Source organism: Artemia sp. Qi Xiang Cuo, chromosome 12, assembly GCF_049724085.1.
Source record: "Artemia sp. Qi Xiang Cuo chromosome 12, ASM4972408v1, whole genome shotgun sequence".
Lineage (NCBI taxonomy): Eukaryota > Metazoa > Arthropoda > Branchiopoda > Anostraca > Artemiidae > Artemia > Artemia sp. Qi Xiang Cuo.
In genome coordinates this window covers 68147664-68216577 of record NC_142805.1, presented here as the reverse complement: position 1 = coordinate 68216577, position 68914 = coordinate 68147664, and the positions used below count along the sequence as shown (strand labels likewise).

Genomic DNA, 68914 nt, shown 5'->3' with positions numbered 1-68914 from the left:
GAATTGAACATTAAATTTCTTTATGTCTTTGTGAAATAAAGAACTGAAGTGGAAGATTTTTGTTTTCTCTGGAGAAATTAGAATTGAATTGTGTTCTTTAGTAAAGTTCAGAAGAGAACTTGAACTTTTCTTCACTTCGTTGAGAAAATTTTAAATTGAACTAGAACTTTTTATCTTCCGGGAAAATATTCACAAGTTTGGTATTACTTTTTATATCTTCCATTGAAAAATTTAGAATTGAACTTTAAATTTCTTTGTCTTTGTGAAATAAAGAACTGAAGTGGAAGATTTTTATTGTCTCTGAAGAAATTAGAATTGAATTGTGTTCTTTGGTAAAATTCCGAAGAGAACTTGAACTTTTTTATCTTCAGTAAAAAATTTGGAACAGTATTTTAAATTTTTCATCTCTTCGACCCAGATCTGAACTAAAGTGGAAAATTTTTATATTATTTGGAAAAATAGAAATGATCAATGACTAATTTCTTTTTCATTGAGAAAATTCAGAAGAGAACTTGAACTTTCCTTCACTTCGGTGAGAAAATTTTAAATTAAACTAGAACTTTTTATCTTCCATGAAAATATTCACAAGTATGGTATTACTTTTTCTATCTTCCACCGAAAAATTTAGAATTGAACTTTAAATTTCTTTATGTCTTTGTGAAATAAAGAACTGAAGTGGAATATTTTTATTTTCTCTGGTGAAATTAGAAATGAATTGTGTTCTTTGGTAAAATTCAGAAGAGAACTTGAATTCTTCTTCACTTCGTTAAGAAAATTTTAAATAGAACTAGAACTTTTTTTCTTCCGTGAAAATAATCACAAGTATTGTATTACTTTTTCTATTTTCCACCGAAAAATTTAGAATTGAACTTTAAATTTCTTTATGTCTTTGTGAAATAAAGAAGTGAAGTGGAAGATGTTTGTTCTATTTGTAGAAATTAGAATTGAATTGTGTTAATTGGTAAAGTTCAGAAGAGAACTTGAACTTTCCTTGAATTCGTTGAGAAAATTTTAAATTGAACTATAACTTTTTATCTTCCCTGAAAATATTCACAAGTATTATATTACTTTTTCTATCTTCCACCGAAAAATTATAATTGAACTTTAAATTTCTTTATGTCTTTGTGAAATAAAGAACTGAAGTGTAAGATTTTTGTTTTCTCTGGATAAATTAGAATTGAAGTGTGTTCTTAGGTAAAGTTCAGAAGAGAACTTGAACTTTTCTTCACTTCGTTGAGAAAATTTTAAATTGAAATAGAACTTTTTATCTTCCAGGAAAATATTCACAAGTATGGTATTACTTTTTCTATCTTCCACCGAAAAATTTAGAATTGAATTTTAAATTTCTTTGTCTTTGTGAAATAAAGAACTGAAGTGGAAGATTTTTATTTTCTCTGGAGAAATTAGAATTGAATTGTGTTCTTTGGTAAAATTCCGAAGAGAACTTGAACTTTTTTATCTTCAGTGAAAAATTTGGAACAGTATTTTAAATTTTTCCTCTCTTTGAGCTATATCTGAACTAAAGATGAAAATTTTTATATTATTTTGAAAAAATAGAAATGATCAATGACTAATTTCTTTTTCCTTGTGAAAATTCAGAAGAGAACTTGAACTTTCCTTCACTTCGTTGATAAAATTTTAAATTGAACTAGAACTTTTTATCTTCCATGAAAATATTCACAAGTATGGTATTACTTTTTCTATCTTCCACCGAAAAATTTAGAATTGAACTTTAAATTTCTTTATGTCTTTGTGAAATAAGGAACTGAAGTGGAATATTTTTATTTTCTCTGGTGAAATTAGAAATGAATTGTGTTCTTTGGTAAAATTCAGAAGAGAACTTGAATTCTTGTTCACTTCGTTGACAAAATTTTAAACTGAACTAGAACTTTTTATCTTCCGGGAAAATATTCACACGTATGGTATTACTTTTTCTATCTTCCACCGAAAAATTTGGAATTGAACTTTAAATTTTTTATTGTGGAAATTAGAATTGAATTGTGTTCTTTGGTAAAATTCAGAATAGAACTCGAATATTCACGATCAAAGTATAACTTTTCCTATCTTCTATGAAAAATTGGAAACAGAACTTTAAATTTCTTCATCTCTTTGAGAAAAAAATTTGAACTGAAGTGGAAATTTTTATATTATTTTTGAGAAAAAAGATTTGATCAATAACTTTTTCATTTTCATTGAGAAAATTCAGAATCGAAGTTGAACTTTTCTTCTTCCGGGAAAATATTTGGAACAGAACTTTAATTTTTTTTCATCTCTTTGAGGAAGGTCGGAATTGAATTTAAGAAAATTTAGAATTAAAGTGAAACTTTTTATCTTCATGGAAAATAATCACAATCATAGTATAAATTTTCCTATCTTCTATGGAAAAATTTAGAATTGAACTTAAAATTTTTATGTCTTGGTAAACTTAAAAGTGATATGGAAACTTTTTATTTTCTCTGGAGAAATTAGAAATGAATTATGTTCTTTGGTAAAATTCAGAAGAGAACAAGAACTTTTCTATCTTCTATGAAAATTTTGGAACAGTATTTTAAATTTTTTCATCTGTTTGAGAAAAATCTAAACTGTAGTGGAAAATTTTTATATTATTTTGAGAAAATAGAAATGATCAATAACTTATTTCATTTTCATTGAGAAAATTCAGAATCGAAGTTGAACTTTTCTTCACTTCTTTGAGAAAATTTAAAATTGAAGTGAAACTTTTAATCTTCATAGAAAATAATCACAATCATAGTATAACTTTTCCTATCTTCTATGTAGGAATTTAGAACTGAACTTTAAATTTTTTATGTCATGGCGAACTTAAAACTGAAGTGTCAGCTTTTTTATTTTCTCTGGAGAAATTAGAATTGAATTGTGTTCTTTGGTAAAATTCAGAAGAGAACTTGAATATTCACGATCACAGTATAACTTTTCCAATATTCTATGAAAAATTTGGAACTTAAATTAAAATTTTTTTCATCTCTATGTGAAAAGTCGGAACTGAATTTAAGAAAATTTAGAATTAAAGTGAAACTTTTTATCTTCATGGAAAATAATCACTATCATAGTATAACTTTTCCTATCTTCTACGGAAAAATTTAGAATAGAACTTTAAATTTTTTATGTCTTGGTGAACTTAAAACTGAAGTGGAAGCTTTTTTATTTTCTCTGGAGAAATTAGAATTGAATTGTGTTTGTTGGTAAAATTCAGAAGAGAACTTAAACTTTTCTATCTTCTATGAAAAATTTGGAATAGTATTTTAAATTTTTCACCTCTTTGAGAAAAATCTGAACTGAAGTGGAAAATTTTTATATTATTTTGGAGAAATAGAATTGATCAATAACATATTTCATTTTCAATGAGAAAATTCAGAATCGAAGTGGAACTTTTCTTCTTCCGAGAAAATATATTGAACAAAAATTTAAATTTTTTCATCTCTTTGAGAAAGGTCGGAACTGAATTTAAGAAAATTTAGAATTAAAGTGAAACTTTTTATCTTCATAGAAAATAATCACAATCGAAGTATAACTATTCCTATCTTCTAAGGAAAAATTTATAACTGAACTTTAAATTTTTTATGTCTTGGTAAACTTAAAACTGAAGTCGAAGCTTTTTATTTTCTCTGGAGAAATTAGAATTGAATTGTGTTCTTAGGTAAAATTCAGATTATAACTTGATCTTTTCTATCTTCTAAGAAAAATTTGGAACAATATTTTAAATTTTTTCTTCTCTTTGAGAAAAATCTGAATTGAAGTGGAAAATTTTTTATTATTTTGGGAAAATAGAATTGATCAGTAACTTATTTCATTTTCATTGAGAAAATTTGGAATTGAAGTTGAACTTTTCTTCTTCCGGGGAAATATTTGGAACAGAACTTTAAATTTTTTCATCTCTTTGAGAATGGTCAGAACTGAATTTAAGAAAATTTAAAATTAAAGTGAAATTTTTTATCTTCATAGAAAATAATCACAATCGTAGTATAACTTTTCATATCTTCTACGGAAAAATTTAGAAATGAACTTTAAATTTTTTATGTCTTGGGACTTTTATTGTTCCGGGAAAATATTTGGAATAGAACTTTAAATTTGACTCTTTGAGAAAGGTCGGAACGTAAAAAGTTAAAAAATACCATGTTAAAAAATTTCAAGAAAGTATTTACAAATTGGGGTGGGGACTCTTTGAGGTTGGAAAATGGGTTTAGGAATGACATTATGAATGGAACTTGTTCACAAAATATATAATAAACCCATAAAAAAGTATTAAAAAAATGGAGCGGGGACTCTTTGGGGGGCCCGGGGAGGGTGTTGGGGGGACCCTTGGGGGAGGGTGTCCCTTCTGTGTCTCAATGCACAAAAAATATTAAAAAAATGGGTAGGGGGAGGAGGGGGGGGAGGAGGGGAGGGGAGGAGGAGGGAAGGGGAGGGGAGGAGGGGAGGGGGAGGGGAGGGGGTTGGGGGAGGGGGAGGTGACGGTGAGGAGTGGGGAGGAGAGGGAGAGGGAGGGGAGGGTTGGGGGGCCCTTTGGGAGCCTGGGGGACCTTTGGGGGCCGGTGGAGGGCCTTTGGGGGTCCTGGAGGCCGGTTGAGAGCCTGGGGGACATTTGGTGACCGGGTGACGGCCTTGGGGACCCCGGTGGTCTTTGGGGAGCTCGATGTGCCTTTGGGGGGCCCGGGGGGGGCCTTTGAGGGTGGGGGGGCCGGGTGGGAGCCCTGGGAACCTTTGGGGACCGGGGGATCCTTCTGGATTGGGGTATGGGGATTGGAACCCTTTGGATCGGGGTTTGGCGATCGGGGCTCTTTGGGGTTGTGGTAGTGGACCTCACAACACTGTTCAATGGAACTTGTGTACTATAACGACCACACTCAAAAATCATCTTTTAAATCATCTTTTAAATCAATGTCTCTAACGGTTTCGCCGAAATAATTCCATAAGCTGTCTAAAACCGTTTCGCCCAAATAATCCCTAAAAGTAATTTCATCGTGTTCCTTTTGTTTGGCATCTCAGTGCTTTCACATTTCAAATTTCTAGGAAACCCTTTCCTACGTTAATCTCTTCATCTCATAAATTTTCCTAGCTAAACTATTATGGTTTCGTTAGAATATCAATTTATCTCTCCGACTTAAAGCTCCGTGAAGCCGTATTTAAAAATAGAATTTCTATCTCTTTAGACTCCCACATAATTCCAAGATAACAAGTGATGTCATTTATAATTCATGACACTATAGATCAATTTAAGCCCTATTTAAAAATAGAATATTAATTTTTCTCTCTGACCTAAAGAACGTTTATCCCTCAGACCTAAGATTAAAGAAGCCTTAATGTTTCTTAATTCCCCCTTCGTGAAGCCCTATTTAAAAATAGTATATTAATTTTTCTCTCTGACCTAATGAACGTTTATCCCACAGACCTAAGATTAAAGAAGCCTTAATGTTTCTTAATTCCCCCTTCGTGAATCAATAATTCCCCCATCGATTATGTAAATCAAGTTCTCAGGCCAGGCTAGCCAAACAATCTCATAGCATTCGCGTCAAGCATGTCCATTCTCACTGACAACGAACAGACATAAAACAGGAACATAAATTGCTGTTGTCATCCTTAAATGTGACAAAATTCCTGTTTTTTCATTCTCACTGACAAAAACCATGAAAACAGACATAAATGTGAGAAAGATCCTGTTTTTCATATTCTCACTGACAAAAACCATAAAACATCCATAATTTGATGTTGACATCCGAGAAAAACATCAAATAAATCGACCTTGGAAAAAGAGGTCATTGAGCGATTACGTAATCTTTCTCCTTAGGGACTCTATGACCATATTGTTTCATAATTCCCCCCCCAGAAGTGAATCAATAATTTTCCCAGCGAGTATGTAAATCACCCCTCATGTCATTACACGTGGCCAAACAACAACAACAGATCGATTGACCTTGACACCCCCATTAGACTCGATCGATAATCCTTGAATAAATTATGTCCCGTCAGCATTAAACTAAATTGTAGAAGGCAGCAGGGTGTTCGTTCCGGACCTCCTGAGGCATCTCTACTGACTTGAACCAATAAAACGCACTACCTCTTACGCCAAAATGAGAAAGTTTAAATAGAAGAACACTGTGGGTTAAAGAATCAAAGGCTTTACGAACATCCAGAAACAAAGCAGCAGGAATTAAATGGGAGTCTATAGCAGAGTGAAGATAATTCAGTAGAACCGCACAAGCATGCTCAGTCAAATGATTTGCTCGAAAACCAAATTGAAAATCGTGAAAAAAATCTTTAGAAGTAAGAAAATGATTAAGACGAGAAAGCATCGCCTTCTCAAATATTTTGCTAAGTACAGACAACAAAGAAATTGGCCGATAGTTGGCTGGATCATTTCGTGTCCCCTCTTATATAATATGATAACTCGAGAACGCTTGAGACTACTCGGGAAAATACCATGCTGAAAGGAGAGGTTAATAAGTTTTGTTAAGGGATAAATAATGGAAGAAAGTATGAACTTAATTACTTTAGTAGGAATATTATCAGGGCCAGACGACGAACAATTTTTCAATGCCATAACAATTTTAGCGATTTCTTTCTCCGTCGCTGGTTCCAAAAACATTGACTTCATACAAGGTGGCCCAAGATAAGACCTGAAGTTGAATCCTGAAGGAGAAGAACCAACAGCCGAAGCGGTCCTTTTACCAATATTCGCAAAATATGAAGTAAATGCATCTTGAACATTCAGTTCACCTTCGATGATTTTGCCATCAACATCCAAAAAAGAAGGGGCTGATGAAGAACGAAAAGAGGGCCTAAGCACAGAATTTATAACCTGCCAAGTTTTTCGTATATCTTTACCACAATCTGAAAAACAATTAAAATAATACTGGGACTTGGCCTTTCGACAAGCAGAATTATAAATATTCCTATAAATTTTAAATCGCTGAAAGCAGATAGCTTTCATTGAAGGGCTAGCAGACTTAAAGGCCCTCCAGAGATTATTTTTTCTCCTACAACTCATAAGGAGACCAGGGGCCATCCAAGGATTTAGAGGAAAAGTATTCTTAGACTTACGATTAGAAGGAGAAACAGAACAAATATCAAGAACAGCATCTTTAATAGAGTCATAAAAAGTATCAAATAAATTACAAAAGTCAGAATCACTCTCAAGACCAACCCAAGAAATTTCTGCCAATCTTGACCTAAGAAGCATCAATTCCACTTCACCAAACCTAAAAGGCCTCTTACCAGACTCACAAGTTCTCTCAATAGTCAGTTTATCAAAACAGTATCTAGAGTAAACAGGGAAATGATCGGAAATGTCTCTCGCTAAAACACAATTTTAGATCAAAGTAGCCATACTGAAAATATTGTCAATCAGAAATGATGTTCTCTCTCTTATGTGAGATGGGATACATACAGAAGGTTAAAGTACCTGCGGCAAGTATAGACGACAGAAAATCCAAAGATACAGAAGACTTTATATCCATCAAGTTTATATTAAAATCGCCCATAATAATCGATTCAGTCGACTGTTTTAGGATGGTATCCAGTAGATCATTAAGGGTGTGTAGAAACAGTGGAATAGAGCCACTAGGAGATCGATAAATAATACCAACAATTAAGTCCTTACCTCCACATTTAATATCTACGAACAGTGACTCAAAGACGCCTTCGATATTTCTGGATAAGTCCACTTTAAGAGAATATTGGAGATTATTAGAAATATACAAAGCAAGACCATCCTTGGCCATCTTTTGTCGATTCAGTCGCTCCATTTTGTAACCTTGCAAATCCAAAAACGTATCATTTTTATGATCTAAAAAAGTCTTGATTAAACCAACAACGTCAGGAAGCTCATCAGAAACAATTTGTTTTAGATGGTCTATTGAAGAACAAAGACCCTGAATATTCAACTGGAGCACTGAAAAATATCCATCCTGCTTGACAGCCTTCCTCAGACTAGAAACATATTTACTTATTACTGCGTGGTTCATTGTGGTCAAATCGCTTTTGACATATCCGATAGAATTATTGATAATGCTTAAAAGATCTAACGGGTTAGTTTCAAGCTCAAAAAGTCGTCCTAAAACTGGAGGCGTTTCTTATTTTCCAGTAAAAAAAGACAAAAGATTTTAGATATGGAATTAAATCATAAAATATACATACACACACACAAAACAACACACATATATATATATATATATATATATATATATATATATATATATATATATATATATATATATATATATATATATATATATATATATATATATATATATATATATATATATATATATATATATAAGCACAATCTGCGAATGATCGAATCTTTCGTATCATTGATTGACCAGATGGTTTGGCCAAAATTTGCCCGCGGTCAGTCCATACATTAAATTTACCAAAGCAATCTCTTGCCGCATTTAAAATTTCACGACGCTTTTTTGTTAGTGATTCTGATAAAAATATTCCACTCTTTGCTAGTTTAGTCTTGGCTTTGAAAACAGTTCGAGCCACTTCCACATTTTTTAAGCATATTAGCCGTGGAGACACTTTAGATTGATCGTTAGAGTAATTCGAACTAAAGTGAAAAATATTTACAATATTTATTGACTTCAAAACCAGGAACCAGCATCTTGTCTTTAACGATAACCAATATTTCTTTTTATAGGTCATTTCAAGGCCTCTGCTTTACTCTATTCATGACTAAGCAATCCAACCTCTTTTCTTGTTCAAAATCATCTCCTTTCAATTCCAATGACAAAATCCTACTTTCCAAGCTTTTAATCATTGCAAATAGTCCTTTGAGTGATTTTTCTATTTCTTGGAATTTTGGGTTGCAATCAATGGAAATAGCATCATGAATTTTTCTTACTATAATATCCATTGCTTGATTTGCTGTATCAGGGTCTGATAGTTTAGCCTTAACTTGACGGGAAATCTCAGCTGTAAGATTTACTTGTGTCCGATTTAGTTCATCCTGGGTAAAAGCTTTTTTTTGCAGGATTAGACTAGGGGCCAGTGAGTCTTCTGCAATAGCGCTCGCTGGGTTTAATGCTAGATAAGTAGGTGATGACGATTTGTAAATGTCTGGAAACAGAATCCAATTCGGTATATGCTTTACCAACATCTTTTTCCTTTCTTTTGCAAGTACTAGGGTTATCCGAAAGTAATTTCAAATTAGACTCTGCCACTTGGTGCTCAGAATGATCGCCGTAGCAAAATACTGTACATTTCCATAATCCTTTCGCACCACTTTTTGACTGCAAAACAATTGCTGGCCAAGGGGGTAACTTTTGAAACTAGCGAGAACAATATCAAAAGGCTTGAATTTTGACATGAGCGTAACAGTGAAAATAAATAATTACTTATCTTTGAGTTGGCCAATTAATCCAGTAATCTGCAAATAATTTCAAGTAATTGCAAGTAGTCCAAGTATTTCAATGGACGATTCAGATGATAATAGTGCTGAATACTAATCCAAAGCCACAATCCATAGATAATCCTTAAGCCGTAATCACATACAAGTCATGTAATCAGATGTTAGCATAATAAATTTCTTTCTACGCAAATCAATAGGCACCGTGCCTAGGTTTATCCACAAGTAAACAGTTAATCCATGAAATGTACTTTTTTGTTTTAAGATGTGAACTGATAATACGATAATAGTCTTACAGAAACGTCAGGGTTTTATAATTGCTATTGCTATTTGTGAATGATCTTTCTGATTACCCTGTTGTTTTTTTATTTGATTTCTTAAACTTTTTTGTTTTATTTTTTTACATTGTTATATTTTTAATTTAGTATTTGTTGAGCTTGAGCTGAAAATTTTATAAATAAAAGGATCCACAGTGCGATCAAATAAAGTGAACACACAAATAAAAACACCATTTGCCACAACACCAAAAACACCATAGATATATGATTTTTAATACCTGAAAACCGCGATTTTGTCAGAGGTTTCTTTTCATTGTTTTAAAATTATACTTATTTGGGCAGTTTCGTCAGTGTTGCCACGTTGAGCCAAGAAAATAACAGGCAAAACTAGTTAGTTGAATTTGACAATGTTTTTCGTCCGCAAAAATTCAAACATTATCAATATGTTGATTTTCGAAGATAGTTAGAACTTCAAAGGGAAGCTACATGTTTTTAGCTTGTTGTCTGCTGATTATTCACCCACGTTTCCACGAACAAAAACTCCATAACTTCATAGGAACACGTTTCCCATTAAAAAATTGAATTCTCGATTGTTCCCAAGATTTGTTTTTCGATTTTATCCCGATTTTTTAACTAATTCCTACAATCATGTCCTTTTTTCCGTCTTTTGTGCTTTAAATGTCAATTACAAGATAATCCTGTTCCTATGTTAAACTGGCATTTCTTCCAGATATAATTATTGGAACATTTCAAGAAAAATGTGGACGCACATTTTGGACAAATGTCAATCAAATCCAGTTAAAAAGCCATCCCTTTGCTGCGTGGAAGTTTTGCCACATTCTTCACAAGATCCTCAGAGACGGGCATCCGGATTTTATTCGAGATTCTATGCCGTACATTCCCATGATTACAGACCTGGGAAAACTTTGGGTAAGCACCCCTAGCAGGATTTTTTGAAGAAAAAGCCAACTATTATCGATTTTCTCATCAAATTTTGATAAAGCCTTGATTTCCAACCTTAGACAGTAGATACAAACGCAGGGGCGGGAGTTTTAGGCTCATGTCTTCCCCGAAAATTTTAATCATTTTGTGTCTTTATAAAGACCCCCCCCCCCCACAAACACACAAAATGTATTCTTGTGCGTGTGCCTGCATTTCACTGTTGGATAGATTTTGCTGTAATAAGATAAAATTTATTAAGCAAAATGAATATGTCATATGCCCTGATGAGATGAATTTTTATTTTTAAGTTTAAAAATCACTGAAGGAACAATCGAAAAGATAACAATCAAAATCAGACAAAATAATGTTTACGACAAAATGTATGCTCAAATTATTGATTCTTCCGATATCAGTCACGTTCATAGGGAGCAGGGGGGGGGCATGTCCGGCTCTCCTCAGAAATTTGCCCGTTCTTTTGCATTTTAAAGAACCAGGCCTCCCCGTGAAACAGGTTCCAGTGTGATTGCCTGTATTTATTATTGGATAGGATTTGGTCTAATAAATGTAAGCTACTGTAAAGGCCCAAGGATTGAAAAATTCTTGATTTTCCCATGAAGTCTTCGAATTTGCTTAAAGCGTCTAGAAAAAAATTCCTAAAAAAGCTAGTAAATGACTGCACATTGTGTTGGTTTATCTGACCTTTTTTCTTTGGTGGATGACATTCATGTACGCCTTCAGGGTACGCCTTCATTCAACTGCATGTCTGTATTAGTATCAATCAAGGAAGTAGTTTTCTCACTTTTTGGATTATTCGATGAAAATATAGTTGGTCTATTTTACTTTTACGTGTCGTGCCATTTACTAGTTTCCCTTTTTTAGTTTTTCTCCTTTCCCCCACTCTTACTATTTTATGTTTTTTGCTTTTCCTTCTTTTCCCCACTTTTATTAGTTTCCCTTTTTTACTTTTTCTCTTTTTTCCCACTTTCATTAGTTTTTCTTTTTTACTTTTTCTCCTTTTCCCCAGTTTTACTAGTTTAACTTTTTTATTTTTCCCTATTTTACCCACTTTTTCTTTTTTACTTTTTCTCCTTTTCCCCGCTTTTACTATTTTTTCTCCTTTTCTCCACTTTTACCAGTTACTTTTTTTTACTTTTTCTCCACCTTTTCTTGTTTTTTTTTTGCTTTTTCTCCTTTTCCCCACTTTTATTAGTTGCTCTTTTTTACTTTTTTTCTTTTTTCCCACTTTCATTAGTTTTTCTTTTTTACTTTTTCTCCTTTTCCCCAGTTTTACTAGTTTAACTTTTTTATTTTTCCCTATTTTACCCACTTTTTCTTTTTTACTTTTTCTCCTTTTCCCCGCTTTTACTATTTTTTCTCCTTTTCTCCACTTTTACCAGTTACTTTTTTTTACTTTTTCTCCACCTTTTCTTGTTTTTTTTTGCTTTTTCTCCTTTTCCCCACTTTTACTAGTTTCTCTTTTTTACTTTTTCTCCTTTCCCCTCCTTTTACACCCTTTTCTTTTTTTTACTTTTTCATCTTTGTTAAAGCCTTATAATTGCTTTCTTAAAATATTTCAGTAATTGCTGGCATATGCCGGCAACCATGGTTAAGCACTCGAAATTGCGCCTCGTGTAGACTTGAGAAGATGTGTTAGCCCCCATCCTTCACTGGTTGTGGGACCATTGCGACATAACCACTTCAATGATTTAATTAATGTAAAAATTGCAACTTATAATGCTACGACGTTAAAATAAAAACTACCATACTGTTATTTTGACTGACGAATTCAGACGCTTTAACCTGGACTCATTACGAGTTTCAGGAACTTGGGATAGTATCCCAGGGATATCCCAGGGATAGTAAACATGAAATTAGTTAATATAAAATTTATTTACTGTGGTAGGAAGGACGGGGTGCATAGGCAGGGAGTAGACATCATGATGAGTAAGGAAGCTGCTAAGTCCTGTTTAGGTTGGGAAGGTTTTAATAATAGAATACTAATTGCTCATTTCACGACTAAAAGTGCAGGATACCAGTCATAGTAGTATATGCCCCTTTTGAACCGACTGACGGAGATAACTTTGACTCAGATGAATTTTACTTTCAGTTACAGGAGCAAATAGACAGGGTCCCCGATAGAAATATTATGTTATTACTGGGGGATTTTAACGCCCAGGTCGGTAGAAATAGGGATAGATGGTATCCCAGCCTAGATAAATTTGGTGTAGCAAAAGAAAACAGTAATGGATATAACAGTAATAGAGAGTTCTGACTCGGATGAACTTTACGTACTTACAGCTACAGGAACAAAAAGACAGAATCCCAGGTAGAAAAAAAATGGTATTTTATTAGGTTATTTTATTGCTCAGGTTGGTAAAATTAGGATTAGATGGCATCCTAGCCTAGGTAAATTTGGTATAAGAAAAGAAAATAGTAACAGTTATAGAACGCTGCTATTTTGTATGTATGACAATCTAATTATAACCCATACAGTATTTGATCATAAAATGACCCATAAGTTAACATGACATTCACATGATCGTAATACTGCCAACCTTATTGATTATGTTATTGTAAATCGAAGACTAACAGGATCGAAACAAGATACTAGGGTATATAGGAGTGTCATTAGTGATGTTAAAAGTAAAGATAACCATTTAGTAGGGCATAGGGTTAATCTAAAGCTGACATTCAGGAAGTGTTACCTTCCGGGAGGTTATGGTATTGCTAGACTTCAAGTTTAACATTTGATAATGTGGAAGTTGGATGGAATAATTTTGAAAATAGTTTTTGAAGTCGCAGATGATTTCTTAGGGAGAAAAGCTACAAACGCATTTAGGAATGTTTTTGAAAATGCTTTAATTTTTTACAGAAGAGTAGGGGCGTGTACAAGAATCATTTGGGTGATAGATCATAGACAGCGCAATAGCGCTGCCAAAGTTAAAAACGATGTTGGCACAATGTATTATCTATTTTTGGTTTGTCGGTTTCTTTTAGACCAGGTCACTTCGTATCAAAGGAGTTGTCGTAGAAACTTCGAAAAGGGCTCATTTGATTGGAAATTGGAAGGGCTTGCGCCCATTTTAATAGCCGAAAGTGATTGGAAGGTCACTAACGCCCCTTCAACGCCCACCATTTCCCCAAAAACATCCAATCAAAATTTTGAGATAGCCATTTTGTTTCACCATAGTGAACAGTTCTGGAAATTAAGTCTTTGAGGATGACACCCCCCCCCCCCAGAGCCCTCGGGGTGAGGGTTGTAAGTTATGTCCTGAGGGCATATAAGGTTTATATAGAAAGGGTGATGGTAGAAACTTCAAAAAGGGTTCATTTGACTGGAAATTGAAAGTACTAGTACCCTTTTTAATATTCGATAGTGATTGGAGGGCAACTAACACCCCTTCTAAGCCTACAATTTATTTAAACACATCAAATCAAAATTTTGGTATAGCCGTTTTGTTCAACGTAGTGAAAAGTTCTGGAAATTAGGTCTTTGATGATGACAAACCCATCACAACCCTCATGGCAAGGGTTGTAAGTTATGCCCTGGGGGCATATAAGGTTTTTATAGAAATACCTGTCTTGGAAACTTCAAAAAGGGCTCATTCGATTGGAAATTGAAAGAGCTAGTGCCCTTTTTAACAGTCGAAAGTGATTGGAGGGAGACTAACGCCCCTCTGATGTTTACCATTTCCCCTAACACATCCAATCAAAATTTTGAGATAGCCATTTTGTTCAACGTAGTTGAAAGGTCCCGAAATTATGTTTTGAGGATGACAAACCCCCACATCCCTCAGGGCAAAGGTTGTAAGTTATGCCCTGGGGGTGTACAAGGTTTTTATAGAAAGCGTTGTCGTAGAAACTTCAAAAGGGTTCATTCAACTGGGAATTGAGACGGCTAGTGCCCTTGTTAATAGCCAAAAGTGACCGGAGGGCATGTCTCCCCCATGCCTATCATTTCCCCAAAAATGGGATCAATATTTTGTTATAACCATTTTGTTGAACGGTAGTTGAAGGGTCTAAGAATTATGTCTTTGTTGATGACAGCCCCCCCCCTAAGATCGCTCAGGGCTAAGGTTGTAAGTTACGCCCTGGGGGTATATAAGGTTTTTATAGAAAGCGTTGTCGTCAAAACTTCAAAAAGGGATCATTCGATTGGAAATTGATAAGGTGATTGTCCTTTAAGATTTAAAAGTAATCGGAGGGAGAATCATCACTCCCACACGCCTATAATTTCCCCAGACACTTCCGATCAACATTTTTTATAAGGCCGTTTTGTGCAACGTCGTTGAAAGATCTGGAAATTATGTCTTTGTGGATGACAACCCCCTTCCCCCCTCCCCCCTCATAGCCTTTAGGACAAGGGTTTTAAGTTATGCCCTTGGGGCATATTAGGTTTTTGTAGAAAGCGTTGTCGTAGAAGCTTCAGAAAGGGCTCATTCGATTGGAAATTGAGTAGACTAGTGCCTTTTTTTATTAGTCAAAAGTGATCAGAGGGCAAATGAACCTCCCTCCCTCGCCATGCCCTTCATTTTCCCAAACACTTCCAATTAAAATTTTGAGATTGCCATTTTGTTTTCACGTTGTGAAAAGTTTTGGAAATTAAGTTTCTGAGGATGACAACCCCACACAGCCCTCGGGACAAGATTTATAGGTTATGTCCTGGGGGCATATAAGGTTTTTATAGAAAGTGCTGTCGTAGAAACTTCAAAAAGAACTCATTTGATTGGAAATTGAAAGGGCTAGTGTCCTTTTTAGTAGTCGAAAGTGATTGGAAGGCAACTAACATCCCCTCTCACGCCCACCATTTCCCCAAACACATCCAATCAAAATTTTGAGATAATCATTTTGTTCAACGTAGTTGAAATGCATCTGAGGGTATTAAATCTTTTTGAGGATAACAAACCCCCTACGGCCCCCAGGGCAAAGGTTGTAAGTTATCCACTGGGAGCATTTAAGGGTGTTATAGAAATTGTTGTCTTAGAAACTTCAAAAGGGTTCATTCAACTGAGAATTAGGAGGGCTGGTGCCCTAATTAATAGTCAAAAGTGATCGAAGGGCAAATTCCCCCTCCCATGCCAATCATTTTCCCAAACACTTGTGATCAACGTTTTAATATTGCCATGTTGTTGAACGTTGTTGAAAGGTCCAGAAATTATGTCTTTGAGTATGGCAACCCACCACAGCCCTGGGGGGGGGGGTATATAGGGTTTTTATAGAAAGTGTGGTCGTAAAAACTTCAATTAGGGCTAAATTGATTGGAAATTGAGAGGGTTAGTACCCATTTTAGTAGTCGAAAGTGATCGGAGGGCAACTAACACCCCCCCCCCCCTCCCACGCCCATAATTTCCCCAAACACTTCCGATCAATATTTCTATATGGTCATTTTGTTCAACGTAGTTGAAAGTTCTGGAAATTATATCTTTGAGCATGACAACCCCTCACCCCCCCTCCCCTATAGCCCTCAGGACAAGGGATGTAAGTTATACCCTTGGGGCATATAAGGTTCTTATAGAAAGTGTTGTCGCGGAATCATCAAAAAGGACTCATTCGATTGGAAATTGAGAGGACTAGTACCTTTTTTATTAGTCGAAAGTGAACAGAGGGCAAATGACCCCCCTCCCCATGCCCATCATTTTCTCAAACACTTCTAATCGAAATTTTGAGATAGACATTTTGTTCAAGATATTTGAAAGGTCTGGAAATTTTGTCTTTGAGGATAACAAATCCCCCCTGCCCTCAGGGCAAGAGTTGTGAGTTATGCCCCGGGGGCATATAAGGTTTTTATAGAAAGCTTGGACATACAAACTTTGAAGGGGGTCATTGGATTGGTAATCATACACTCTAGTGCTCTTTTTAAGAGTCAAAGTGATCGGAGGGCAGCTACCCCCTTCCCCCATACACATACGTCGTATTGTCCCGAAATGCATCTAATAGGACTTTTGAGGAAGCCATTCTATTCAAAATAGTCGAAATATCATATAACGAGGCTTTTCGGGTTGAAACTAACCCCAGAGATTACTGGCAAGGGTTGTAAAGTATGGTCAGGAGTTATCTAAGGTTTTTATGGAAGGGATGGTTGTTTAACTTTTGGCTCATTTGGTTGAAAACTGGAATTTTTAGTTCCTTTTTAAGAAAAGTGATGGAGGGCATTCAAACTCCCCTTTAAAACCCCGCCTTCACGCTCTTGTGGTATATAAGGTTTTATAGAAAAAAGGGTGGTCGTATGTGCTTTGGAAGGGACTCATTGGATTGGTAATCATAAGTTCTCGTGCCCTTTTTAAGTGTCAAAGTGATCAGAGCGCAGCTACCCCCCCCCCCCTCCACACGCACACAAACACGTCGTGTTTTCCGGAGATGTATTCAATAGATATTTTGAGATAGTCCTTTTATTCAAAATAGTCCAAACATCATATAACAAGGCTTCTGAGGTTGATACAAACCACCAGAGTATTAGACGGAGGGTTGTAAGTTATGCCCCTGGGCATTTGAGGCTATTATGAAAGAGATGGTTGTATAAGCTTTAGAGGTTGCTCATTTGGTTGAAATTGGAAGTTCTAGTTTCCTCTTAAGAGTCAATAGTGATGGACGTCAAGAAGCATCCCCCCCCAACTACCCCTCTTTTCACCAAATGTACCTGATTGAAATTTTGCGATGGTAATTTTGTTTAATATAGTCTAAAGAACATATAACAATCCTTCCAAGGTTGGCACAACCACTCAGAGCCCCGGGGCAAGGGCTTTAAGCTATGCCCTGGGTGCATATAAGGTTTTATGGATTGGGTGCTCGTATTAAATTCAGATGGGTCTCATTTGATTTTAAATTGGAAGTTATAGTGCCCTTTTTAAGAGTCAAAGTGATCTGAGAGAACCCTCCCCCCCCCCCCCTCACACCCATCATTTCCCATAAAAAATTTTTAAACAAAGTTTTGAGAAATCAATTTTTTCAGCATTGTTGAAAGGTTCAGCAATTATGCGTAGCAATAGTTTCAGTATTAGTAGTAGCATTAGTAGCAGTATGCAAATAACACCTCTTTTTCAACATCCCCTTCAACACACGATGAAATTTTAACTTAATACCATCGACCGGTCATGAAGCATTGCTGATACGTCCTTTTGACGACCTGATATGTCCTATGACGACCTATGTGTGTTTCAATTTATTTTAATACAGTTACAATATTGCCCAAAATTTTCGCCTTAATACCCTTGGGTTTATTAGTTGTAGTAGTAGCACCAGTAAATATAGGAGTAGTAGCAGTAGTAATAATAGCAGTAATGGTTGTAGGAGTAGAAGCATTAATGCTATGATTCAATTTTTGTCTTTTGGTTAGTTCAACATCCCAACAAGCGTTGTGAGTTCTAATTTCACATACAAAACTGTTCCTAAGATATTGGTGATATGCCCTTTTGACAACCCGCACGGGGATGGCAGGTTATCAGAGGCAACGCTGTAGCGTTGCCTATAGTAAAGGCCATACGGCTCCAATGTTTTATTATTATTATTATTATTTTTTTTTCCAGAGGCACTTCAAATGGAAGGGGTCGTCGTAGAAAATTCAAAGGGGGCTCTTTCGATTGGAAATCGAGATTTCTTGTGCCCTTTTCAATATTTGAAAATTTTGGGAAGGCAACGAGCCCCCCCTCCCCTTGATACCCATAAATTCCATAACCACATGAATTCAAAACTGTGAGATAGCCATTTTTTTCAGCGTATTTCATTCCCAGATATAAAATGTATTTTTGAGGAGGATACTCCCCCCCCCACAACCCGCCGGGGAGGGGGTTTAAGTTTTGCCCTGGGGGCATATAAGGTTTTTATAGAAGGCGTTGTCGTAGAAACTCCAAAACGGGCTCATTCAATTGAAAATTAAAGAGCTAGTGCCCTTTTTAATAGTCGAAAGCGATTGGAGTGTAACTAGCCCCCCCCCTACGCCCATCATTTCCCCAAAAACATCCAATCAAAATTTTGAGATAGCTATTTTGTTCAGCGTAGTTGATTTCCAGATAGAAAATATATTTTTGAGGAGGATACCCCCCCACAACCCTCAGGGCAAGGGTTTTAAGTTATGCCCTGGGGGAATATAAGGTTTTTATAGAAGGCGTTGTCGTAGAAACTTCAAAACAGGCTCATTCAATTGGAAATTAAAGAGCTAGGGCCATTTTTAATAGTCGAAAGTGATTGGAGTGTAACTAGCCCCCCCCCCCCCACGCCCATCATTTCCCCAAACACATCCAATCAAAATTTTCAGATAGCTATTTTGTTCAGCGTAGTTGATTTCCAGATAGAAAATATATTTTTGAGGTGGCCATTCCCCCACAACCCTCAGGGCAAGGGTTTTAAGTTATGCCCTGGGGGCATATAAGGTTTTTAAAGAAGGCGTTGTCGTAGAAACTTGAAAACAGGTTCATTCGATTTGAAATTAAAGGGCTATTGCCCTTTTTAATTGTCAAAAATGATTGGAGGGCAACTAGCCCCCTCCCCCCACGCCCATCATTTCCCCAAACACATCCAATCAAAAGTTTTAGATACCCATTTTGTCCAACGTAGTTGATTTCCAGATAGAAAATGTATTTTTGAGGAGGACACTCCCCCATAATCCTCAGGGCAAGGGTTTTATGTTATGCCCTGGGGGCATATAAGATTTTTATAGAAGGCGTTGTCGTAGAAACTTCAAACAGGCTCATTAGATTGGAAATTAAAGGGCTAGTGCCCTTTTTAATAGTCGAAAGTGATTGGAGTGCAACTAGCCCCCCCCCTCCCCCACGCCCATCAAACACATCCAATTAAAATTCTGAGATAGCCATTTTGTTCAGTGTAATTGATTTCCAGATAGAAAATATGTTTTTGAGGAGGACACTCCCCCAGAACCTTCAGGGCAAGGGTTTTAAGATATGCCCTTGGGGCATATAAGGTTTCTATAGAAGGCGTTGTCGTAGAAACTTCAAAAAAGGTTCATTCGATTGGAAGTTCACAGGGATAGTTCCCTTTTTAATAGTCAAAAGTGAATGGAGGGCAACTCGCCCCCCCCCCCTCTCCCTACACCCATCATTCCCCCAAACACATCCAATCCAAATTTTGAGATATCCAATTTTGTTCAGCGTAGTTGATTTCCAGATTGAAAATATATTTTTGAGGAGAACACTTCCCCACAAGCCTCGGGGCAAATGTTTTAAGCTATGCCCTGGGAGCATTTAAGGTTTTTATAAAAGGCGTTGTCGTAGAAACTTCAAAACAGGCTTATTTGATTGGAAATTAAAGGGCTAGTGCCCTTTTTAATAGTCAAAAGTAATTGGAGGGCAGCTAGCCCCCCCCCCCCTACGCCCATCATTTCCCCAAACAAATCCAAGCAAATTTTTAAAATAGCCATTTCGTTCAGTATATCTGATTTCCAGATAGAAAATATGTTTTTGAGGAGGACTCTTCCCCGAAACCTTCAGGACAAGGGTTTTAAGATATTCCCTCGGGGCATATAAGGCTTTTATAGAAGGATTCGTCTTAGAAAGTGAAAAAACGACTCATTTGAATAGAAGTTAAAAGGAATAGTACCCTTTTTAATAGTCAAAAGTTATTCGAGGGCAACTAGCCCCCCCCCCCTACGCCCATCGTTTCCTCAAACACATCAAATCAAACTTTTGAGATAGCCATTTTGTTCAGTGTAGCTGATTTCCATATTGAAAATATGTTTTTGAGGAGGACACTCCCCCACAACCTTCAGGGCAAGGGTTTTCAGTTATGCCCTGCGGGCATATAAGGTTTTTATAGAAGGCGGTGTCGTAGAAACTTCAAAAAAGGCTCATTCGATTGGAAATTCCGAGGGCTAGTGCCCTTTGTAATAGTCGAAAGTGATTTGAGGGCAACTAACCCCCCTCTCACGCCCACCTTTTCCCCAAACACATCCAATCAAAATTTTAAGACAGCCATTTTATTAAACTTGGTTTTAAGTTCTGGAAATTAGGTCTTTGAGGATTACAACTCCCCCAAAGCCCTCAGGGCAAGGGTTGTAATTTAAGGATTCTCCGAATCCTTCATATTATTTTTTATGGCAGGATGCTCGTATAAACTTTAGAGGGAGCTCGTTTGATTGGAAATTGTAAGTTCTTGTTCCCCTTTTGAGAGTTAAAAAAATTTGAATGCCAGCTAACCCCTCCCCCTTCTTCGAACCCTAAATGAATCGGATAAAAATTTTGAGATAGGAATTATGCTGAAATATTTCCAAGTTCTGATGACACAAACTTCGGTGTCGACACAGCCCACCAGGGCCCAGGGGTAGGCGTTGAAAGTTATGCCCTGGGGCATAACTTATTAAGGGGGGTTTATAACTTATGGGAAGGGTTTTTGTATGGGAAGAACATATAGGAAATCTATTATAATTATCCAATTATAAGGTTAAAATATATACTCTGTGATAGATGCAAAATTGTTTTGGCACACAAATTCCTATTAAGGTCAATTCCAAACTGTCGTGATCCCTTTGTGTCAGCAAGTGAAATGGTCTAAACTCCCTTATTAGAGCTATTTTTCAATCCATTCATTGTTGTCAATCGCTGTCCACAAGTTATGCAAGCTGTCTATTGTTCATATATAAGGTTTTTATCAAAGAGGTAATCGTACAGACTTTGATAAAAGCCTCATTCGATTTAAATTGAAAGTTCTAGATCCGTTTTTTAAAGTCAAGAATAATCGGACAGTAAGCACCTTCCCCCATACCAAAAAAAAAACTTTAAACTTTTTGCAATAAAAAACGAACAAAAATTAATTAAAAAAAACTTACCGAAAAATATTTTTTTCAAAGAAAATTAAAGGCCATTTTAAACTTAATCTCAGAAGATAAAAATACCTGTTAAAATTAAAACTCAAAACGACCAGAAATTACTATTAAAAAATAAATGAAACCCAAAACGAACATAAATTAAATGAACAATCATAGCAAAAAACATACAAGAAGTAATAATATAAATGAATAAATAGATCTTAAAGCGAGTAATGCTTCGATTGAATATGAAAATCTAGCTTAAAACGCAAAACAAATGTTTTGCTATTAAAGTATAAATGAAACTTAAAACGAATAGAAATTAAATAAACAATCAATGCGAACAAAACATACAATATATATTAATGTAAATGAATAAATAAATCTTAAAACGAGTGAAACTTAAATTGAATATGCAAATCAAGTTTGGATATAATAAAAATAACTACAAACAAGAGTTTGGGTATCGTCTCACTGCAGAAGCCTAAAACCTACTGCGTCATTGGCGCTTTACTTACTTACTTAAGTCCCATCCGTCCTTGAAGGTCGTCTTGGTGCCTCTTTCTTCGTAACGGCGTGGATGTGCCTTCTGTATGCTTCACGGTCTTTTGCTAGGCGAAGAAGGTCCGAGAGGCGGTGAGGTGCAAAGTTTTCCTTCCACCTTTTTGGGTGACGACCACGAGGACGAGAACCGTGAATTTGGCCTTCGAAGGTGATTTTTGGGAGACGGGACCGACTCATCCGTTGTACGTGACCGAGCCATCGAAGTTGCTGGAGCTGGATCTTCATGAGAATTGTTTGTTGTACTTTAAGGCGCTCGAGAAGCTCGAAATTTGAGATTCTATCAAGGTAAGTGATCCCGCCGATGCGGCGGAGGCACTTAGTTTCAAATGCTGCAAGTCGACGGTTGTCATTTACCTTCAGTGTCCATGTTTCACATGAGTAGATTGCGACGGGGATGATCAGGGGATAGATTGGCGCTTTACTGAAAACGAATTATATTACAAATGTTTTCTTTTGTACTTAATATTGAAAATAAATATTAAAATTACAGTACAATTTTGATCTGATGAGCTCTTAGCAATTAATATCATTATGCATCAAATATTCAGTTTAATTTATTAGTTCTTTTCAAGATTGGTCAATACAAATATAGTTTCACTACAAGCAAAATTTGGATACTGTCCCCTTCTTTAACTGTAAAAACCTAAAGCCTTCTGCGTCATTGGTGCTTCACTGAAAACAAATTACTCGTATATTACAAATTTATTATTTTCCAGTTCTTACAGCATTGAAAATGAAAATAAAAATTACAGTGAAAAAAAAATTGAACTGATTGCTCTTTCAACAATTAATATCATTATATATCTAATATTCAATTTGATTTTGTTTATACTTTTCAAGACTGTTCAAGACTCATACAGTTTTGCCATTTTTTTTAACTGTGCCATTTGTTTTAACTAATCGTGTTAGTTTGTTATGAAAACATTTGATGGCTTCTAGGCATTTCTATTTGAGCGGAAAACTGCACCTCAAACTTTGTGAAACATGTATTTTCTTGCATTAAACACCAAAATATAATAAAATGTCAAGTTTCGGAGTGTTTCACCACTCTCAAGTAAGTGCTATTGGTATTTTTGAATCCGCTTGGTAAATATAGGGGGTGGAGGGTAGGCTATTTCTCGTAGGAGCCCCATTCCGTCGTCGTATGATTTATAATTTCAACAGCTGGCGTCCGGACTATCATATAATCTACCAAGCATACAATTACCCCAAATAAGTATTAATAAATAAATGAAACCCGAAAAGAACAAAAATTGAAATGAATATTAGAGTAACGAGCATAAATTAACATGAGTAGGCTTCAAAACCCCTATGCTTTCTAAAAGCCTGAATATAATTTGTACTTCACTGCAAAAAATTCAAATAAGTTTACTGAAAAAAATATGCATTGTCAATTTAATATACATATCCTGATATTTATTCCCTAAAATCTTAATTAATTTTTTATTTCTTAAAGTTACAAAAGTGAAAATATTTCAAAGAATTGTTTTCAGTAAAAGCTCATCAGTTCAAAATTTTATTGTAATTGTAATATTTATTTTCAATATGAAGTACAAAAGAAAACATTTGTAATTTAATTCGTTTTCAGTAAAGCGCCAATGACGCAGTAGGTTTTAGGCTTCTGCAGTGAGGCGATACCCAAACTCTTGTTTGTAGTTATTTTTATTCGATTCAAACTTGATTTTTATATTCAATTTAAGTTTCACTCGTTTTAAGATTTATTTACTCATTTACATTAATATATATTGTATGCTTTGTTCGCATTGATTGTTTATTTAATATCTGTTCGTTTTAAGTTTCATTTATACTTTAATAGCAAAATATTTCTTTTCGTTTTAAGCTAGATTTTCATATTCAATCTAAGCATTACTCGCTTTAAGATCTATTTATTCATTTATATTATTACTTGTTGGATGTTTTTTTCTATCATTGTTTACTTCATTTTTGTTCGTTTCGGGTTTCATTTATCCTTTAATAGAAATTTCTGGTCGTTCTGAGTTTGAATTTTAACGTGTATTTGTACCTTCTGCGATTAAGTTTAAAATGACCATTACTTTTCTTTGAAAAAATTATTTTTTGGAAAGCCTTTTTTTAATTAATCATCCGTAAAACAGAAATATTATCGGAAAATTTCACCTTCATACCTTCATAGGTTGGGGATTTTGAGCTAGCCAGAAGACACTGAGTGTATTCATTTAATACTGCTTCTGCGGTTACTGTAACTGACGACACTAATGGCATTAAGTTGAAACTCTTAGGGAAAGTTTAGGAGGAGTTTCAATTAAACGAAAGATCTATATGCATGCAGGTATTAAAAGGGCATATAAGCACCATAGTGCACATAAGGACATAGGCAGCGATACTCTATCATAGCTAGTAGTATCATTGATATTTTAAAGGAGCTAATTTGGTTGAAAATTAAAAGTTCTAGTGCCCTCTTAAGAGCAGCCCTCGTCTTTAGCTCATAATTTTTCAGACACTTCCAATCAAAATTTTAAGACAGCCATTTTGTTTAGCATAGCTGAATGGTCTAGCAACTATATCTTCAGGGTTATTGGGTAGGTCAACCCCCCACAGTAACGTAATTTGCCCATTATGCTTAAAAACTAAATGTTGCTTTAAAACAAATCTAAACCCACTGTTTGTATTCTGGTTGCCAATTTGACATCTCAGCAATATACCAAGCACGACTGAGGGTATTAAGTTCAAATTTTCGGGACTACTTCTGTTACTATTTCTGCACTTAAATTTTACTAAATGAAAGAGTGTAAGTGGCTGTGAAAGAGCATAAATATATTTTGGGGGGAATAGCATTAACTTTTATTTATCAGGTCTACTAGAGGATGTATATGACTAAATTAAACACCACTATTTGTGTCGTGATTTGCAAAAGAGTTTATGTTATTAAAAATTGCTGAAAAAGTTTCTCCAGAATATAAATAGCAGGCCAAACTATAAATTCTTCAAGTTAACCGGGAAGATTCAAACTTTTTTTCCCCCTGAAAAAGACTATGCCAATATAGAAAGAACAGAAATTAATTTAAAAAACTTTTCCCACAAAATAAGTTTTTTTCAAAAAAAAAGTAAAGACCTCCATAAACAAAAAATGAAGAAAAATAGAATCAAATAATCTACCAAGCATACAACTACCAAAAATCAGTATCAATCCAAAACGAACAAAAATTAAAATAAATAAGATAGTCAAACTCAAAACGAGCAGAAATTAATATGAGCAGGGTTCAAAACCCCAATGCTTTCCAAAATCCAGAATATAATTTGTACTTTTCTTAAAAAATTATCTGAAATATTTTCACTTTTATAACTTTAAAAAATCAAAAATTAATTCAGATTTTAAGGAATAAATATCAGCATATGTATATTAAACTGACAATGCACATTTCTAAAGTAAATTGGTTTGAATTTTTTCAGAAAAGCATAAATTATATTCTGGCTTTTAGAAAGCATTGAGGTTTTGAACCCTACTCATATTAATTCCTGCTCGTTTTGAGTTTGACTCTGTTATTTATTGTAATAAGCTCTGCTATTTAGTGCGTAGCTCTGTTAGCCTCAGGTGGCTTGATGCTCAGTGAGTATGTATTTATATATGTGAACTTTATATGTATATTCAGCTATTTCTATACTTTTGTAAAGTAAGAGTGTTCTCGCGAGATGGCCAGCAAAGCTGGCTCAACTTTCCATCTGAAGTTCACGACTAATGTAAAGCTGGTAGACTGTATTCATGAGATGAAAAGAATTGTCTTGACTTAGAATGTGGATCCTGGCCGCGGTTTGAAAGTGTTTTTGGCTAGTAGATTAAAGTGCCAGATTCGAATTATTCCAATCATGGCTATAAAACAACTTAGGCCTACATTTACCTTTTTTTTTCTTTTTTTTTTAATTCCTCTCTTTTCTGAGTGGATGACTTCTTGAAATGAATAGTATTCTTAAGAAACCTTTCAGAATCACAACATTGAGCCCGTTACTAATCCGAACCTACGGTGACAAGTTGACAAAGACAATGGAATTTTGATCAATTTTCAAATAACTTGCTTCTTCAGTTGATAATTGCGATAATTTTTACTATCCAGTCTTAAAAGCAAGCTTTGGTTCCCGTAGGATATTCACGACGGAAACTTTTTCTCCATTCAGAACCGGCTTATTACGAATAACTCTCTGTACTATGTATCTCCGGGTGAAAAGGATACAAGCCTTGTTATTTTCTTAAAATTTTATATTTGGAACTCAAAAGCCTTACCCGCCTTGGTTTATGAGAGAATAGAAACATACTTTGTCATTAATGTAGCAAGAGCGCTATACATATGAAGTTTCTTTCTTTATATTTTTCCTTATTGTGCTGGCTGATTTTTTTCTCGTTTTGAACGATTAAAACCCCCGATCACCACAGGCAGGTGTTTCGAATCCGGCTGTTCTATTTTTCTTATTTTGGCATTTTTCAAAAATTTATCCCCCCCCCCTGTGCGTCTTATGATTGTCCCTTGATTTTATGACGATTCCTTCTATTTTCACATGACTTGCCTATTTTTGCCTTGTTTATCTCTACCTCCTCCCCCCCCCTGGTTTTTCTGTCTCCCTTTAGATTTTGAAAAAGACTCCTTTTGTTGTTTTTTTCATTGAAAAATACAGTTTTTTTCTATTTTCATTGAGAAAAATTGAGAAAACAAGGAAATTGCCCCCCCCCCCTCATCTCTAGATTTTGAAAATTAATTTTTCCCCCCTTACATTTTCATGAATCAGTGCCACTGTCCTCCTCCCCCAAGAAACTTCATGCTTCCTTCAAAAATATAGGCACAAGTTGTTCATTTGTAAGTAGTTGTGCCTAGCCGAGATTGTGCTAAGGATTATCAGCTTCATTGCTACACTTTGTCCACCTTCATTTACATTTTGCTCTTGCTTAATTTTCCTTGGACCTGTACCTCATCGGGCTCGTTTTCCTTTATTGTCTTATTAAGATGCCTGCTCACATACTTTTTTGCCTTTTGTCTTCACATGTCTGCTTTCCTTGACACGTAATTAAGCTAATTAAGTAAATATAATTACACATTTCACTCATATGAACAGTAATTATTTCCCAATGCAAAGCTTGCCAAATCAGACAATTTACTGCTAAGTTTGTTTCTTTATCTTTTTTACATGTTTGACGTAAATTGTCAATAAATATTGAAAGGCGATGTTTGTATCTTGTAAGGATTTGAATGAATAAAATTTTATTCAATCACACAGAAAAAGGTTTGATTTACCCCCTCCTGTCTAAGATCGCTCCCAGGGACATCCCCTCTGGAAAAATTGCGGCTTCAATATGCCCCTTATCATATTCTGACCAACACCGTACCCCATCAAAAAGAAAATCTCAGCCGGTCGTTTCAATTTACGGGAAGGGGAATTTGCCCATCTTGGATTTTCCCCCTCTTCTTGGTCGATAAAAAATTCTTTGATTATTTTCATTTAAAAAATGCCTTTTGTGATGCTTCCACTGAATAAAGGACAAATTCCCACTATATTTTGGAAAATGCATTTTGACCCCACCCCCCCCCTAAATTTTAGTGAATTGGCGCTATTGACCTCTCCCTCTTCCTAATTTCTTCTATAGAAAGCGACTGCCGAATTAGTCATAGGATACCCGCGCTTGACGTATGTGACTTGGTATATAGGAGACTGAGAGATAAAGGCCTTGGATTAAACGGGTTGAGCGTTGTACTTTTTTTTGCACATCCAGACTTTGACAAAAACGTCTTGACTGGAAAATGTATTGACAAGAATCGACTCTACCTAAAAATATCTCAGTTTTTACTGATGCTTTACGGATCATGGGGTTTTCCTCATCTAACTCGCTTTACTAGTAAATGGTACTTCAGGTTTATTTGGCCTGCTAATTCCCTTTCACCATGACCTGTTAGGTTAGACTGAGTTCCCCATTCCATCGAGATAGGGAAGTAAGTAACTTCGCCTTAAAAAAAAAAAAAAAAAAAAAACTCTAAAGGAAAATAATCTTATTTTCAATGTAGTACCTTAAATTAGATTTTTTTTTTTTTAAAAACCCCACTGCTTTTCTATGACGAACAAACAAACGTTCAAATGGGGATAAGTCCATTTACTAGATAGTGAAAACAGATACGAAAGTCTGGATATTTTAATCACATGTACAGCGATCATCATCAGCAGAAATACTAAAGTATTAAAATTAAAGCATAAACATATTTATACGGGACCAAATAATAACTTCAGGTTCATTAACTAGACTTTCTGAGGGCGTTCAATAATTGGGTTCATCCAAAGTCTTCAGTTTAATTTTGGTGACCGGCATTTGCCCCCCCCCCCCGGCGATTACCCCCTCGAAAATACCCCCCGCGGAAAATAACTCCTCCCCCCGTGAAAAATAAGGCTTTTCAAATTAGAGAGTTTTATTTCAGTTTATTTTTTTTATTTCCTTGGGGGGAAGGAGTTTTGGTACTTGTGTATTATGGGCCACTCACACATGTTTACGCTATTTAAAACTCGAGAACAAACTGTTTTCTTCGTTAGTTTTTTTCAGCTTAGCGTGAGACAAAACAAAGACAAGTGACAGAATATACTGGAAATATATAATTTGGGCTAGCCTATATATTTGCACATAGGGGGGGGGGGTAAAGTATTTGGACAGTTTGAAGTCAGACAACAATTCTTTCTAGGTATATGGCCACTAAAAAATTAAAGAAGAACAGTGAGGTATCTGGAAATTTTGTTAACTATAAAAAAAAGAAAAGAAAAGATCTCAGTGAAAAGTAAATGTAAGGTTTCATTTAAGTGCTTTTTCAATGACCGTTTTTCCAAGTATAAAGTTCTATTATTAGGTTAATGTAGTGATTCATTTAAGTGATTTATTATGATCGCTCATCAAAGTTTATGTTATAATAATAATAATAATATATGGAAAACCCGTCGTATACAATAAATGTACAATGACAGAGTATACAAAAATGCGAAAAGAGGAAACAAAAAGAAAACAAACTAAAAAAAATAACAACAAAAGCAACAACTTCTTCAATAGTATAAAATAATACGAAAAGAGGAAACAGAAAGATAACATAGGCTACTCAAAAATTACAACAAAAACAACAACTTCTTCGAAAATAGCAACAAGGACAACAACTTCTGAAAGGAGAAAAAAAAAAGAAACTAAGCGGGAAAATTAAACAAGCAAACTTGTCCACTCGTGCTTTATAATTGCTGGTTTTATTTTTTGCCGGCTAATAAGTGTCTCAACAGCTAGATTTGGGTCCGCTAGATTGTAGTGCCGAATCAGAAAACTATGTTTTGTCCAATGTGGCAATTTCAGTAGGTACTTGGCAAAACAGAAAAATAAGGAGCGGATTTTAGACTTTTCACGGTCTGCCAATAATTTCCAGAAAGGGGTCACATATAATATATGTGGCAGAGCGGTAGCGTTGTAAATACTTGCCAGTAGTGGATGGTTAAACGATCAAAGCATAGGAGCTGCAAATTCGCCGTTCAAGATGTGAGATCAGGAGGGAGCGGGTATGCTGTAATATGGTACCTTTTGGCAGCCCCAGATATACTATTTTATCAACAGGTGTTACTGAGCAATCACCTAGTGTGAAATTAGTAGGAGGGTCATTCTTCCAATTGTAAAGCAAGACTTCCGAATTTTGAGAGTTAAATCTGAAACCAACTTTCTCGTAATTAGACTGCAGACATGAGAATATTTCTGAAAGGCCGTTAAGCGTCTGGCTGAGATTCAGCGTGGCATCAGCATAGTATACTAGGGAGATGTCAATGGAACTGAGAATGCATGATGAAGAACAGCTGTCTTGGAGCTCAATAATGTAGTTGTTGAAGAAATTGGGGGATAAAACAGCCTCCTGAAGGGCTCCTTTACGGACTGGTATCAAAGCTGACCGTGGGGCTGGCGGAAGGCCTTTATCGGGAGGGAGCTTGAGTTGCACGCGAAGGCGAGAGTAAAAATCACAGAAAGCCTGAAGGATATTTAAGTTCGCTCACCTTCTAGCTGATTTTAGCAACATAAGCGCATGAATCAAAGAATCAAACACTCTCTGCAGGTCTAAGCCACCAATGGCTAGAATTTCTCCTGATTTGTGTGCATCCAGAGTGCCTATGCAACGACATGGAGTGCTTCAGCACAACCAATGCTGCGTCAGAAACTGAATTGTCTTGGTGGACGGCAACACAGTTTTTCAAACTCATCTACGAATAAAAGTTCAAATAACTTGTAAAGAGAAGTAGCAATCGTGATTGGACGAAAAGCGGAGCATTGCATGGTAATTTTTCCTTTTTTAGGAACTGGCATAAGATCTCCAATTGAAAAAGTGGTTGGGACAATACCCTGAATGAGGATAATCTGCATCAGGAGAGTTACGTGGCTAATAAGAGCGGGCCCACCACTTTTTAGATGGTGTGCGCTGATCTCATCGATCCAGAAAGATTGTTTAGGTTTTAGGCGAAAGATGGCCTTGCATACAGCTCCGTTTCTTACAATATAATCTCCCTGAGGACAACTATCTAAGAAGTCTTCCAATTCAGCTTCGCTTTCGTCGAGGGCTGGGTCAGGAGGCAAAAATTCTGACCCATAGTACGCGTACCACTCAGAATCAGGGATAGCAGATGGGGACAAAGACTCATCGCTTTTAGAGGAAAGAAAACGCTAAGCTGAAGCCAAAATTTAGACTTAGAATGGGTATCCACTAAATCTGGATTTTCAGACCAGCCAGGAAGGGTAGGATGACGGGGTCTACTTAGAGGGACGGCAGCTTTTTCAGCACAGCGAAGGGCATGGCCAACTTCTGCGCTATAAATATCGACTGATAGTTGTGTTTCCTCCTTTGAAAGAGCTGTTAATCTAGAGGGAAGATGGAAAGGGACACGAATCTTACTAAGGACTCTGGCAGCTCCTTCTTGAAATAAAACAGGGTTAATTTTACGCCAATCACGGTGAGACCTAGGAGGTGTTTTCGAAGTTTTTTGTGTTTGTGTATCTGAGCTGTGGCAAGGAATCTCGGCTGAGAACTGTATTGGTAAGTGATCAGATAGCTGAAAATCAAGCACAACCTTGACAGGCGAAATCCTTAGATTTGCCGACGCAACGACGTAATCGACATCTGATGTAGACATTGAGGTGTGTACGTGTGTAAAATTTAAATCTTTGCGCTTGAGATCAAACTGGTCTTCGAAAATACTAAGCAACAACGTAGAACTTAAAGGCCTAGATAAGAGCGGTTCATTCAAATCGCAATTGAAGTCACCAACTAATATGCATTGAAAGCTTAAGGATCTAATACGGTTAATACACTGACCGAATTCATCACTAGAATAAGTAAAAGCACGCTCCGAACGCTCATCATGGTAATTTGTAGGCAAATATAAATTAATAAAAACACAGCCCTCAAACGAATCGCTAGAAAATTATCATTGACTTCAAATGCACTAGATCTTAGAGTCGAACGAACGAAAGTGGCAATGCCACCGGAGGGTCGCTCTTTTACACTTAGCTGCTTCGCTGAAACAGAATAAACTGATACTGAACTATTAAAACTAAGAATACTTTTGCTGCGGCTTGTGACGAAATGTTCTTGTAAACAGACAACTTCATTTTGCTCAAAAACAACATCTAAGATTGGAATTTTATTGGCGAACAAATCATTAAGGTTCCACGATAAACATTTAACTGCACTAGCTTCAGATGTCATTTCTTTTGTGAATTACTGTTTGAGGGACATTTTACACTGTAACAAGTGTGACTGCCAATTTTCTATGCAACGCAGAATGTCGGCTGTCTGCATGGTTCATCTCGCGTAGAACGATGTTCATTTGAGGCACATCTAGAGCATAAAGGTTCAGCCGTACATTGGGAAGCGAGGTGACCGATTTTGTGACAGTTATAGCATCGTCTTAGCAAGAACTTAAACGGATCAGCACGTAGACGTTCGTAGCCGATAATCACCAAAACATTCTGAAATTGTTGGAGCTCACTGATAGTGTCAAAATACACTTTGAAAGAAGGGGATTTTCCGCATTGTTCTGTCTTCGTACTATTCGGGATCACATTTTTATTCCTTCACAGTTTATATCCTCGGGGAAATTTCGAATCACAGCTATGTCTTGGGGTTCTCGAACAGCAGCTTTGAGGTTGGGCTTGGAAGATTTCGCTTTCTCAGCGATTTTCGCTGCTGCAGCTTTCGACCTGACCACAAGCTTCCATTCATTTGTAGATTTGCGAAGTTCGCTAACGTCATTTCCATTTTCACAGAAACTGTCTATGAAAGCTTTCTGGTCATTTGGGCCATTACTTTTCTTGGGGGGACGTTTCAAGACAAAAGAATAGGAAGGAACGTTTTGCTTGGACGTTTAAGGTTCACTGAGACTGCTTGTAAAATTATTGTCAGCTGGAAAAGACAGGGTAGCAAAAAAACTATGAACTTTCCGAGAGAGTTCATTTACTTTGACAGTAACTGTTGCATTCACCGCATCTCCGATGACCGGAACCGAGCAGGGGTTGAAGATAACAAGTTTTGGCATGCTCACATCATTTTTCGCAGCTGCTACTAGAAGTTTGCACATTTCAATGATATTGTCTTCATCTTTAGAGTAGGTCATAAGACGATTCGTAATATTCAACTCAGTATGAAGGCTTACCTTTGCCTTTATAACATCTTCGTTTGTGTAGAAAGCAACATACGCTTTTACGGTACAGTCTAATTTTATTTCGTCTGTAAGTGCTCTCGTAACACAATTCAGTAACGGATTCAAAATAATTTTTTCACTTTCAGCCATCGTAGGTCCAAGCGTAATCAAATCTAAATGTAAAGTCACAAAACAAAGACTTACCCGCAAGGTGGCTTTTTTAAGTTTCCCCCCCCCCCCACTTTCCAATAAACGCCTTCTAATTATCCAAATGAAATAATCCAATCCAAATGAAATAGTACAAATAGTTCAATCACACAGCCTGACAGTCAATATAACCAAAAACGAACTGTTGTAATACAACGAACTGTTGTAAGTAAGGAGCGACCCGGCTCAATGGTAACCGAAACTCTAGAAAACGGTATTTTGATACAAATAGATACATCAAAAGAATCACATTTTAATGCTGATTTCGAATATATAAGTTTCATCAAGTTTAATCCTACCCGTCAAAAGTTGGGCGCCTGAGAAAATTTGGCTGATTTTCGAAAAAATGAGGAAAGACCCCCTAAAAGTTATAGAACCTTAATAAAAATCACACCATCATATTCCGCGTATCACAGAACCCTAATGTAGAGGTTTCAAGCTCCCATCTACAAAAATGTGGAATTTTGCATTTTTTGCCAGAAGAAAGATCACGGGTGCGTGTTTATTTGTTTTTTTTTTTTTTTTTTTCCCAGGGGTGATCGTATAGAACCAGTTGTGCTAGAATATCGTGGAAGGGATCATTGGAATGAAAATTGAAAGTTCTAGTGCCCTTTTTAAGTGACCGAAAAAAATGGAGGGCAACTAGGCCCCCTCCCACGCTCATTTTTTTCCCAAAGTCACCTGATCAAAACTTTGAGATAGCCATTTTGTTCAACATGTTCGAAAATATTATAAGTATGTCTTTTAGGATGACATAATCCCCCGAAGTTCCCGGGGGGAGGGCTGAAAGTTATGAACTTTACCCAATGTTAACATATAGTATTGGTTACTTGGAAGTATATAGACATTTTCAGGGGAGATTTTTCCTGGTAGTGGGGGGGGTGGGTGGGTCAGGGGTTATGTGCTTGGATCTTTCCATGAAGGAAGTTTTCATGGGGGAAGGGTCATTGCTATGAAGGGGACGCCGGACTTCCCAGCATTATTTAAAAAAAGATCATAAATTTAATAAAAAAAAAAAACAAGTATTTCAACTGCAATAGCAGCAACATCGAAACTTTAAACGAACAGAAAATATTACATATGTAATTGGGTTCACCCCGTAGTCAATGCCTCGCTCTTTAAGCCAAAGATTTTTTAGTACTTCCATAAGAGCTATTTATTCTAATTAACGGCCTTTGTGATTAAGCGGTCATTTCTAAAGAATTGGAACAAAATTCGAACTTTAGCGTAAAGAGCAAGGTATTAACTAGTGGGCGAATCCCCTAATATACGTATTAAAAATGTATGAATATAGAAGTTCGTTACGTAAGTTAATTCGTAAGTTACGTTTATTTATTACTAATAAAAATGTTAGTAAATAAAATTAAACAACTTTTGAGAAAGCCATTTAACTAAATAAAAGTAAGTTAATATGAAAATTTTGTTTTAATTATTCATGTACGGTGAGCCAAGATCAAAACCTGCATTTATTCAAAAACGTTCAAAATTAAATAAAAAAACAAGTTTTTTAAACTTAAAGTAAGGAGCGACATTAAAACTTAAAACGAACAGAAATTATTCTGTATATGAAAGAGACTGTCCCCTCCTCAACGCTTCGCTCTTTACGCTAAAGTTTGACTCTGTCTCACAACTTTATTTTTAAAACAATAAAAAACTTTAGCGTAAATAGCGAGGCGTTGAGGAGGGGACAGTCTCTTTCATATACAGAATAATTTCTGTTCGTTTTAAGTTTTAATGTCGCTCCTTACTTTCAGTTTAAAAAACTTGTTTTTTTATTTAATTCTCTCAGAAAAATAAGAGGTGTTAACTGCATGAAGGCTTGACCTTGACCTTGTTATTTGTGCCTTTCATTTATGTTATTTTACTGTGTCCTTGGCCGTATATTTGGCTTTAAAATACACTTATCTATCTGTCTATCGAATATGCAGAATAATTATACCAAGCACATTTTGTATGCATACCCGAAATTAAAAAATGAAACTCAAATAAAATTCTCAAATTTGGAAAGCCTTATTTTCCATTGGGGGGTATTTCCGGGGGTGTTATTTTATGCGGGGATAATGGCCGTGGGGGGGGGGGTAAATGCCTTGAACCGTAATTTTCTTCTTTAATATTGCCTAAATATAAGTTGAATTTCAAAGGAAGGCTGCAAAATCTTCTTCATCTTCTAATTGTAAATGGAACGTTTTTAAATTTATAGTTATATACTTGATTGGTCAAATCTTCCTATATACACGACGTATTTTTTACGTAATACCTTCAATTAGGTATTTTTTTTCAAAGACCATACTTCCTTTCTATGGTGAGCAAATAAACGTACACATTGGGATAATTAAATTTATTAGACAGTGAAAACAAATACAAAAGTCTGGATATTTCGACCACATATACAGCGATCAAGACTTCTAATAAACCCAGTTATTGGACTCCTTCAGATGAATCTAGTGAATGAACCGAAAGTTATTATTCTGTTATGAATAAATATGTTAGTATCTGGTGGACTACATAAGTATGTGGGCAAAATATTCAGACTTTCGTATATGTTTTCACTGTCTAATAAACAGACTTAGTCCCCATTTGAACGTTTATTTGTTAGAAAAACAATCCACTAATCCTCCTAATAATTTCCATCTGATTATATTTAATCCTCAAATTATATTTTAACCGTTTATTGATCCTTTATTTTAGTTGATTCTGATCTCAGTTTGACCTTTACTATTCGTTCTTTTGATTAATATTTCCATTATTATATTAGAATTAGCATTATTCATATTTACATTAGTCTTGATATTATTGCATCATGTTGGCTTCAAGCCTTTTCTTAAACCCTTTTTATAAAGCCATGGCTATGCCGTTTTTTTCCTTTTAAAGTAGCTCTTTATGAGCTCCTACTTTTTAAAAATAAATATAAAATTAGAAATAGTTGCTTAAGATTATGGAACTTCAAAAAAGCCAAAAAATTTATCTAAAACTACAAAAAATAAAACTCAGTGAAAAATTATTAATTTATTGAATACTTTTAGGAAATAATTTTCAATTTAGTAAAATATTCATGTCCCTGAAATCTTTTCACCCCTTGTTTTAAACATTTTTGTAACGCTATAATCATGTCATCATTTGTTCTTGAAAAATCGCCCGCTTTTGATCATTTGAGTTCAGAAGGTATATTATTAAAAAAAATTATAGCGTTTGCTCAAAATAAAGTAAGTTTATTGAAGCCTAAAAATTAATATTAAATTGTAAATATGGCACTGGGCTTTACAGTCTCTACCGGCGGTGCTGATTTTTGTTTTATGGCCCTTCAGCCAGGAAGCGCAGTGGCCGGTTAGGGGTCAGCCACACTGCGCTTTCGCACACTCTTCCTCTTTGCCTTCTCCAGATTTCTCGAGATACTCCTTTAGTGCTTGGTGGACTCTGGCTGAGCTCATAAAGTCAGCCCACTGATCCCCGTTCAAAAAAAAAAAAAAAAAAATCACCAGCGAAACCAGGACTCGAACCCCTGTTCTTATGGACGAAGGATTTCGATCTCGCGTGCAATCAAAAAATTCTTAAATTTAGTAATAAGTCATTACGTGGGCTACTCACCTATTTTCTTGTGTTTGAATAACGCAGGGTGGGCTCTGTAAATCTTCATAGTCTATATAGCTGGACTAATTGTAAGTCTGTACACACTGAAATTAACAGCCTGTAAAACCGCTGATTGGCCTGGAAATATAGTTGTTGACGTTTTTAAACAGTCTAACCCTTTTTTCATATTTCCTGGTGTGTATTGTTCTGTTTATATATTTTGCCCGTTTCTGGCGTTTTTTTTTTAATTTGCTTTGGGTTGACACAGGCGCAGTATTTAATTTGATATTTTTTTTTTGTTTTAAAGTAGGAAACGTAATCATGAGCAATTCTTTTTTAATTCTATTTTATTATTTAAAGGTAAAAGTTTAAATGCAAATTTGTCCATGCATGAATAATTTGTTTTTTAGTCCAAGGAAATATACATTTTCACTTTTCAGGTGGGGATCCAACCCCGTCCCTAAATTTCCCAATTCTTCTCCTGAATTTCAAACTTTTAGAGGCGAGTGCAACCAAGTCCACAAAAAAACAAATATCTGGGGAAATTAAGAAAAAGTATTCATTGCGGCTTTTGATTTTAATCCACCAATCATAAGGTGGAAGGAATATACCCAATTTTTGGGATATACCCAATCACTGCTAATATTAGTCCTCGTAGTAAATCTACAACTGACGATCTAGAGCCACGTTAAATACCAAAAGTTCAGATTATTCTAGTTCCTTATGCTCTGATAGCTCTGATGGAACTGTGCTACTAATTTTTTCATTTCCTGAGCATGCGCGGCTGTGTCGGCCTCAGGTGGCTTGGTGATGCATTGAGTTTACTAGTAGTAGTAGGGGTAGCTTTAGTAAATCTATAACTGACAAATTAGAGCCATGTTAAATATTTAGAGTCCCTTTTATCTCTGGTTCCCTATGCTCTGATAAAACTATGCTATTTATTTTTCTTTTCCCTCAGGGACATCTGAAGGAGGGCTACGGAAGGCTGATAAGGTCATATTGCGAAGTTTTGGTAGGGAAATTGGAGTTCCATAGACGAAATCCGCCTGTGCCTGGCAATTTGTCTCTAACTGAAGAAGAAATTTGTTCTATAACAGAGAATGACATTAATAATTAGTAAGTGTATATCAAGTTTTATTTTTGATGAAAGAAATTCTTTTAGCTTCCTGTTTGCTAAATTACAGGTAAAAGAAAAGTCTTCAAAATTTATATAGTAGGCCAAATTGTTCAAGTTAAAGGGCTGCAAAAATCATGCATGAGCAGATTTCCACCCATAGCATTGGGTGGAAATCTGGAAATCATTAGGCACTAAGCTTATTAAATCGTGAAATGTTTCAAATCGGTTTCTAGTATTGCAGATCTACTATGAATGTCTTCCAGGCGAAAATCGCAATTTAGCTCGTATTTATTTCATATGAAAATTAACTGCGAACCTGCGACAGTATATTAAGTAATGCTATAATACGCGTTATAATGGATTACTAAGATATGAGTAATTAGTAAAATATGAAGTATAAGAGTTTTGAGGCCTTAGAACTTGGTAATTTTCATTTGGTTGGTTCATTTTCCCAATTTTTATCAAATTATCAAATTTTTTTCAAATTTTTACCATTATCAAATATAATGATAATGATAAAAATGATAATAATAATGATAATGATAAAAATTGAAATGAACCAACCTAATATATAATATATATTAGGTTGGTAATAATTAATAATTATTATTATATATTATTATAGAGTAATAATTATTATTAATTATTACTTATTACCAACTAATTATTACCAGCAAATAATAATTATATTAGTATAATTATTATATATTATTATAGAATATATAATAATGATAATGATAAAAATGATAATAATAATGATAAAAATTGAAATGAACCAACCTAATATATAATATATATATTAGGTTGGTAATAATTAATTACAATTTTAATTATTACCAACTAATTATTACCAGCTACTAATAATTATATTGGTATAACTATCATACATTTTTATAAAATATATAATAATGATGATAATAATGACAAAAAAGATAATAATAATGATAATAATAAAAATTGAATTGAACCGACCTAATATATAATATTTATTAGGTTGGTAATAATTAATAATAATTATTAATTATTACCAACTAATAATAATTATATTGGTATAATTATTATATATTATTATAAAATATATAATAATGATAATGATAAAAATTGAAATCAACCAACCTAATATATAATGTATATTAGGGTAGTAATAGTTAATAATAATTATTAATTATTACCCACTGATTATTACCAGCTAATAATAACTATATTGGTATAATTACTATATATTATTATAAAATATATAATAATGATAATGATAAAAATGATAATAATAATGATAATGATAAAGATTGAAATGAATCTACCTAATATATAATATATATTAGGCTCGTAATAATAAATTATAATTATTAATGATTACCAGCTAATAATAATTATATTGGTATAATTATTATATTTTATTATAAAACATATAATAATGATAAAAATGATACTAATAATAATGATAATGATAAAAATTGAAATGAACCAACCAAATGATAAATATAATGATAATGATAAAATTGAAATAAAAATATATTTCAATTTTATCAAATTTTTATCATTAGGTTGGTTCATTTTCCCAATTTTGCCACTGAAGTTGCCATAGTGGCACTACTGATGCCCCTGAAGTTGATAAACTAAACTGTATTTACATAAATTTTGTACAAAGTTAGGTTCAATGTTTTATTATTAATACCATATTTAAACAACATATTAAATTCCTGACAGGGAGAAAACTCGACAGAGTTGGGTTTTAAAGTTAAAGTTAAAAAAGTTTTTAAATTAAAAGTTAACGATTAAAAAGTTAATTTTTAACCGCTCAATTTGCTCTCATCTGGAGTGAAAAGTTAATTTTTATTATGTATTATTTACCTTTTTGCCGGACCTGGAACATGCATATATTATTCAATTAATTTTTTCCTCATACTATAAAGGCGCGTAGACATGGTTCTAAAAAATATAAGAAGTTAATGATGAGTTTTATGAAGACAGTGACCAAAATGTAACCTAAACGAATACTTCGGTGATATACTAATACCGTCTGCAGCGAAATATTAAACATACTAAAAACATAAATATAGAAGCCAATTTAAAACATTAAAAAAATTTAAACATACTAAAAAACATAAACATGGAAGCCAATTTAAAACATTTAAAAAATATTAAACACAAACATAGAAGTCAATTTAAAACTTTTAAGATATAGAAGCCAATTAGATTCTATCTCACATAAAAACTCTCTGTGGCGACTTAATTTTATATGCGGAGATGTTCTGGAGAAATTTTCAGCGGGGAGGGAATTGTCTGGGGTATTCTTCCGAAGGGGGGGGGTTCGCAGGAGAAATTTTCATTGGAGAGAGTGATTTCTGGTAAAAACTTTCCACGGAGGAGGAATTTTCGACATAATTTGTAAAATGATCAGAAATTAAATAAAATATTTAATTTTAACATACTAAACATACTCAAAAATAGAAAACAATAGGATTCTAGCTCACACTAAACTTGTTTCTTTTCCTTGTTTTAGTATTTGCATTATATTTCGCTGAAGAAGGCTGTATCCGAAATATTTGCTTATGTTGTGTTTCGATGACTGTCTCCAGAAAACTCCCCACTAACTGGTTGTTTTTTGCGTAATGAAAAGGCAGTGTGGTCTTAATAATGATTCACGCTTGGCACTATTTTTGAGGAATTGGGGATATAACCCATTGTTTAGTTGGGGTGGGGGAGGGTAGGAGTAAGATTCTTTTTTCTGGGAAAGTTTTTAATAATTGTTTTGTCTTTTTTGGTTCGACCTAAACACGCTAGTTTGCGTCGGGACTTGTGAATCTAATGTGGTGATGTTTATTTTTTTTATCATTATATAGAGATTTAACTGTTGTGTTTTTTCTACCCATTTGTTAATAAAACAAAAAACTGTCGAAAACTATTCTAAAAAGACGAACTATACGGGAAGAATCTGGAAACAATAGGAAAAATTCTTAATATCTCGATGGGCGATGAAGTATAGACTTGAAGGCCCCTCCCCTCTGTAAATGATAATATTATTATATCAAAAATGTGCAAATTTAGGAAAGTGCCACCTGTCAGCTGGAAAAAGACAAATTACTGCAATTACTGCAAATTATTTCTGCAAATTACTGCAAAATATTACTATTATTATTTGTTATTAATATTTTAATAATATTTTAACATTTTATATAATGATCTAAATATTTTAATATCTTAATATTTTAAATAATAACTTTGATATCTTAATAATTCTAATTACGTATTATTATTAATTGTTACTATTAATATATATATGTTAATTAATTATTAATTATTGCTGCAAACTAATTATTGCAAATGTAAGAAAATTGCCACTTCTTGTAAAAAGAAGTCTTGGCTAGATTATGTATGGTTCAAGACAGTTTAAGCGGTTAGCAGTTTTGAATCAGAAATCTGCAATTTAAAGTCAGGAACAGGGCAAATTAAAAGTAAAACAAATATAAGCAAAAAACAAAAATGTCTGTTTATTTTCTTTTTTGCTGACCTGAATGCCAAACTTTTCCTTTAGTTTTCAGCTTGCAGTTGAAATGCTTGATTACATGGATGATATTTTGAAACTTGCCATGGACGTTTTTGCATCCTTAGACATGTCACGTGCAACGTCAATGACAAACTCAGGACAATGTAGACTGGCACCAATGATTCCTTGTATACAAGATTCATCACCGCTCTATGATTACACTGTTAAACTACTGTTCAGGCTTCATGGAGGTAACTTATTTTTATTTTCACTTTCTTTTCTTGGTATATTACTAAATCTAGAAACTTAAATGTTAAACTGCGCAAAAGAGGTGAGGAGGTCAAGGAGGGAAACTGTCTAAGGTCAGTCCAAAGGACCCCTGGAAAATCTTGACGATCCTGCCTACAGATAATGTGTGTCTGCCATGCGCGCCAGGTTTTTACCACAACTAGGCGTGCGTATGCTTGGGTTCGTCGCAATCTACATCCATTGAACCATACTTTTCGTCTAGAGATGTAGATTTTCAACAAACTATTAAGGGCTGGATAGCCATGTCTGGAACTATTCAACAAATAAAAATTGTGTTTAAGCTCACCTGTGTTTAAGCAGTTATATTTAGCATATAACTTTCTGTTACTAGCAATGCTACAGCAGCTAGTATATTATTCTCCTGTGCTAGTAATGACAACCCCAATTTTTAGTATTGCTCTTAGTCAATTATATGGCTATAATGAATGGGTGACTGAATAGCTGTAGTTTGTAGGGCTGAATACTTTAACCAGTTTTAAAAGTATGGGTATTTGACATTTTGAGTTTTTTTTTTCAATAATGTACATTGGTATTTTACAACAGTTCAATTTGACTACCATCAAAGATTTTTTGCAAAAAAACAAAATTCTATTACTTCATACAAAAACGACCAGAAGCCACCAATTTTTTGATTTTCAGAAAATAGGTTATATTAATATCACTCTCTCTGGAAATTAATAATCTGTAATGTAATTTTTCGTATTGGGATAGAGGAGGAGTGTGCGTAGCTGTGTTAATCTCAGGTGGTGCGGCGATGCTGTGGTGCTGTAATGAATTGTAAGTAGTATTAGTAGTTTTTCGTGATTGTAATTTGAATCTTCAGAAGAAATACATATTTTCTGAAAATGGTGCTGTTCCAAAACGAAATGATATTCAGTGTTGATAGTTAATAGTATGGATAACTTGTTACTGTCTTGTGGAAAATTTTTGAATATCGTATTTTCACCAGTACATTTTCCGATGGTTCAATTTCTTGCTGTCTCCTTTGTGACTCATTACCTTCCATGAAAAAAGTCCATGAATATTGGCAATAAATAAAAAATACATCATTATAGTAATCAAAATGATACGAAAGAACTAATGAAAATAAATTTAATATAATGATATCAATTTTTGGAAATTTATAAATTCAAGATTTTATTTTTGATTTTTTTTTTTTATTTTTTAATGTTATAAACATAAAACATATATTTATGATATAATTTATTGTTTCCTTCAAACTCGGCAATTCAAGATTTATTTCGCTGTATTTTTTTTTTTTCAGTGTTATAAATATAAAAAAAATTTTTTTGATATAACGTATTTTCAATAAACCGTATTTTCAGAGGCTTCAACTTTTACTGTTAGGGAAGGGAGAAAGGGACAATAGCCAAACTGCTGTTTATTGTAACTTTTGTTCGTTTTAAGTTTGACTTGAATATTCAAGTTATCGTTTAATTTAGCTTTTTTTTTCTTTTTTTTACTTCTATATTCGGATTTTATTTAAAAAACAAAAAAAAAAAACAAAACAAAGACGCAAAAAACAATACAACAAAACGTTTAACCCTCCTTAAGCTTTTGCTTCCTTGGAGTAACACCGAAAACATTGAAATAGAATTTAAAAACGAAAAAAAAGAAAGAGAAGACAAAAACTCTGCACTTGGGTGGCTCCTGGTCTCAACAACCCTTTGTAACAGCAACTCATTCCCCTACCAACACACCAAAAACACCCTGTTTCCAGGGGGTTTGCATTTTGGTTTCATTTTTTCTCGGAAAGTTTCTACTTATTACCCTTAACTGTTCCTGAGATGTTGCAACTATTCCAGATACATTTTACCAACTTGGATGTACATAGTATCTTTGGTTTGGTTAAATATCCCCTGAAAGTTTTTATTAAATACCATGAACCGTCCTGAGATATTGCACATGCGCCCATTTGACAACCGGGATGCACACAGTTTCATTTTCTTCAAGTTCAACACTCGCCTCAACAATCTCCGAAAGTTTCAATTTATAATCCTTAACTATTCTTGGAATACTTTAGGCATGATATTTTGACAACCAGGATGCCTGTGGTGTATTCAATAAGTTTAACAGCCCAATGGACATTTCCTGACAGTTTCAGCTTAATATTAATAAGTGTTCCTGAGATATTGGAGACATACCCTGTTGTCCATTAACAACTGGGATGCACATAGTGTTTTAAGTTCAGCATTCCCCTCATTATTCTCTGAATGTTTCAATATGATTTCCTTTCCTAACTGTTCTTTCAGTATTGAAGATATGCTATTTTGACCAGCTGGATGCATATAGTGTCTTTTGATTTTGCTTGATATCCCCCTTAGCATTTCATGAAAATCTCAACTTAGTACCAGTAGCCTTTCTTGAGACCAATATCTTTAAGCTTTTCTTAAGATAACGCCCAGGCCCGATCCTTAGTAATAACATTAATATACAAAGTAGCCTCAGTCGCAAGTAGTTGCAGTTGTAGTCGCAGTTGCTGTGGCAAGTATTCGCAAGTAGTCGTAGTCGCTGCCCTAGTCACAGTAGTAGTAGTAACAGTAGTTCTGAAAGTTTCCAGTTAATATCCTTATCCACTCCTAAGATATTGCAGATGCGTCCTTTTGATAACCTGGATGCACATAGTATTTTGATTTAGTTTAGCATCCCCTTCAACATTCCCTGACGTTTCACCTCAACACTCTTAGGATCAAATATTCACGTATAATACACACCTAGGCTCAAACATGCCCCTTCTTTGCCAATAATTAATCCTGTATGTAAATAATGGTCAAGTGGCGTAATTACAATCCTTTCCCCGGGTTTGTGGGGGGCACGGCATCCCCAGAGGCATAGTCATGAGATCTTTTGACTCTTTTGAGCAAAGTGGTGATTTTGTAATCTTGACCAGTGTTGAGGGGGATATCGAAAAAGGATAAGGAGGCCCTGGGCCTTCCAAGAACTATTAACGATGCCCTGAAAGTTTTAACTTAATGCCCTCAGCCATTCCTAAGATATTGCTGATGCAGCCTTTTGACAACCTGCATGCACACAGTTTGTTTTCATTTTAATCAACATCTCCTTCAACATTCCCTGAAAGTGATTAGAAGTAGATGTGGTCAGAGTGGGAAGTAGTCGCAACCATAGTTTCAAATTTTCGCATTCGCAAGTAGTCATAGTCGCAGTCACTGCCAGTCGAATTTTGCAGCCGCGGCATTAGTAGCAATGGCCCTGGAATTTTCAAGCTATTACCCTTGGCCGTTCCTAAGATATTGCAGAGTCCCCCCTTTACTTGTCTAAGTTCACACGATGCTTTTGATTTTGATGAGTGTACCCCTCAACGTTCCATGAAGTTCCACCTTAATGCCCTAAGGTTTTTTTTGACAAACCCACAATCAAGCATTCCCCTTTCCACAATGATAAATCCTGCATGTAAATGATGGGTGAATCACATAATTTACAACATTTGGCTTGGCGGTTGGGGGGGGGGCTTGGTATCCCCAGAGGCATTGTCATTCGAACTTTTGATTATTTTGAACAAAATGTTGTTTTTCCAAAATTTCCATCAGTATTTGGGAGGGGTTATCCAAAAGGGTAATCTGAAGGAGGGACTGGTTGCCCTTTGATCACTTTCGAGTATCCCCTTGAACATGCCCTGAAAGTTTCAGCTTCATAACCTACGCCGTTCCCGAGATATTACTGATATATCCTTTTGATAGTCAGCATGAGCATATTATGTTTTGATTTTTTTCGGTATCCCTCTCCAAATTTCTCAAAGTAGTCGGAAGTTTTGTGTTTTGATTTTCTTGAAAGCTAGTTGCAAGTAAAAGAAGTTGAAGTGCAAGCAGTTGAAGTCACAGTCGGAGTAGTCGCAGTCGTAACTTTTCGCAGTCACAAGTAGTCGAAGTCGCAAGTAGTCACAGTTGCTAGTAGTTTTCATCACAAGTCATATCAGTCGAACTGACAGTCGCAAGTAGTTGCAATTGCAGTCACAGTAGCAGTTGCTATAGCAGTGACCCTGAAAGTTTCCAGTCAATGCCCTTACACGTTTCTAAGACATTGCAAATACGCCTTTTGATAACTTGGAAGCACATAGTGTCCTTTGATTTAGCTTAGCATATCCCTCAACATTCCGAAAATTTATAGTCAATACTATAAGTCTTCTCGGACATATCCAGGATCAAACATTCTTCCATTTCCCAGTGATACATCTTGTATATATAAAAAATAAGAAACAGCATAATTTACTTTCCTTGCCCAGGGGGCTCTGGGGTCAAGGAACTGCCAGAGACAGAATTAGTAAACCTTTTACCTTTTTTTAAGAAAAAAAGGCTTTTCAAATTTTTATCAGTGTTAAGGGGGGGGGGCATCTTAAAGGGCAAGCGAAGGTGGCTGGTTGTCCTCCGATCAATTCATCATCTCCCTTAACACGCCTTAAAAGTTTCAACTTAATACCCTCAGATGTTCCTTTGATATTTCTCTTGCGCCCTTTTAACAACCATCCTGCATATCATATGGTTTGATTGTTTTCGACACCTCCCTCAATATTTTCTCAAATGCATCTTAAGACTCTAAGCCTTTTTGGGAGATTAATTTTAAAAACTTTTTCCAAAAAACAAGTTTTTCAAACAAAAGTAAAGAGCTCCGTTAAACCAAAATGAGCAGAAATAAAGTCAAATAATCTTCAAATCATATAACTACCACGAATCACCATCAATAAGTAAATGAAAGCCAAAACGAACAGAAACTACAATAAATAAGCGAGTCAAGCTCAAAAACGAGCAAAGATTCACATAGGTGGGGTTGACAACCCCATGCCTTCTCAAGATCAGAACATAATTTGCACTTTACTGAAAACACAATATATAAAATATGTTTTCACATTTTTGACTTTAATAAATAAAAAATCACCAAGGCTTTAAGGAAAAAAATATCAGTACATGTATATTAAACTGACAATCCACGGTGTGCCGGGGCTTGAAGCCAGGATTCTTCTCCCGAAATCTCAAATTTTCCTGAATCTCTGTGTAGATCTTATTCAAGCTATCGAAGTATTTTTGTTTTATTATTTCCCCCCCCCCACACCCGAAAAAACAGCTTGCATTCCTGTTCCAAGATAATCGAATTTAGTTATTCATCCAATGCAATCCTTATAATAGATTCAAAGCTAATGGAGTTTTGTTTTGTTTTTTTAAGCACATCTCTCTATAGTTGATTGCTACAACTATTTTATTGCTTAAAAAAGTGCCTTTAATTTTAGCTTTACCCCTGGATACATTAGCTGGACATCGAGAGAGATTTAATTCACAATTTGGAAAATTGAAGAAATTCTATGTTAACTCCAGCAACTTGCAGTATTTCAAAAATCTTGTACAAGTTCCAACTTTGCCCGAGGTAAGCTTTCGTTGCTATGAAAGGCCGGTTGTGATAAATTGTTGCTAATCGTTGCAAAAGTTTGCTTATGTTTTAGGCTTTTATAGCTTTTGCTTTTACCATTATCTCTTAATCTCTTGACACACCCTGTGTTTAGTCCGATTCAGACTTCAGACGCTCAGACTTTTTGTGAAGTTAGACAGAAAAACATAATAAAGCATAAACATAATAAAACATAAAGGATATTTATTTTATTAAATATTAAATATTATTAAATATTATTTTATTTAATATTTTATTAAATAAAAGGATATTTATTTTAAAAGCTCTGCTTCATAAAATTGATTGAATAATGGTGAGGATCCTTGAGCCCAAAATCCCCACAGTTTTGAAGAATTCATCATTTTATATGGAAGATATCATAAATAAATCTTCGAAGGAAAGTAGAAAGGTTTTATGCATTGTTTAACTCGAATATTACGTTTATTTTGATCAAAAGCACTTTAGGTTGTTCAAAGGCCCTTCCGGAGAAATAATCCTAACTTGCGCCCTTTGAATACCTAGTTTGGAGTGAAAAGTTTATCACTGAACTCCCTCAGAGAAAGTTAAGAATGTTGTACCTGGTTGGACTTGCGATGGCACACAATTTTTTTATACCTTTTAAAGCAATTGTACCCAAAGGTTTTTCCATACAAAAGAACAAACTATGCAAACGACGTATTCTAGCCCAAAAGCTTAATTGATAAACTTAATAAGAAACTTGAGCACATTGTGACATTGTGACTTTTTGTGAAGTTAGACAGAAAAACATAATAAAGCATAAACATAATTAAACATAAAGGATATTTATTTTATTAAATATTAAATATTATTAAATATTATTTTATTTAATATTTTATTAAATAAAAGGATATTTATTTTAAAAGCTCTGGTTCATAAAATTGATTGAATAATGGTGAGGATCCTTTATAGTTGAGCTTTATATTCTCACATAGGCCTTTCAGAAGCCAGCCTGGTTTTCTCTACATGTGAGTTTTGTAGGGATTAATCCACCAATTAGTTTGATCGACTCTTGACTTTGGATCGACTCTCCACTCTTTAGGAAAGAACTGAATGCCACAAGATGAAAATAACGTTTTGCTATGGAATCGGGTATGTATGGGGGAATTTGTTCGGGGGGGGGGGGTATTTGAAGGAGGGAATAAAATTACCAAAACATGTAGAAAAATAGTCGTATTTGCAGCTGATTAAATTTGCGAGGAGGGGGGCACAACATAAAAAATAATATTAACCTATAACTGAATAACATATTAGCGGAATAATGTAGTAACATAGAACTTCAATATCAGTACTTCAGTGCCTCAATATTTCTGCAAGAATTAATTTTGCTCTCCTGAAAAGTCGTCGATTTGAATTATGACGGATACGAAAGCGTGTTGACACCAGCGAATGCATGAATTAAGGGTCAGTCTTACACAAAAAACATGAACAACCAACATACGAAAAAGAAATCAAGAACAAGATTTTGAACAAAAACCAGTTAGAAATTTCACAAGTCAGATCCACACTAAGAATTAACATATTAATCAACAGCTCTCAAGGAAGTGATTAACAAGTGATTTTTTTTAAGTTTTATGGTATTTTGAGTAATTTCATCGTCATATAAATACATTTTCAAAATTATATCAATAACAATTATATAACCAGACCTTTTTTTTGTAAAGATATATATATATAATATATATATATATATATATATATATATATATATATATATATATATATATATATATATATATATATATATATATATATATATATATATAGATCTTTATAAAAAAAGGTCCGGTATATATATATATATATATATATATATATATATATATATATATATATATATATATATATATATGTATATATACCATTGAGGATGAAAGCCACATAAAACGTTTCTTTAAAGAAAAAAATTCAAATGAAATAGCTAAAAATTACCAAAATAGAAAAACTAAATAAGGAAATAAAATAGATTAAAAATACAAAATGAAAATACAAATTTTCAACGTTTAGTTTTTGGGGCCAACAAATGTCGTCATTGTTTGAAAATGTCTACTTCAATGCGGTTTTATTTAGGATCTCAATAAACGCTTAAAACGCCATCTGTCTTAAAAATAATGATCGTTGAACGTACAGATTTTCTAGCTAAATAAGTTATCGGATAATACTACGTAATCATTTCAATTTCCAGCGAAATCAACCTAAAGCACAAAAAGGAGAAGACAAGATCTTAAATTTTGCCCTATGTGAAAAGAACTTTTAAAAGGGATGAATTAAATATGTTTCATCTAGAAATGTTCATGGCGATCATTATGATTTGGCTCATACGCGATCAGGTACATAGTCATACAGTTCGCTTAGAGCTGTAAACAGTTTCTTAGACCACACTGCCTTTCCATTTACAATTATCAGAATATATTAGTATTTTAAACATGGATATATTAAAAATGGATAAAATGTTTTGATAGGACAGTGAAAATGATAAAACAAATTTTAATGCAAAGCTAATAAAAAAAAGTTGGTATATTTCGGCTTCATATTCGGAAGCCTTTATCAACTAAAAAACAAATAAAACAACTAGCCTAAACGATACACAAATAAAGAAAATAGAAGCTATACAAAAAGTAAAAAGAAAAGCGAAACGAAAACTCATATTTAAACAAAATTCAATGCAGTTAAGCAGCAAAGCCATGCAAACAATAAAGCCATAATGCAAAGTGTCTGTATATGTGTATTCATCGTATATCCCAATTATCTTCTGATTTGAATATATCTGATTGTATATACGATCTTCTGTTGATAAAGCCTTCCGGATATGAAGCCGAAATATCCGAAAATTTATTGTTATTTTTCTACTAAAAGTTATTTTTATTGTTTTTTACTTTCTTTTAAAAAAAAGTAACTTGCTTAAAATTTCTTTTCTTTTCAATTACTTCATGAAGGTGACAGACAAAAATTAACTGAAAACACCGTAGAAATAGATCTTAACTTCGTTCGCTGTGTTCTTGTAGTTCATTATTTATCAATAAGTCTTAATTAATAGGTGTTGTAAAACAATGCGTAAAAAATGATTTTGATAACTCTGGAAGTGCTTGTCAGCCCCAGAAAATGACTAGGAAAGCTATTGAATAATTTTAATTACATTAGAAATAACCTTTTTCGTATAAGCGATGTGTATAAAGAAATTTTGTGCTTATGATAACACTTCCTTATAAGATATTTCTGAATGCTGAATAGAAAACATTCTGAATGTTTGATAATTGATGGGTTTATTTTTGTCACAGAAGAAAAGATAAATCAAGTCATCAACATATTTAGTTTTTTTTATACGTAAGTGTATATATGGTGGTTTTAGAAAGGAGGGTTTTGGCGTTTAATGTTTATTGTGATTCTAGAAAATAATTTAATTAATGTTAAGAATTTTTTTAATGCTCTTAATAAATCTGCTGCTCCACCAGTGTTGGCGAACCAATGAAATTGTGACTTTTGTTGGCAGACTCTTTTGTTCGGCACTCATTAAGTATAAATGTCACGAAAGTAAACTACATTTACGCCAAGGGGTTGCGGTAAAGCAACGTTCTCACAATTTATTGGGATTTTGTAGAAGCATAAATGTTAACGTGAAATGACGTGGGTTTGTAATGATAAAGAATGAAATTGGTCTGATCAGCTTAAATATTGAAATATCGAGGATTTAGTGAAATTTAATTTCTCTTTATATATATATATATATATATATATATATATATATATATATATATATATATATATATATATATATATATATATATATATATATATATATATATATATATATATATATATATATATATATATATATATATATATATATATATATATATATATATATAAAACTATGTTTAAAACCCCAATAAGTAGTAATCCCAGTGTGCCATTACTATTTAAGAACAGGATTATCAAACAGTTCGTGGTAACGAACTGTAAGTAAGGAGCAACCCGGCTCAATGGTAACCGAAACTCTAAACATCGGGATTTTGATACAAATAGATACATCAAAAGAATCAGATTTTAATTCTGATTTCAAATATATAAGTTTCATTAAGTTTAATCTTACCCATCAATAGTTACGTGCCTGAGAAAATTTGGCTGATTTTCGAAAAAGGGGGAAAGACCCCCTAAAAGTTATAGAACCGTAATGAAAATCACACAATCATATTCAGCGTATCAGAGAACCCTACTGTATAGGTTTCAATCTCCTTTCTGCAAAAATGTGGAATTTTACGTTTTTTGCCAGAAGAAAGATCACGGATGCATGATTATTTGTTTGTTTGTTTGTTGTTTTTTTTTCCCTAGGGGTGATTGTATCGACCCAGTGGTTCTATAATATCGTGGGAAGGCTCATTGGAACGGAAATTAAAAGTTCTAGTGCCCTTATTTAGTGACCAAAAAAAATGGAGGGCAACAAGGCCCCATCCCACGCTCATTTTTTCCCCAAAGACACCCGATCAAAATTTTGAGATAGCCATTTTGTTCAGCATGGTCGAAAATATGATAAAAATGTCTTTTAGGATGACTTGATCCCCAAAGTCCCCAGGGGGAGGGCTGAAAATTATGAACTTTACTCAATTTTAACATATAGTATTGGTTATTGGGACGTATACAGACTTTTTCAGAGGAGATTTTTTCTGGTAGGTGGGGGACGGAGAAGGTCGGGGGCTATATGGAAGGATCTTTCCATGAAGTAAGTTTTCTTGGGGGAAGGGATATTGCTATGAAGTGGGCGCCGGATTTCCCAGCATTATTAAAGAAAAAGATCAGAAATTAAATATAAAAAAACAAGTTTTTCAACTGATCAACTGATTGTGATTAAGAGGTCATTTTTAAAGAACTGGAAAAAAATTCGAACTATAGTTTAAAGAGCAGGATATTGACTAGGGGGCGAACCCCCTAATATACGTGTTAAAAATTTATGAATATAGAAGTTCGTTACGTAAGTTAATTCTAAGTTACGTATATTTATTACTAATAAAAACGTTCGTAAATAAAATTAAACAAAATTAAACAAATTTCGAGAAAGCCATTTAACCAATTATAATATGCAAATTTTGTTTTAATTATTCATGTACGGGGAGCCAAAATCAAAACCTGCATTAATTCAAAAACGTTCAAAAATTAAATAAAAAAAACAAGTTTTTTTAACTGAAAGTAAGGAACGACGTTAAAACTTAAAACGCACGGAAATTATTCCGTATATGAAAGGGGCTGTCCCCTTCTCTACGCCTCGCTCTTTACGCTAAAGTTTGACTTTCTCACAACTTTTTTTTTTAAACAATAAGAAAACTTTAGCGTAAAGAGCGAGGCGTTGAGGAGGGGACAGCCCCCTTCATATACGGAATAATTTCTGTTCGTTTTAAGTTTTAACGTCGTTCCTTACTTTCAGTTAAAAAAACTTGTTTTTTTTATTTAATATTGACAATACCGAACCCATAGGTTCTAAGTTACAATAGCCTGTTTGACAATCTTCATTATGTTGCTAAAGTTAAATTAATGACTCAGTTAGTTACTTTTACTAAAGTGACTTACTGTAAATGAGTTGAAATCCGGGTAGTTGCCCTTCAAAGCCTGTAGAGTAAATGCTGTGAGTATTTCGATAATGCTATGTATTTTCAGAAACCTCCCAATTTTTTGGTGGCGAGTGAGCTTGCAAGACACGTGACGCCACTTTTACTAAAGACACATTACTTTTACTAAAGTGACTCACTGTAAATGAGTTAAAATCCGGGTAGTTGCTCTTGGAAGTCTGTAGAGTAAATATTGCAAGTATTTCACTAATACTATGTATTTTCAGAAACCTTCCAATTTTTTGGTGGCGAGTGAGCTTGCAAGACACGTGACGCCACTTATACTAAAGACATTACTTTTACTAAAGTGACTCTCTGTAAATGAGTTAAAATCCGGGTAGTTGCTCTTGGAAGTTTGTAGAATAAATATTGTGAGTATTTCGCTAATACTATGTATTTTCAGAAACCTCCCAATTTTTTGGTGGCGAGTGAGCTTGCAAGACACGTGACGCCAGTGGTCGTTGTTCCTAATCCACCGCAAGAATCAGTTCTAGTTGATTTTGATTCCTCAGTTAGTGAAGCGTCTTTGGATGTTGGGAGAAGTCCACTGAGAAATGGAGCTGAATCGCCCGAACTTCTTGCAGAATGGTAAGCTAAAAGTGTTCATCCCCTGCATAACTGGATTGTGGTAATGTTGATGAAATTTAGCTAAGGGGTATCTTAAAGTTGTCTTTTCCAGCTCTGTCGGATAGTACAACCAAGAAAATATGTAATATATTTATTAAATACTTATTATTATTTAAATATTTAATAAATTAAATAGTTAACTAAAAGTAGTTTAAGAAAATTTAAAACCTGTATAATTAATTAAGTGAATTAAAATAATAAAATAATTAAATATATATTAAAATGATATCACCAAAAGAAATATTCTAGATTTTATTTAACCCTAGCAAATATTTACGCATTTTGCTTAGAGTTTTCAATTGATATTGTACTTACTCCTCTTAGTCTTTGAAGCGACAAGTTCATGAGTAAATTATGTAAGTTTTTCTATGCATGAGGATATGCCTGACAAATAGAATAGACATCAAATTAGCCCTTTACTTCTAATTTTTTTTTTTTTTTTTTTAGTCCTTTCTTGATGGTTATGCGACAGTTAAGATATAATTTTAAAATAATTGAGAGCACATTATTTTGAAATAGTTTATCTGGAAGATCATATCAAACTCAGTGGTTATTTTAGAATATTTGGGTAGCATAAAATACTCAAGTAGATCATAATTACGAGGAAAGTAATTTTATTAATTTTAGTTAAAAACCGTATAGTAATTTACCTTTGATATAACATATATTTCTACCTACCATGTTAAGCATTTTTGCAAAATCTTTGCATCTTTTGAGAAGCTGGTGCTTTTCTCCATGTATAGTGTGTATGTGAGACTTCAGATATCTAAACATCTGAAGAGTTATATTAAACCCTATTTTAGACTGTTTGACCTGTAGAACATACTCGAATAGGAGAGTATAATTACCTGATTGGTAATGAAAGTAATAACGGTAAAAACTTATAATTACTTACCTCTTGTTTAACTTTTATTTATACCTATGGTATAACCGATTTTTCACTGAATCAATTTTTCACCTCTCCATAGTAGTCCTCTGTCTTCACTCAGAGAAGAGAAGAGAAACTGGCATCCGAATGAAAATCCAGGTTTATGAATATTTAGTCTGCTGTGTCCTTCTTCTTCTTCTTTGTAGATGAATGTAGATGTGGATGAAGAAACATAGCGAGTAAAAACCATTGAAATTTAAGCTGTTAATTATTTCGGATGTAGAAGCATGGGGCACATTTTGGAATTTAATCACCCGGGACTGAGTGACAAATGAAACTATAAGAAGGGGGCATAAATACTACCTCTGTACTATCATCTACCGCCACCTTCTCTCGTAGTTTGGTCATTTCAACCGAATTCCATGAGATCCCTTTGTCTCAAACGCACTCTGGTGCGATCACTTTTCTCTACGGAAAAACATCATGGTGCCCAGACTAAATCTTCGTCCTTTGAAACGGACTAAGAACCAATTGATGTCTTTTGCTGTCTTGGTCGTTGATAATTTGGTTGTGTACCATCTCCAAGCACAAGGGAGAGATTAGCTTGTTGTTTTGAGTGAAATAGAAGAAAGTAAGCACTTTCGTTTTCAAACTTCGATGGTTCCCAGAAAGCTCTCCCTTTCTGAGCTGAATTATTAACGGTAATTTGAATCATTCAAGGGGCACTTAAGACATGTTTTTAGTAGTTTTAGTTTAAACACTATTGCATTTTGATATAAAAATTGTATTTTGTATGTTTAGGCTTTTTGAATTTTTTACTATTGTGTTGACAAAAAAAAAAACAAGAATCGACCCGACCGTGCGAGTGTTTTGAAATAAAGGAGAATTTGATTTGATTTGATAATGTTTAGACTCATTGGGATTTGCTCTCAGCATTCTCTTTACTACAGCCTAAAGAGTAACGTCCTATTATGTCTTGATAAAGCAAAATATCTTGAATAATTTTTAAAATTTTGGAGGGGTAAAAATACTCTTGGAACACCCTAGAGATCTATTTTGGTGCTTTCTAACTTATACTTGTTATTAGACGAGGTACGAAGGCTTCACCCGGAATCCAGAAAGCTCCGTATGATTAACTTACGTATATCGTGATCATGTGCGATCTTTTTCGTAAACCGGAAGCAGGAGCTATCCCCTCCTCTGTCAGATTTTTGAAATCTGCCCATGGGCTCGACATCTTTTCTGATATTTGTCACCAATTCTTCAGTTCATCGCCTGGTTGCCTAAACCAATCTGGCAAAGGAACAGCTAAAATCAGTTGCTTTATGACACTGCCATTGGGTCTTGTAAGGACACGGCCCAGCCAAATGCTCTGTTTGAAGATCTCAGAATTGCAGCAGCGGCGGTATTCCTCATTATCTGAGATTCTGTCAGAGTACCTTACTCTCATGATTGTTCGTAGACAGTGGTGGAAAGGAACTTCAATATCATGGAGGTGAGGCGCCTACAGTGGCCAAATTTCGACAACATCAAAAAATGGACCTGTCAGCTGCTTTGTCCACACAAACTTTAATCTTCTTGCTGATGAAGAAGCAATAAATAAAAACAAGACGAACAAAGAAGCATAGAAAGCAATGAAAACTAAAAGACTGATAAAATAATATCAAAATTAAAATTCTCAGAATGAAAATCCATTCATTAGTCACTATTTAAACTGAGATTAGTGATAACATGTTAAAAAGATAAAAACAAGTAAACATCAATATAACCAAAAAAAAAAAATTAAATCAAATTTTTTAATTAAATTTAATCCAAAATAGTTAAGAGGGGCATTAAAAAAGGAAAGAGAAAAATCAAGCGAACAAATACAATACATGGGCAGCGCCTGTACAAAATAATAAGGAGAGGGAAACTAGTGCATCCGTAAGCTCGGTCCTGCTGTATGCAACAGAAACATGGCCCCTTAAGTCGACAACCCTCAATATGATAGATGTATGCCAGACGAAACAGCTCCGTCGGATTGAAGGACTTCGGTGGGATGATTTTGTCAGCAACACAAGATTACTTTTGCTCACCTCCCAAGTGTCGTTCTCCATCCAGATAGCTCAGTGCACTCTCAGGTGGTTCGGACACCTCCTATATCTGCCAACGACAACCCCAGCCCGAATAATCTATGATTTCAACCCAAAAGCTTATGGCTGATGCCGCCCAGAGGCAGACCCCGCACCAGGTGGAAAGATAGTCTCAATAAATTCCTGCAGATGGCCAACATTGCTGTTAACGAGACCCCAATCTTTGCACCAAACCGGTCTGCCCGGAGGAGCAGAGTTGCGACGCTGTCTACGCCGCCCCCGACCCGGCAAGAGCCCTAAGCCAAGTCAAGAAACTAGCGGGATGTTTTGTTGATTTTTGTCGAAGTGGGATTATTTATTTTACTTTTTTTCATGTCTGAAGGTACAGAAATGTACGCGAGGCAAGGTAGGAACAGACTGAGAAACGGCCCAAGGAGGGCGGAATCTGAGCGGGGGAATCTGGGTCTTTTGGGATGCCCGAGGGTTTGCCGTTCCTCAAGTGTTTCTAAACTAGCATTTTTTAGAAGAATAAAGTATGGGACTTTACCTTCTTTGAAAATTATTTGCAAGGCTCTTTTTTGGATAGATCCAATTTTGTCTGACTCTTCCCTGGAAATGCAGGGGTACTATACTGGATAAGTATAGGCCTACCGGGTGTCCCAAAAAAATGGAATGCACATTTTAGCAGCTGATAACTTAATTTTTGACTTAATTTGCTGACTCAATTGTTTCCTTAAAAAATCATTTTAAGTCTACGCCGCCCCCGACCCGGCAAGAGCCCTAAGCCAAGTCAAGAAACTAGCGGGATGTTTTGTTGATTTTTGTCGAAGTGGGATTATTTATTTTACTTTTTTTCATGTCTGGAGGTACAGAAATGTACGCGAGGCAAGGTAGGAACAGACTGTGAAACGGCCCAAGGAGGGTGGGATCTGGGCGGTGGAATCTGGGTCTTTTGGGATGCCCGAGGGTTTGCCGTTCCTCAAGTGTTTCTAAACTAGCATTTTTTAGAAGAATAAAGTATGGGACTTTACCTTCTTTGAAAATTATTTGCAAGGCTCTTTTTTGGATAGATCCAATTTTGTCTGACTCTTCCCTGGAAATGCAGGGGTACTATACTGGATAAGTATAGGCCTACCGGGTGTCCCAAAAAAATAGAATGCACATTTTAGCAGCTGATAACTTAATTTTTGACTTAATTTGCTGACTCAATTGTTTCCTTAAAAAATCATTTTTCAAACTGATGTTCGTTCTGCTCTTGAAGCTGTTGACAACGTGAAGCGTAGGGATGGCACACATCATGGCACTACACATCAATTCCTGGTGAATTAATATGGTTGTCGACCATAACATGTAGATTCTTAGGTCATGGCACTATCCATGACATGGGCCCGTGGCACCGTCATGGCACTGTCCATGACATGCGTCCATGACATAACATGGACATGGCACCGTCCATGAAATCACATTGACACCATCCATGACATGCTACACATGGCACCGTCTAATCCACTTGTCTGGCAAGATTCCATCAAGAAAGTGTTTAATGTGGTGGTGTGGAGGTGCCCTCACTGCCATGCCAAGCGTTAAAGTCATCTTTAATTTTTTACATGAAAGACTGTTATAGCAAGTTCAGGTAAATAGGATCAGTCGCAGTAGCGTCAAAAAGAAAGGTCCAATTAATCTTCGTGAAGATAAACTACACCACACTGCAATTTCTGGTAAATTAACACGGTGGTTGGCCATAACATAGTCGAAAAGTCGAAAGTTATTCAGAGTAACTCAGACTCAGAGTGATTTATCAAAACGCAGCCAGTAGATAGATGGCATGAATGTAATATGTTTGTGTTATAATTCGTGCAGGACTAATTGTACAATCAGCTTTGACTTGTATCGAACTTTCTGCTTGCACTCTGCCTCGTACTTGTACCTCTTTGACATGTATACTACTTTTATGAGGTCACAGTACTTAGCTGTTTGACATACGAACGTGTAATCTAGATGATGGTTGTGTTAATTAGATAAATTAGTGACGTGCATGAAGTATATTGATATAGTTCTATAACTGTTAGACTGCGTCTATATTTGGGACTTTCTGGAAAACTGAACCGTAAATCTAGGAAACTTTAAGGTGAAACCAATGAAGGTGAATCCTGGTTGGTTCGGTGAACTTCTAAGAAGGGTAAATCCTACCAATCTCCTGCAAGGCTTGTATTGATTGGTCGAGCCAGATTTTCCAATTTTCTATACAATACTAAATGTTGACGTGCTCTTATACATCTTTCAGTATTTCTAATAATAGATTTTTAGTGTAGTTTTGAGTTTTTTATACTAATATAATATCAGTTTTTTCTTCTTTTTTTTATTATTATTATTATATTTTTCAGGGATCGGTACATTGAGCAACTCTTATACCAGATAGAGCAGTTAACTGAGGAACTGCAGAGGGTCAAATTTGACTATCATCGATACCTCGAGGAATACCTTGAAAGAATCCATGAACTAGAAAGTGTCGTATCTGATCGTGATCGTGAGCTTAATACAGAAAGAGAGGCAAAGGTGGATATGATTCATCAACTTGAAGATGGCCCTAAAATCGCTGAAGCTGAAACAATTCAAAGGATACAAAACGCAGAAGGTAGAATTCTTATGATTGATCAACGCTTTTAAACTTGCTTTTTGCTTTGTGACCCAATCTTCAATCCAGTCATGATTTATTTTCCTTTGATAAATACTACTTATGAAAAAGAACTTAGTTAAATAAGGTTTAGTAATGACTTATATTGTTAACAATCTTTTGCAAGATGATTATGTTTTCGTGACTCCTTAGAGCGACCTCAACTGGTGCTCACAAAATTTATAAAGTTTTATAAAAATTTCTTTTCTTTAATTTTATAAAAGTTAATAAAAGTGCGTGTTGCAAAGTTGGTGACTGTTTCGGTGAAAATTTCGAGCTATTCAGGTCACACAAGTTTCTTCGTCAAATCATAAGAAATAAGTAATTGACGACCAAAATACCTTTTCCTTTCAGATGATCATTAATTAGTTAAGTATTTTTTTTTAACCCACTGTAAAATACGGATAAATAGTGGAGCAACAAAAAAAAGGAAAAAGAAAAAAAAAATCTAAAAACAACAAAAATTAATTACCAACAATGATAAATCATCGATAAAAATAAAATTGGATAAGACTATGCTTGGATATAAAAGACTGATAAACGAATGTCAAAATTAAAATTGTCACAATGAAAATCCATTCATTAGTCCCAATTTGAACTGAAATTGGTGACAACGTGTTAAAAAGATAAAAACAAGTAAAACTGAGTATAATCAAAAGAAAAATGATGAAATCAAATTTTGAATGAAATCAAATGTGATTACGCACATTATGTTGACTTTTTGATTGATTTATGATACAGGACAAAAATCAGATAGAAAAAAATTACACCATTTGATTCCCCATCCAATTTTCTTTCTAAATGTAACAATCACTACGATCGCTTTTGTGTTCCAGCCCCCTCCCCTCCTAATATGACCAGATATAGTCATAGGTTATATGCAATAGTTTGCAGGTATTGTGAGTTTGTATTTTGGTGCTTATTTCTCAGTAAAAGTTGGTTCAAATTGAAAAGTAAAGCCAATTAAAAAAAAAAGAACCATAAAAATTTGAAGAACCTAAAAAATATGCAAATGCAAGAAATTAAAAATGTAAAAGAACCAGAAAATTTACGGTATTTGACGAAATGAAATAGGAAAAAAGGAATAGTTCATTTGATCCCCCATTCAAAAAAAAGATTCTCTCCACAACCTGCCAACCTCCCCACCTCTTCCTAAAAACCCACAAATTATAAGCACCTTTTTCCAAAAAAAACTCTTTGACTTTCTTTTAAACAAAATTAAGTTACTGGCCGCTTTAATGCTATTCGGGAGTCCCTTCTACCTTGAAACTGCATTGTTTCTAATAGCATGCGTCGTTGAGTGTTGGATTTCATGAACCAGATGATCAAAAATTAATTTTTCTTAAGGATGAATTTTCCTAGAATCTTTCAAACTTTACAAGATCCATTTCCAAAGGTTCCATTCTCCTGGCTAATAGCTTTCCAAAGCAACAAAAAGCTGCTTAACCTAAATTACTGCAATTTGGAAAGATTCAGACATAGGCTATCAGACCTGTCAATATTTTTCTTCACACAAGGCTGGACAGTGACTGCTTGCTCATTCAGTGTATTTTTTCACTTGCCTATGTGAATGGTAATCTCTGGAATTATATCTATGACTGAAACCAGGTTCTGGAGTGAATATTCAAGTTTTACCCTCATTCCTTACCCACTTGTATTGTATGGTTTGAAGGATCCTTCGAACACGAGTCTTAGCCTTGCTAGAGAACTAGCAATTTATTTGCTTATTCGGTCCACAGAGAAAGGGTAGTTAAACTTTGCAATCAATTTAGATAGCAAATACCCGTTTGACGGGTCTCGATTTCTGGTTTGCTTGTACAGTCTATAGCGCTGTGTAGCATAAAATGCACCAGCACCAAGAATACTTTTGAAAAAAAATTGCTGTCAACCGAAACCTTGCTATTTACGATGTTTACATCTTGGTAACTATCTCTCCAACTTGTTTCTGTGTAAATAGTAAGATAAGGTTTCTTCTCTTTTTAATTTACTGACCGATTTTGAGTTCCAAATAGGAATTTTGGCCAGACGAAAATTATTCAGAAATAGTATCTTCCCGGTCCCAATTTTCAATTCCATTTCATAATCCAAAATACTAAATTTCGAAGTTTCAAAAATGAACTTGAAACCAATTAAGAACGGTGTCAAATAAAAACAAAAAGAAATTTAAAAAGTATAAACAAAATTAACATTATATTCACAAACATCAAGAAATCGCAATTTTGTAGTTTTTTTTCTTTTTTTCTTTTTTCCTCCATTTTTTAAATTTCTTTTTCTCTCCAGTAGCCTACTTTATCGTCGGAGCTTGCTGATTCGGAGATCATGCGACTGATTAATTTTGTATTTTGGTATTTAAATGTTATAGCGAACACACCAAAGTCAGGTTAATCCTAATGAAATATACAAAAATATTATGAAAATATAATATTTTAGTAACAAAAATTATGGAAACTAAAACAAAGAAACATGGGAAATAGGCCACCGAGGACGCATTATATTAAATACCTAACATAACCAATTCTGTATATTAAATATTTAATTAAAATATACTTGCATAGTAGTTTATCTCACTGACACTAAGCTAATTATCTCCGAATGCAGAAAGAGACCCCGGTTTTAATCAGATTAAGAACTTGAGTGTGGTCGCTATAACACGCAAGTACTATAAATTTTTTTCAACCCTTTCTGACAGTACCAGATCAAGTGCCATGTGGCGTGAAACATGGTAGTTTTTATAGCCTTTTTTTTACCAGTAATAACAACTAAGTGGGCGTTTGACGGACGCTGATAAAAGCTCATCTCGACCGATAATTTTGACCCCTACATGCTTTTTATAACTTTGTTTTGACTGCGCCATATAATAGGTTCAAATGTCAAAAAATACATCGTAAATTAAAAATAGCACAATTAAACCCCCCCCTCTCATATTTTAAAAATTTGTATTTAAACTCGAAACAAATAATTTAAAAAAAAAAGCTAATTTATTAACAAAAAAAAATTTATTTAAATTAAAAAAAAAAAAATCAATGTTTTAAATATTAACATTTAGATTGAGTTTTATAAAGCTCAAGCAGTCACTTCAACGTGATGAGGGGGGAAGGTGGTTTCCCAAGGCGAGTTGATGTTCATTTCAGTTATAACGTCGCTCTTTACTTTTACTTGAAAACTCTGTATCTCCTTTTAGTTTATAAAAAGCCCATAAAAAAATATTATCCCCAGTATAATTAAAAATATAATTATTTTTTTTAAATTTTTAATATTAAAAATTTTAAAATAAAATATAAATATTTTATATACTACAAGACATTTTTTCTTCAAAGCTCTCCATAAAACGGCTCTTAGTTGCAGTAAAGTGTTCAGTACCACAAGAGATATGTATAATATCAGGTCTGTGGAGGCAATAATTTCAATTTGGTTATTTCACCCATTATTATTATTGTCGTGGGTGGACTCACCAAATTGAGTCGAAGCTGAGGCCCCAAGGGCCCATTTCTTTAACATTCTAAATAATATCTGTTTTGAAGACTAGGGGCTAATTTCCCAATCCTTGTTATAAACCCTGCCAGATTTTGGACCTTATACTCGACAACTCTGTCCTCCAGTTTAGTATCCAATACTCCATTATTGGTGCTTCATCCATAATAAGAGCATTTCCAGATCTTAGGGGTTATCTCTCCCCTTAACCCCCTACTATCTACGCTTTGACTAGTATGCTCCTGAAAATGCTATAGAATGCAACAAATACAGCCAATTAGCACTTACAATTGTCATGCTTAGTGACCTCTTAAATATGCAGAAACCTCCCAACCCCCTTAAAGCCCTACTTGTTACGCGTAAGTTCAACTTTTATCAGCTTTGATGTTTAAAACACTAATTTTCCGTTCAAGACACCCTCTTCTGCAACAGTAGGGTAGCTATTACCCTCTTTACGTTCCTATAGAACGCTTGGTTCAAATCATGTTTCTCGAAATAAAAAGGAGTCATGGGGGCAGGTTCCGTATTTCTTATATTGATATGAGCGATATTTGACGCAAATTTTAATATTTTGGCTTAAAAAATACACATTGAGGAGTACCTAGTGGCGGTTCTAGTGGGGGACAGAGGGGGCACTTGTCCCAGGTGCAGAAATTTGAGGGACGCAAAATTTCAAATAAATAATCTAGCGGTTATTGTCATTTTGCAATTTTGGATTTTTTAAAATAAAGTAGATGGCGTAGTTGGCAGTAAGTATAAGCAAATTAAATGCGGAATTTTCATTTTTCCTATATCTTCATTACCAATTTTAAAAAATAAAAGTAAGTAGATGGAATTTAGTTAATTTTATTTTTTTTGTAATGTTTGTGTTAAAAATTTTGTTAATAAATAAAAATTTTGTTAAGATTTGGCCCGAAAATTCTTGTCAGAAAAAGGAGGGGGCGCTAATCAAGATTTTGTTCCGGGCACAATAGAAGCCAGAACAACCATTGGGAGTGCCCCCCTTAAAAGTCCACAGAGCTTCCTTTTAACAACTGATGCTGAATTACGTGACACTGCATAAACCGTTAGTATTACCCTAGACCTGGCCTGTAATAGCGGATTATCTTAAGGACCGTTCAGGCTGACGTATAAAACAAAAATTTAAACTGTACGTGTATAATCCTTATTCTCTGTAACCGTTCAGTTTGAAAAAATTGTGCACAAAATGTTTTCATTAATCCAAGGAAGCTTAAACTTGTTGTGGTTTATACAACTCTCATACTTTTGCATAAGCAGAGCCGGTCCTCCATCTTTCTTATAATATAAATAAAAAAAAGGAACTGACAAAATTCAATTGACTTGCCATTTCAACAAATCATTTTTGGCAAAATGAAACATTAGGCCCGTTCTTTTGCACTAAGATCTTACATCTAAGATCTAACATCTTTCTGCAGATGTCCGTTCTTTTAAATCATCTTTGTTTAAGCTCCTACAGTTCACTGATCTTATCAAAAAGTTTAAAGGACGCCATGTTTCTGCCACACAGAACAATGATGAGAGAACTTGATGATATGCTCATCATTGTTTTTAGACCGCTGATCAGAGCATAATGATAAAAGTGTTTTGAAAAATAAAGCAACAATATTTAATATCTTAGTTATAATATTCCCAGTTTAAGCGTTCTTTGTCAAAAGATGCAAGATATTAGCACAACTATGAGTGAAAGAACGGCCCTATTGGTCTCCTCTTCTTTTCTTTTTTAGATTCACAGGTAACGCGAAAGTCAGCAGCCTTTTGGCCCCGGATAGCCTACGTACAATTTTTAGCAAGGAAATAGGATTCGTTTCTATTAATTTTTAACAAACGGAGAGGAGCGTATAGAAATTTTTACTGATTTTTGTGTAAAGGACGCATAATTTCATGAATTATACGAGTTATTCACTAACGTGAACGTCCTTTAGACGAACTGCTTATATATTTACGTCGAATTACGTCCCCACGCGATAGTATGAGACCTGAAACTAGGAGACTGCATAATTAGCTTTTCGATAGTTCATAAGTCTAAGATTTTCTTTCGATAGCATTTTTTCTTGTATATTTCTGCCCATGTGAGCCCTCTTCTGACGTTGTACGACAACTGGATCGACACACAATCACGCTCCATGACCATCCTTCTTGGAGAAATACGAAATTTGGAACTTGTGTGGGTAGAACCAACACATTTCACACAAACATCTATTTTTTTTTTGTACTTTTATGTGACACACGGCGGTATCCAGGGGGGGGGGTTACCCGTTTTTACCCCCCCCCCCCCGAAATTTTTACCGAGTCGAAAATAAGTCGAAAATTAGGAAAACCTAGGTAAAAATCAGTAAAATTAGTCGAAAACTGAGTAAAAAAATAGTACCCCCCCCCGAAAAAAAATCCTGGATCCGCCCTTGCCTGGAGATCATGGTCCTTTTGAAGGTTTTCTCAAAAATAATTCTAATTTTCCTGTGCATTGCTTTTTGAAAGCTAAAATTAAAATTGATTCGCGAGGCTATGCTCATTTTAAATGTTATCGCGAGTTCTTCAGAACTTTCTGGTCAGCAAGGGGATAGATACTTGCAGTCTACCCAAGAGAAAACTCTAAAATGACAGTAAAAAGTGATATTAATTCGCGAGTTAAATGATAGTCGGTATGGTGGCCGACGTTTACCCACCCTGGAAAATGCCCCCTTGTGGAAAATACCCCCCTCCCGCGGAGACATGGCTAATTGTAGAAAGAAAAAAGCCAAGACGGATAGTCCAAGTAATTCCAAGTTATTACGTATATGAAAGGAGATGTCCCCTCCTCAACGCCTTGCTCTTTACAATAAAGTTTTTATTGTTTAAAAAGAGTTGTGGGAAAGTCAATTTTTAGCTTTAAAGAGCGATGTGGTGCGGCGGGGACAGCCCCTTTCATATACGGAATAATTTCTGTTCTTTTTAAGTTTTAACGTCGGTCCTTACTTTCAGTTAAAAAAACTTGTTTTTTTTATTTAATTTTTGAAAGTCTTTGAATAAATGCAGGTTTTGATTATGACTCACCGTACATGAATAATCAACACCAAATTTGCATATTAATTTTATTTTTATTTGGTTTAATGGCTTTCTCGGACGTTGTTTAATTTTATTTACGAACGTTTTTATTATTAATAAATATACGTAACTTACGAATTAACTTACGTAACGAATTTCTATATTCATATATTTTTAATAAGTATATTTCAAATACATATTAATTAGAATAAATAGCTCTTATGAAAGTACTAAAAAATCTTTGGCTTAAAGAGCGAGGTATTGACTAGGGGGCGAACCAAATCATATACGTAATAATTTCTGTTCGTTTTAAGTTTTGATGTTGCTCCTTACTTTCAGTTGAAAAATTGTTTTTTTTATAGATAATTTCTGATCTTTTTTTAAATAATGCTGGGAAATCCGGCGCACTCTTCATAGCAATGTCCCTTCCCACATGACAACTTCCTCCATGTAAAGATCCTCCCACCCAACCCACCACCCCTCCCCCCCACTACCAATAAAAAATCCCCCTTAAAACGGCTGTAAACTTACCAATAACCAATACTATATGTTAACATTGGATAGAGTTCATAACTTTCAGCCCTCCCCCCGGGAACTTTGGGGGATTAAGTCATCCTAAAACACATAGCTAATTTTTTGGTCACTTAAAAGGGCACTAGAACTTTTAATTTCCGTTCCAATGAGCCCTCCCACGACAACTGGGTCAATACAATCACCCCTGGGGAAAAAAACAAACAAAAAACAAATAAACACGCATCCGTCTTTCTTCTGGCAAAAAATACAAAATTCCACATTTTAGCAAATAGGAGCTTGAAACCTCTACAGTAGGGTTCTCTGATACGCTGAATCTGACGATGTGATTTTCATTAAGGTTCTATAACTTTAGGGAGTCTTTCCCCCTTTTTTTGAAAATCAGCTGAATTTTCTCAGGCGCGTAACTTTTGATGGGTAGGAGTAAACTTGATGAAACTTATATATTTGAAATGTGCATTAAAATCTGATTCTTTTGATGTATCTATTGGTATCAAAATCTCGTTTTTAGAGTTTCGGTTACTATTGAGCACAGTTTATATAATTATCCAGTATGATCATTCTCTATCTCACCCATTATAGAAACCCGGACCGGGGTGCGAGTGCTCCGGAGAACGTTTTTGCAGATATAAACATAAGCGAAGTAAGATCTTTTCACGGGTAGACAAGTCAGACGCGAAACAATCGGAAATAAGTGGAAACCCGCTATTACGAATAATGCACTTGGTAACCATTTCTCAGGGATAGACGCAAACACACTGATCCATAAGTGAAGAAATAAGTGGGAGGAGCTTTTTTTTCGCACCGAGAACGAAGAGCAGAAATGATCTGCGATAAACTTACTGGATAATTCTATAAACTGTGCTATTGAGCTACTAATACCATATTGAGCTTACTAATATATTGTTGGTATGTGTTCACCGCATGCGGTAACCTGAGCGGTTTACCTGAGCAGCAGTCTAACCATTTACGGCATTAGACATCCGTGAACAAGTGCTAGAGCAAGAGAGAGATTTGGGACATTTTTTGGGGAAAGCCCACCTGCCCAGAGTCCCAGGCAAATGACCAAAAACTTAAATTTGCTCACATTGCGGGGCTGAGCTGTGCCAATGAATAGGTACTATCTGGAAGATGATTGGAGAGAGACTAGCTGGAGAGAAGCACAGTATAAGGGTAAAATTATAAAACCCAAAAAATTGGGCTTGTATGATGGAAGCGGCGGACATGGGCTAGATTGAGCCCCATGTGAAAATGAATATATTGTTGCTATGTCTGTTGCGGATGGTAAGCCCTGGAGGGTATTTTCCGGGGGGTATTTACCGGATTCACCGGGGGGGGGGGTATTCGCCAAGAACCAGTCCGTACATGTCCATAAAACGAGCTAACGTTTATGATTGGCTTGTCTTATTCGTTCTACAGAAGTAGAAAATTACTGATATGGCCAGGAGCGGATTCAGGATTTCTTTTAGGGGGGGGGGGGCACAAAATAGGTTGATCCGATAAAAATAATAAGGGAGGCAAACCCAGGGGGGCTCTCGCCCCCCTGGAACTGCCCCAGGATATGGCAAGAAAGTAGTTAAAGCTTTTGTATCAACATCATTTTGTACCACTTACGGGCTCAAACTATGATGTCTTTGTATGGTTTGCCATTACAGAGGGAAAATATACAGTTCTAAGCTTCCATCTTTTCAATTACGAAAATTATGTCTCAGACCCATACTTTTATCGATCACTAATGATCAATAATTTATTATAATGGATTAATAATACATTTTATGCTTGAAAGATGTAGAACCAGTAATCCTAGAATATAAGGAGAGGGCTCATTTTGAGGATGGCTTGACCCCCACAGCCCCTGGGGGAAGGGCTGCAAGCTCTGAACTTAGCCCAGCGTTTAAATCAAGTAGTTACCAGTTTGTTTGATTTTTTGGGGGGGAATTTATCGGGTGGGGGGGAGGAGGGGCACATGAGCTGCTCTGTCCAGGGATAACGGTAGCGAGGGGAAGTGAATGTCCAAGTCGGGGGAGCTGGATGTCCCGTCATTATTTAAAAAACGATCAGACATTAAACAAAAAACAAGTTTTTTCAATTGAAAATAATTGGCAACATTAAAACTTAGAACAAAGAGAAATTAGAATGGGGAGGGGGTAAACTCCTCCTCAATACCTCACTCTTTAAACTAATGTTTTTCTTAGTACTTTTAAAAAGGCTTATTATTGTAATTAACGACCCTTGTGTTTCAAGTCATTCTTAGATAATTGGAGCAAAAAGTAAAACTTCAGCGTAAAGAGAAAGGTATTGAGTAGGGGCAACTCCCCTCATATACGTAAGAATTTCTGTTCGCTTTAATTTTGAATGTTGCTCCTTAATTTCAGTAGGGAACTTTTTCTTTTTTTTAATATTGTGTAGGGACGTCAATTCACGAAAATGCAGAGGGCAAGGACTCTTTTCTAATGTAGATGCAAAACAAGGTTTTCAAAATCGGTGACAATTTTGTTGTTTTTTATCTTTTCAACGGCAACATCAAAATGATAGCTTTTAGAATCTATAAGGTGATACTTGACCTCTCCCTTAATACCTCCCTCTAAAAAATGGCACCGTGATAATGGGGCCCGGTCACAAAATTAGAGGGAAAATATTACCCTATACATATCTGAGGCTTTAAAGTGCAAGAAATATAGGTAGTTAATAGTTGCAACAGTTTCATTTACCTATTGTATGCGAAAATATTATACTGAAAATTTGTACTGTTTAAAGCAAATGCGGATAAATAGCACTTTCATTATCAAAGCATTCATTCTTAAAGAACTAATAACAACTCTTAGTGAAAGCAGGGGATTAGAGAGGAGTTGCAGCCTCCTCATGTATAGGATAACTTTTTTGTCTCAAGGTCTTTACTTCAACCTGAGAATACTTTTTTGTTCGTATCTAATATCATATTCAGGGCTATCCTCAACATGTGGGGGGATTTCTCCCTCATCCAACCGTTCACAGCATATTCATCCTTTATCTTCATTATGACAATAAAATATGCTTCCTAATATAAGGGAGGATGTGGCTCTCATCAAAACCCCGCTCTTTCTGCTTAACTTTAGCTCTTCATCACAATGCTTTGATACTTAAAAACTAAAATTTTCACAAAAACATTGGAGCGGTCACATTCCAAGCACACATTACAATACTGGCAACAGTGGCAACTTCTGCGACTTCTGCGAAAGAACCACAATATCGCAGAAAGACTTCTGCGAAGAAATACAATATCGTCATAAACAAAAAGATAATATTCCGTCAAATTTAGCATTAAATTGAAACAAAAATTGAATTACCTAAATCATTCAGAGGAGAAAGACAACAATCGGACGACAATAGTAATTACCGA

General features: G+C 34.8%; 1 protein-coding gene across 1 annotated transcript; it reads left to right on the top strand.

The window, feature by feature from the left end:
- The first annotated feature begins 9191 nt into the window (after positions 1-9191).
- Positions 9192-58484, top strand: LOC148946438 (huntingtin-interacting protein 1-like). Its single transcript, XM_089097700.1, has 7 exons — positions 9192-9213; positions 10373-10572; positions 37287-37444; positions 40981-41183; positions 46481-46614; positions 52654-52838; positions 58202-58484. Exons 1-7 carry the CDS (start codon positions 9192-9194, stop codon positions 58482-58484), a joined length of 1185 nt encoding a protein of 394 aa, XP_088953826.1.
- The last annotated feature ends 10430 nt before the right edge of the window (positions 58485-68914 follow it).

Excerpts from the sequence above, each read along its gene's own strand:
- LOC148946438 (XM_089097700.1), top strand. The coding sequence starts at position 9,192 with ATGATCGCCGTAGCAAAATACT. Across the intron at positions 37,445-40,980 it reads GAGAATGACATTAATAATTA|TTTTCAGCTTGCAGTTGAAA; the intron begins GTAAGTGTATAT and ends CTTTTCCTTTAG. Across the intron at positions 41,184-46,480 it reads ACTGTTCAGGCTTCATGGAG|CTTTACCCCTGGATACATTA; the intron begins GTAACTTATTTT and ends CTTTAATTTTAG.